At 37.8% G+C, this 72,089-nt stretch overlaps 2 protein-coding genes and 1 pseudogene across 2 annotated transcripts; 2 read left to right on the forward strand and 1 right to left on the reverse strand.

The window, feature by feature from the left end:
- Positions 1–14,636: 14,636 nt before the first annotated feature.
- Positions 14,637–25,268, forward strand: FCER1A (Fc epsilon receptor Ia). The gene is made up of 5 exons (XM_067728291.1): positions 14,637–14,739; positions 15,155–15,175; positions 21,425–21,679; positions 23,182–23,439; positions 24,915–25,268. The coding sequence occupies exons 1-5, from the start codon at positions 14,685–14,687 to the stop codon at positions 25,100–25,102; spliced, it is 777 nt and encodes a 258-aa protein (XP_067584392.1). The 5' UTR covers positions 14,637–14,684; the 3' UTR covers positions 25,103–25,268.
- A 4,807-nt stretch (positions 25,269–30,075) lies between these two features.
- On the reverse strand, positions 30,076–30,795 carry LOC137209220 (olfactory receptor 10J3-like). Its single transcript, XM_067710630.1, is given in 3 exon segments — positions 30,076–30,632; positions 30,635–30,738; positions 30,740–30,795. Coding segments are annotated over 3 exon segments (717 nt in total).
- Positions 30,796–49,617: 18,822 nt separating this feature from the next.
- On the forward strand, positions 49,618–50,528 carry LOC137219544 (olfactory receptor 10J1-like; annotated as a pseudogene).
- Positions 50,529–72,089: the final 21,561 nt, after the last annotated feature.

Consider the following 72,089-nt stretch of genomic DNA (forward strand, 5'->3'; position numbering starts at 1 on the left):
GTGTATAGCAAAGTGATTCAGTTATACCTATACATGTATCTATTCTTTTCCAAATTCTTTTCCCATTTAAGTTGTTACATAGTCCTTACTTATTTTAAATTTTGATATTTTTCTCTACTTTCGAACTTAAGATAAAAACTGATAGGAAACTGAAAATACCTTCTCTCCCTCAAGTCACTTCTAACAAATGTCCCATGGTTATCATCAATTCCACAACCTTTTCAGTATTCTGCTTTCAATTCCTTTCTTTCTTTGACTTCCACTTTCAAATCTACCACCACCTCCTTTTGCTTACTATATATCCTGAACTATCAACCTAGCAGACCAGAGAGGAGAATGAAGGACTCATCAACCAGGCAGCAGGAGTCACTGTTCTCTGGGAACCACCACAGGTCCACACCATTCCAGTAACTTATCTTCTTGAACTCCTACAATCCTAATTGCAAAAAATTGCTCAGATGTTAGACCTGAAGAAGACCTTAGAATTCATGTATTCCAACCTTTCCATTTCATAGACACAACTTTTTTAAAAAATATTTATTTATTTGGCTACCCTGGGTCTTAGTTGCGGCTCATAGGACCTTTTAGTTGCAGCATGCATGTGGGATCTAGTTCCCTGACCAGGGATCGAACCCGGGGCCCCCTGCATTGGGAGTGTGGAGTCTTAACCGCTGGACCACCAGGGAAGTCCCAAGACAACTGTTTTGAAAGAAGTCTCAATTTGTGTGGTATAAACAGGAAATTTTTTTTGTTTGTTTGTTTTTTTGTTTCGATAACTCCTACTGTGGCCTCATTCCTGTTGGGCAGCAGACTCCCTTAATGACATCTTAAACCAATTTCATAAACTTTTTTTTTTTGGCCACACCACATGGCATGTGAGATCTTAGTTCCCCAACCAGGGATCAAACCCGTGCCCCATGTCGTGGAAGCATGGAGCATTAACCACTGGACCACCAGAGAAGTACCTCATAAAGTTTAATTACTTTGTGTTATTAAAACTGTCTCATTAGAGTTATTAAACACAATCCTGTTATTTCCAAAAAAATTATATTTTATTTGACATTCTCTCCAGTCTCCATCATCCCCTATCCTTCCACCTTCTCCCAAGCATAGAGTAGGCTTATGGCTCCAGTGGCTTGATATGTGTTGGGGGGTGAAGTGTCGTCACCACATACCCCTTTCTCTTCCCAACATCAGCCACTTCCTTTTTGGGAGGTGAGAAGAGAGAATGGAGAACAAAAAGCAATATCCACAGTGTATTAGCTGTCAGCTCCTTGTTTTGTTGTCACTGCTATTCCTGAAATGAATATCACCTTATAAGTGGAGGTACAGTTGTGGTAATTTACTCTTTTCGTTAGTTGCCAAGATTTCTTTAGCATTGTTGATTGTTCTTTCTCATTTCTCAGTTATCCAAAAGTAGGTGCTTTTGTAGGAGTACCTCTAGGCTTTTCAGAGGAACCTATGTTCCATTTTTTGAACAGTTCCAGCCTATCCATTTAAGGCTCATTTACTTCAGCTCTGATTGCAGGCAGCCCACTCCACATTCTCTTCTTATTGGAGTGCCCATCACCCTAAGAGTGACTCTTTGGGGGAAGATAGGCAAGATGGCATGCCCCTACTACTTTCTGTTTTGCTCACCTAACCCATGGGATATTTGCTTAGCCTTGCCACACAGAATGCTGACAAAATACAAGGTAACTCCTAGCATGCAACCCCTCAGGTCCATCACTCCTTTCTGGACTTTTCCTGTAAGCTCTAGCAGCATTAGATACTCTTCCAGAATAATGCTTCATAAACCTTAAGGCAAAAGATGGCCATGAGTTCTCAAGTTATTGGAGGTGGAAGGAATGATCTGATAATCCCAAATGTTGTGGGAAAGGTGTTGGGGCACCCCACTGAATGCCTTCCTTTCCCGTTTTTAAGAACCTAGCTATTCAAACCTCTGAGCTTCAAATCCTGGCTCTGTCATTCACTAGTTGTATGATCTCTCTACTTCATGGAAAACAAGAACGCTAAGGGTACCTACTTCATAGGTATTAAATACTTGCGAGTATTAAATGGCATAAAGCACTCTGATATAGAGTAAGTGTTAACAATTATTATTGTTGCTGCTACACGTTTATTATTTTTATTGGACCACCAGGGAAGTCCTGACACAACTGTTTTGAAAGAAGTATAATTCTTCTTTCAACTGTTTTGAAAGAAGTACATTACAATTTTTCCTTTATTATTTCTGCCTATGGAAATCAAGATTTTGATAAAGTCAAATGTGGTTAGAGGACCTCCCTTTTATGCATCTTTGTACCCTACACAGTACTCAGTATATTGCTATGCATGTAGCAGCTGCTGAACAAGTCAAGAAACACACTACAGTTTCTGTGATACAATGGACGATTCCGAAATGCAAATATTCCACATACTATTGGTAAACCAATATATGTTAATATAATGTGGAAGTGAGTTCATACAAGATTTTTCTGAGCATGTTAATGTTCTTTTATTATGAAGGAATAGTAGCTGAACACTGATCTTACTAGAACAATGGAACTCAGCAAGGAATAGGGTACCCTACACAATAACCATTCACTTTAAGCTTTTCTTCTTGGCTTAGTTTTACCGCATGTCTGTCTTGAGAGAGTTTTAAAATGGTTTTCTCTGGCTTGTGTGCATTTTCTCCTTGTGACCTTCTTCTATCAACCTACCTTTATCTCTGAAGAAGATCAAACCTTATGTCTATTATTGATTTTATTCATTTAATTAGAAATTTAACATATCTTTTTTTTAATAGACTTTATTTTTTGGAACAGTGTTAGATTTATGGAAAAATTGACAACATAGTACATATACACCACACACCCAGTTCCCCCTATTAGTAACACCTTACATGAGTATAACATTATCTTTTTAGCCATTTAATTTATTCAGTAGAAACCCTAATGCTTTTGTTAGTGCTCTGGTTATAGGTTTTGCATGATCTGCCACAATATTTTTTTTCCCAAAAGACTTGTTATTTTTAGTATGTTTTTTCAGAATGCAAGGACTTTTTAAAATCAATGCATCTGATGTTATAGCAAAAACACCTGTGTTATGTTCAAGAACTGTTGAGTTGAATGAGTGAAAATCATTTCTCCCTTTTTGCCTATTCAAGGACTTAACTCTTTTAACTATTTAACCTTGTCTTCCCTCATTCTCTGTCTCTGCTTACTACATTATTCCTATCTGCTAACAAATATGATCTAGCATCTCCTATAAAATACAAACCCTCTCTTGACCCACATCTTCCTATATTACCATTCCACCTCAAAACTCAGAAAACTGTCTACACATGCTACCTCTACTTTCTCACTTCCTATTTACTTTTCTACCTACTTCAACCTGACTTCCACACATACTAATCCACTGAAACTGCCATTGCTAAGGTCCCCAAAATTTCTGTATTGCTAAGTCCAAAGAATAATTTTACTCTCTTATCTTACTTCACCTCTCAATAAGATTCAATATAATCAACCATTTCCACTAGAACCGTACTATCTTTTCAGCTTCAGTATTCCTCCTACATTACTGGCTGTTTCCTCTAGTCTCTTTTCTAGATCTTCCCCTTCTACCCATCCTCTAAATATTGGAATTCCTTATGGCTCTGTCATGAGACCTTCTCTGTTTTCTAGTTGTTCTTCCTCTCTCTTTAGCTGACCTCATCTTATTCCAGTGGCTTTAAACATATGCCAGTGACTTACAAATTTATGTTTCTAGTCCAGACATTTCTTCTGGTCTCCCAACTCTTGTATCTGCTCATTTAGCATAAACACTTAGATATCACAAAGACACTTCAAACTACAACATCTCCAAACTAAAGACTTGATTTTCCTTCCTAAATCTGGAGCTTCCTCAGACCTTCCCACGTAATAAATGGTATCACCACCTACCCAGTGATTAAAGCCAGAAACTTAGGAATCATATTTCATGTTTTCCTCACCCTCTAATCTATCAGCAAGTCCTGATAATACTATCACCAGTATACATCTCATACCAATCAACTTGTCTTTATTTCCACTGCTCCTTCTCTAGGCCAATCTATCATTGCATTTTATTGTCTCCTAACCATCTCCCAATAGCCACTCAAAAAATATTTATCACACGTAGCTACAGTGTGAATATGTATGTATGTGTGTATATATATATATATACATGAAAACCCATCTAACCATTTAAAGCAAGGAAATGCACAAGCATTTGTGTATGTGTGTGTGTATACACGTGTGTGTCTGTGTATTCCCTTGCTTAAAAGAGTTTGGAGGCTTTTCACTACCCTTCAAGTAAAATCCTGACACTCTACCTTGTTTTACTAGGCCCTCGCCAACTGGCGCCTATATACGTATCTAATTTCATTTTATGACATAGTCTCCCTTTGTTCCCTACTGTGCTTCAGTTCTACTTGTCTTCTCTTAATTCCTAGCGTTCTCTAAAGTTTTTCTTGTTATGGGGACTTTGAATTTCTCACTGCTTGAAATAGTCTTATTCCAGCTTTTTCTCGGTCACTTCTATCTTATGCTTTAAGTCATTTTTGTTGAAAGGCCTTCCTTAACCATCCTATCTAAAATGTTACTCTTGTGATTCTGTATAGCAACATTATTTACTTTTTGTAAACTTTATTTGTTTACTTGTTTATTGTCTATCTTCTCCAACAGAAACTTTACCTCATGAGGGAAAAGAGCTTGTCTATCTAATTCTCTTTTGTATTATCAGCAAATAACAGAATGCTTAGCCATAAATATTTGTTGAACAAATAAAGAAGTGAATGTATATGAGGACTAATGTTCTTGTGCTAAAACAAAATTATTTTGTGTTGGGTTTAATGGTAGAATGATCAACTATCAGCTCTGTATCTATATTTAAGTCATTCCTATATTTGGCCATAATAATTCAAGTTCAGGGATTGCCTGTTTGGAAAAGTATATTGTACAAATGATATTAATAGACTTGAAGACTTAAGTTTGTTCACTCTGAGAAATCGGGGCATATAATTAACCAAAACTCTACCAGCAATCTATATTCAAATGCTGACTTTTATGAGGTGGGCTTTGATAATTCCATGTAGTTCTCTTTTTCTCATAAATATAAGATTAGCACTCTGACATTACTGAAAATATATAGTAAATTGGTATAAATCCAAGTTAGAAATTGGAAATATTAAAATTACTTATTTCATATTTACCATTATACTTTCCTTCTAATTAACTGTTGCCCTATGGGTCTTATGAAGAGAGGATTTTCTTTATGTGTATTTCTGCGATGTGACTATGGTATTAGCTGCGATAAAGAGGACTGTTTTGTGTTCTGCAGTTTATTCTGTTGTGGGCCTTATGTTGATTCACTCTTCTCTCCACTTTTCTCTAATTGAACCTATTTTCATGGGTACAGCATGACTTAATTTGACAGTCACTTGATGTAGTTTTAAATTGTAAAAAAAAAAATAGTGCAAACGTAGGCCCTGAAATCAAGTGACAATTTCTGGTTATGAAACGGTCATGTGGATGATCCATAACGTAGTTATATTAATTTGTTTAGATTGTCACTAATGAAAAATGTACATATTTTCTTGTTTAAAAAAATTTCAAATCTCTGATTGTGAGAAACACTGGCCTATAGGAATGGCCACTAGAAGGTACTAAATTTTCTGACATTGCACCTATTTCCAATATTTAGTCCAATGTTCACATCACATGTTAGACTATACATTTTAATTTTTGGTCAGACACTCAATATTCATATGTTTTCTTGAACTTCTATGATAATCTTGCTTGTTTTGAAGGAAAGGAAAAGTTCACTGGGAACTGTCTATTTTTAAGTCCCCTATTTCACCTTCTGACCCTTTTCTCTTCTTCAAAATCTAGACCAGTGGTATTCAAATCCTACCAGACCCCATTTTATGGTCTATATTTTCTAACACTTTCTTTGCTATGCTGATAAGAAATTATGAACTCACCTAGCAGAGTTGGAGTTATGGTGAAGCTAATGAAAGTTAAACTTCATGACCCCTCTTTTGCATGGGCCCCTCCAAGATACTGGAAGAGGTCAAATATTTTTATAAAATTTGCAAAAGTAAGATATTTTAGCCACGTTTGGATAAGACCACTGTTTTTTCCCCATCAGACTTCCTTCTGTCATGCTTCCTTTTTAACTGGCAGCATGAGAGTAGCTGCAGAAAGCTTTTGGGATCCAGCCAAGATGAACTTGAGTTAAGGATTTGTTTGGTTCTGGTTTAGTGTAATAGATGTACACGGTTCACAGTCACTTCCAGGTATGGGAAGGTATTGCAAGTCACCCTGGTATAGAAATGGCTTCCAAGCAAACGCCACCAAGAGCCAGCTCTCCTGACTTTCGGACACAAAGACGGAGGGGCAAAGGTCACACTGAAGCATGAATGCATCCCCCAGTACTCAGCACTGGAAATTTGTGGGCAGTGAAGGAAGACAAGGTTGAAATATCTGGAGTCAGTGTTCCTGGATTCTTCCCATGTATACACAATATTAAACTTTTGTTTGATTTTCTCCTGTTAATTTGTCTCATGTCAATTTAATTCTTAGATCAGCCTGAAGAATCTAGAAGGATAGAGGAAAGTTTTTTCCTTCCCAACACTCTATAAAAAGTGATATTACAATATAACCGTCTAATGAAGAAGAGATCAGTGTATGTAGTAAAGATATATAGAAAAAGAAAATTATTTCTGGATTTTATAATGTTCATGTCATTTTCCAGCTTTTACATTTAGCAGTTTGTTGTAGTTTGCTTTCTTTTTCTAAATAAGTAGTCATTCTAATACCTAATATTTTATTCATAATTTTCTATTCAACTTTTTAAGGAAGACACCCCAAATTGTGGACGTTTCAGGCACCTGAAACTGGATTCATCGCTCCTAACTACACACGCATATAGATTTTAAAATCAGTATAGGGGCTTCCCTGGCAGTGCAGTGGTTGAGAGTCCGCCTGCCGATGCAGGGGACACGGGTTTGTGCCCTAGTCCGGGAGAATCCCACATGCCGCAGAGTAGCTGGGCCCGTGAGCCATGGCTGCTGAGCCTGCACGTCCGGAGCCTGTGCTCCACAATGGGAGAGGCCATAGCAGTGAGAGGCCCGCGTACCACAAAAAAAAAAAAAAAATCAATATAATTCCCAGTCTTAATATAAAAAAGAAATAAAATGAATTGACTTTATAGTAAGAAAATATATCCATGATGAATATGACAGCTATAAATGTAGCCTAACATGATAGTGAGGTATTGGTGATACTGATACCAAGGCTGTTACCCCAGAGTCATACCCCTGCCCCTCCCTCCAAGAAACCAATTACTGTTATCTAAGTTTCAGGAGGAAGCTGTACAGAGAAAAACAAGAACTGGTTAGAAACAACTAGGTCCAAGATGGCAGAAGATTTGACTTCTAGTAGTCCTTAAGCCTCATTATATGCTCATTGTAAACATTAGCATATGCTAAATGATACACCACAGGTGCCATGACAGTTGACAATTGCCATGACAACAACTGGAAAAGCCCATACAAGGACTGAACAGGAGTGTTGCATCAGTTTCAGGTCCAAACCACACCCCTGTGCTTGGATAACTCATGAATATTCCTCTCACTCTTTCCGATTTCCCTCCCTTTTACCTCGACCCTCCTATATATTTGGTGTCTTTGCCAGAACTGGATTGAGAAGTTGATTTGCAAAAAGTTCCTGCTTCTTCATTCTTTGGCCATTGAATAAAGTTTGTGCTGTTCCAGCCTCAGCATCAGTTTTCTTGTTGGCTGCACAAATCCAAGCAGAAAAAGAACCTCCCTGGCTGAGACAAGTGGTCTTGGCCCAGGCCAGGACCCTGCTGGGGTCTAGCTGACTAATTTGGTAACAATACAATGATCAGGAACAGTGTAGCTGTTGGTGATCTGATTTTGGCAAACAGTGAAAAATTCAAGGATGCTGTTCCAGGAAAAGTAAATGTGAGCAGATAGGGTAGGGGTTCCCCATAGAAAGAGAACCAGGCATGGCTTTCTTGACATAAGAGAAGCCATTTTTGGCCTAAGTCATCTTGTGAACTAAGCTTGGCCACAATGCTTGCCCATGAGCAGATCTCAGTAATCAGGAAGTGAGGGAATGAAGAAATAAAGGAAAAGCAGTCAAGAAACAATAGTACGGCTATAAAACAGAGTCCTAGCTCCTCCTCAAGGGATATACATGACAATCTGATACAGTCTTTGAGTTCTGCAGGAACTAAGGTCCCCACCAAGGTGGAGGATGGAATGATGATGTTGACCCTTGTGACTTCAATCAACTAAAGCTTGGACTTGACCTTGACCCCAATTCTATGCTGATTCTCCTCTGCTCGAGCCCCTTCACGAATATGCATGTACCTTAGCTTAAAACTTCCCAATTTTTGCTGTTCCGGGAGACACTGCTTTGGGAAATATCCCCCGTGTTCTCCTTTTTGCTGCAAGTAATAATAAATCCTTCTTTCTCCCAATCTTTTGGCTTGGTTGTATCCTTTGGCTCAACACCCACCAAGAGGCAAACCCAGTTTTCAAGTAACACAAAGAATAATCTTCCCTCAGTGTACACAATAGTTTCTCTCCTGTAAAATCCAGTATATATGAAAAAAAAGTAAAAATACTTTGCATTATTTGTCAAGCAGTCAGATGCAAGGCTCAAATAATTATAAAATATCTGGCTGGACATTCAAAAGCATTGCAAAGGCAGAACAAGTTCTTTATTATGCAAGCCTGTCCTGGGTATTACAGGACACTGGGCTGCCTTCTAAATGCTAAAAATGTATCCTGCACACCCATCACTGAGACAAGCAACAAGCAACTCCTCCCAGCTTCCGAAAGTTACTTACTAAAATGCAAATATCCTTGGCTGGATTAAGACCTCTTGTCCTTATCTGCTAACAGCCTAAAAGGGATTCCTTTAAGAATCCCTTTAAGAGAAAGTTGTTTCCATTTTTAACTGTGTAATTCTGTAAGGAAGCTTAAAATAAATCTAGCCTGCACTGCACATGGCTTGAGGGCTGACTCGGCAAGACTGGGGTTTCTCTGTCTAGACTCGCACCTGGGAATGATCTCAGGACCCCCACAGAGCAGCTCCTCCCCTCCAGCCCCCCAGCCTGTGAGTGCAGATAGGGTCTGCTTGAAGCACAATTGCTCCTGTGTGATCTGGGCTGCACCCTCTGAGGAGGGTTTTTGCCTTCTGGACCGGTAACCTTTCCAAATCTTTTTCCTATGAACAGGAGTCTCTTTCTCTGCTGCTCTCAAGTCCAAAGGCTGCTAACAAAATGATCATAATAACAGTAATAACTATCATATACAGCATTTACTATCTACCAGCCTCTCTTCTAAATCTTTCACTATATTAACTCATTTAATACTCTCAACAAGTGCTGTTACTATCTCCATTTTACCAGAGAGGATGCTGAGTCACAGAAAGACTGAGTAACTTGACAAGAGCCACAAAGCCAATACGTGATCCGAGCTGAGAATCAAACTCCAATGCCTGCTCAGAGCCTGGACGCCTAATCAGTCTTACTCTTAATCTCTTTAAAATATACCTGGATAATAATTTTTTTCTTTTAATTTTTAAAATTTAATATGATAGTCCAGCATTAAAAAAGCAAATTTTTTTTAAATGCCATCATTCTCCCTAGGAATCTTCCTCAGCAGGCTTATAATTCTCTTCTCTCTACTCTGAAGAAAAGATCAGCTCACTTAACGTCTGTTATCTGTTGGAAGGCAGGAAGGCAAGCCGGAGGCCCTCTGGGTCCCTTGGCTGGAACACAGTATTTATAAGGCAAAGGTCCGGGTCAATCTGCCTGAGTGCACCTTATGGTTCAGACTGTTTCCTAACTGCAAGGCCCTGCAGAGATACCTCAATTGGAAGGTGAATAACTGGTTTCACATCTCAAAGACAGGCAGTTTGATACTCCAGCTGCCCACAATATACTCTATAAAAAAGTAGGAATTAGGCTCAGTTAGTGGTCCAGCCTGGAGGAATTTTAGGAGACCTACTCAAGGATTTTCTCTGTATTTTATAGGTTTAGGGGATACCTCAGAATTGTATCACTAGTTAGGAAATCTTTTCCCAGTGTACTGCGTTTTTATGTTCACTCAGTACATGACCATGAACCTGACCCAGACCCTTTGACCTCTAGGCTTCCACTGATGACCTTTAATTGGCTATCTCGTAGACCTGTCTATAACCAATCTGTAGAATATTGTCTATAAGTAGTCTGTAAGATATTAGCTCTATCAATATCAATTTGTAATACCCAAATAGTATGATCACTTTTGAATTTGAGCTATAGCATATTTTGTTATTAAAATCAGGTGTCAGGGGACTTCCCTAGTGGTCCAGTGGTTAAGAATCCGCCTTCCAGTGCAGGGGACACAGGTTCGATCCCTGGTTGGGGAACTGAGATCTCACATACCGCAGGGCAACTAAGGCCGCATGCTGCAACTGGAGAGAAGCCCGCGTGCCACATCGAAAGGTCCTGCATGCCACAACTAAGACCCAAAGCAGCCAAAAATAAATAAATTAATACTTTTTTCGAAATAAAAAGATAAAATAAAATCAGGTGTCAGAAGTATATTTTACAACTAGTCTCCATTCAAATCCTTATTTCTGTGAAAAATTCCACCGATTCTCCCTTCCACGATAGACAGAAGTTAGTCTCTAAAAAATGGAAGGGAAATTATCAACCTTGGGATTATTTCCTGAAGTCTCATTTTTCTTTTTCCGGGGGAAGAATCTCTGTCCACACCTAAAGTTTTAGCTTGCATAACCCCTGTCTCCATCTCTTCCTGAGTGCATTTACTTTGGGAGTCCTAGGAGCTTCTATTTATTTCTTGATGATCCACCCAAAGCAGGTAACCATTCAAATCAAGACATTTTAAAAGTATTAAAGCCACTGATGTTATTGTGAAAATTCACCGGGCAGTCAGCACCAGCTATTCAGAGCTCTTTGCTGAGCAGACTCCTATTCAAGGTGGCAGGAGCTGGTGTCCTCCTTGCCCTAAGAATCCAGAGTAAAAAGGCAAGAATCTCTCTCTCTTCTCTCTTCTTTTTTAGGTACATCAATGAAATATACATAACTAGTATGTCCACAGTGCTCATAGCATTGTGGCTGTGGATTGAAATGCCATTTCCAAAAACAAGAAAAAATCGTAGGACTGCATTTTCTACAATTTCTAGAGGTAGGATTAGATCAATGATTCTCCATTTGTGGGTGGGTTATGGATCCTTGGAATCCATGAAATTTTTGAATGGAGACTATGAACCCATGTCGACTTTAAGGACAATGTGTAGATTGGATGAATAAGGATACATATTATATAGAAGTGGTCATGAGTGTAGACTCTTCAGCCAGATTCCCATTGTAACTTTTCGACTTAGCAGTTGCATGTTCTTGGACAAGTCACTTAACCTCTCTGTGCTTTAGTTTCCTCATTCTTTAACCACATAACGTTGGTAGGAGGAGCCAAGTAGATAAGGCATGTTGCATACTTAGCCTTGTTCCCACCAGTCCTCAGAAAGAAATCAGTATTTATCGGGTACATACACACAGAGAGCTGTTTTGCTGTTTCATCATTTCATATCCAATTTTATATCGACCTTGCTTGATACTGGAAAACAGAGAGGAAAAAGCCAGTAGATTAGCTTTTCTTCTGCTTCCCAGTTTTGGAAGGAACAAAGGCTCAGACACACTATGGACTGATCCCTCCCTTGCCATCATGTCCCAAATCATCAAAGTTCCTGGCAAAAGCCTTTTACTCTGGACACGTCACAGTGGATAGGCCCTATAGTTCATGCATGGCCAACTGAGTTTCATTTCCCCACTGCTGCAAAGTGAAGAATAGATTAAGGTTTCTGAGAACCAGTAACAGGTCAAAATTTGGGGATAGAGATGCTGTTTATGAGTGTTGAACACATGAGTACCCGGGTTCAAAGCTTGTAGTAAGAAGTGAGGTTAAGACACAAACTATTGATCCCAGTGAACACATGTTCCTGACATTGACAAGCAGGATACAAGAATCAACAGCACATTCCACCCAGACAGTGGATATAAAATTTGGAGAACTTTTTCTTTTTTTTTTTTAATAAGATAAAGGATGTGTGGAATTCAACTGGCACATCAACCAGTTATGGCAGAGTGGAGTAGTACTATGGTTTAATCTTAAGTGTTGTCCTTTCTGAATACTCATTTTATTCCTTTGGGTACTATGGCATTTAGGGTATAGTTTATTCTTTCTGAGGTTGATATTGTTGATTTTGTTGTTGTTGTAGAGGTTGATGAATGCATGGTTTGTTTTGTTTTTGAGCTTTAGTGAACTACTTTTTTTTTTTTTTTTTTTAGTGAACTACTTTTGTTGAATCTGCTGATGTTTGCCATTACTGCTACCAAAATACTACCTTCATTTCACTACTGGACACTGAAGCAAAAAAGTCTTTAGGATGGTGGAGGAAATGAAAGTAGTGTCTCAACTCCAAAGCTTATACTCTCTGAGCTAGGAAATAGTATGTCTTGATGAATTTCAGTCTACCTCCCATTCAAGCAGGGAATAACTGAAGGAGGAAGCTGTAAAATAGATTATTTGAGTCACAGGAAAGTGATCGTCTCTGAAGGACAATTTTATTGTAGAATCGCTGTCCTAGGGAAAAAGAATATCTGATAACTCCCCTGGACAAACTCAGCAAAGTGGTGAAATAGCTTCTGTCTGTCTCTTCCAGGATCTTGATATATTCAAATACGTACTGCCTTCTGACAGTGCCTCAAAAATTGCATATTCCCCATTTCTTTCTCCTCCCCACCCCACCCGCCCCCACCGGCAAACAACTTTTTCCATTCTCTTCTCTCTTATCATGCTCCCTTCTTCGTGACTATGGAGAGGAGTGACATTGCTTACATAAATTATACTGGCGTTAAGATACTGGTTATCAAATCAAGCATCCTGTGTATTTGCTGATTGCCTTAACCCTGTTGAAATGCATGTTTCTCCTGAGTCTTTAATAAATAATGATAATAAAGGAGGGCAAAGGTCGATTTACTGAGCAGCTTTTACATATCAGATGCTGTGTAATGCACTTTACACATTTATTATCTTATTAAACCTCATAATAAAGACATGACCTGGATACCATTATTGTCCCTACTTTACAGGTAAACCTTAATCACATAAATACTAGGAGTATTTGAATTCAGATCTCTAAATACTTACGCTTTCCAAAATAAATGGCTTCTTTCTTTAAAGATCTGTCACTAAAACGTCGCATGACCTGGGACCAGTCACAATTTTTCTTATATGAAACTTTCTATTTATGAATCCGTAGCCCCATATTCTCTAATTTCATAGAAGCTGGAAGCTTTGGTTAGATCTTTACGTGCAGTGACTTTATGTTTAATTCATTAGACCTAACTCAAGAGTCTGTGAGGAAAAGCATAGCATGATAGAATGGGGCCTTGCTTACTTTGTACTGCCTCTGCCTACTTCAGAGTTCTGCCAAGGACCAAACAATAACACTGCATATGAAAAAGCTTTGTAAAGGGCAAACCATTGTAGCTATTTATGGGGTTATTATCTCCAGTATCACTATCAATACCAAATCCTGGAAGAAGGTGACCAACTCTGACCTAGATTTAAAAAACAGAAGAATTAGGCAAAGGGGTCCTGGAGGGAGGAGAACAGATGCGGATTTAGAGGAGAAAGGGTGATCGTGCTGGAGATTAGAAAGATAAAAAGGGAAAAATGGTGGGAAAGAAAATAAAATAAATTATATGACCGAGATCCCTGTAAGTTAAGGCTTAATGTCTGCCTTCCTGTGTTGTGAGCCCCATCAGGACCCCATGGGAGAGAAGGAGTCTCTGAAAATATCTCTAATTTGGCTGGTTGGATAGTGGATCATCAGGGAAGCAGATGAAAATTTGTGACTTTGTGAACTAATGTATCAGCAGGAAATTAGGTAATAAGAGGATTGGTAGCTCTGCAGAACCACAACAGAATTTCAGCAATTGCTGGCCATACTTGTAGACATGCATAAACAATATATCATCATGATTAAGAGTTTTACTCTGGGATTAGATTTTTTAAATATTTTGAGTCCCAAATTAGCCATTTACTAGGGAATACCCTAAGACAAGCTACTTCACCTCTCTAAGTTCCAATTTTCTTATCTATAAAATGTCAACAACAATGGTACCTCCTTCATAGGTTTATTGTGAGAAATGAATGAAATACCAGATGTATTTATCATAGTGCCTGGCATATATTAGGTGTTGAATAATTAACTGTTGTTGTTTTATTCTGCTCTCCCTGGCACCCCACTTTTCTAAGTTGCAAATGACATAGCTATACATTGACAGTTTAAGAAAGCTCTGTGCCCGTGTGCCTAGCTCTATGCCTCTTTACCACTAGATTCCACATGTGTACACGGAAGTGGGATGGAGAGTGCAGTATGCGGGTAAATACAAAATTGTCCTATTAGGCACCACCCTGAATATTATCTCCAGAGAAGGAAGCAAACCTAGGTGCAGCTGATGAGTTAATGAGATATGAAACAGAGAACATTTCCTTCTCCTTTTTAGTTTCAAGCTTACTCTAAGGCCCTAGGTCTCTCCAGGCCAGTTGGCACCTGGCAGCCACAGAGGAAATGCCTACTGCCATGGGAACCCCTGCCCTGCTGTGGATAGCTCTGCTGCTCTTCTGTAAGTAGAGATCAGTTACTGACCCCTGAAGGGGCCAAAATGGATTGGGAGAGCAGCTGGAGTGGGAAAGTTGATCATTTTACTGGTGACTTTTTCTAGTCTATGTGCAAACCGTGGGGAATTTCCCAGGGATTCTGTAGGGAAGGCAAGCTGGATAGCAGAGGAAGTGGGGCTGAACACCATCTAAGGGGGAAGCTGGACTGAAAGTCTGGTCCTTGCTATCATGCTGGCATCTTCCAGAGGGCAAGGGAGGAAAGACAGAAGCTCCTTCCTTCCCTGAGTCAGATTCCTGGAAAGATGGTTGGCCCTTAAAACTTCATGGATGTAAACCTCATCACCACTTCCAGATCCCAGTCTTTAGGTGTCCAGAAGGCTGGGGATAGACACTAACGTATCCTCTCTGGACTTTTTGCAGCTCCAGATGGCATATCAGCAGGTGAGACCTCTGTCCTTGTTCCCTCAGCATTTCAATGTGTCTGGGACTTGCCCTCCCTTCACTCTTTCCCTTCATCCCATCATCTATTTTCTAATGATTATTAATCTGCTCTTCCCTGTCCAACCCACTTCCACCTTGCATAATCTTCCTTTATCCCCCCATTTAAAAGTTTCCCACATGCCACTTCATTCTCTCAAGTCACCCTTTCCTCTTTAATGCCAACAATCATGTCTGTTGAGCATCTAAGTGTCTCAGCCACTCCTCCAGCCACTATCATGTAAACTTGTTCTTTTTTAAATTTTTTTATACAGCGGTTTCTTATTAGTTATTTATTTTATACATATTAGTGTATATATGTCAATCCCAATCTCTCAATTCATCCTACAACACCCGATCCCTGCTTTCTCCCCTTTGTGTCCATACATTTGTTCTCTACATCTGTGTCTCTATTTCTGCCTTGCAAACCAGTTCATCTGTACCATTTTTCTAGATTCCATATATATGTGTTAATATACGATATTTGTTTTTCTCTTTCTGACTTACTCACTCTGTATGACAGTCTCTAGATCCATCCACATCTCTACAAATGGCCCAACTTCACTCCTTTTTATGGCTGAGTAATATTCCATTGTATATATGTACCACATCTTCTTTATCCATTCGTCGGTTGATGGGCATTTAGGTTGCTTCCATGACCTGGCTATTGTAAATAGTGCTTCAATGAACACTGGGGTGCATGTGTCTTTTTGAATTATGGTTTTCTCTGGGTATATGCCCAGTAGTGGGATTGCTGGGTCATATGGTAATTCTATTTTTAGTTTATTAGGGGACCTCCATACAGTTCCCCATAGTGGCTGTATCAATTTACATTCCCACCAAGAGTGCAAGAGGGTTCCCTTTTCTCCACACCCTCTCCAGCATTTGTTGTTTGTAGATTTTCTGATGATGCCCATTTTAACTGGTGTGAGGTGATACCTCACTGTAGTTTTGATTTGCATTTCTCTAATAATTAGTGATGTTGAGCAGCTTTTCATGTGCTTCTTGGCCATCTGTATGTCTTCTTTGGAGAAATGTCTATTTAGGTCTTCTGCCCATTTTTGGATTGGGTTGTTTATTTAATATTGAGTTGCATGAGCTGTTTATATATTTTAGAGATTAATCCTTTGTCTGTTGATTCATTTGCAAATATTTTCTCCCATTCTGAGGGTTGACTTTTAGTCTTGTTTATAGTTTCCTTTGCTGTGCAAAAGCTTTTAAGTTTAATTAGGTCCCATTTATTCATTTTTGCTTTTATTTCCATTACTCTAGGATGTGAATCAAAAAAGATCTTGCTATGATTTATGTCAAAGAGTGTCCTTCCTATGTTTTCCTCTAAGAGTTTTATAGTGTCTGGTCTTACATGTAGTTCTTTAATCCATTTTGAATTTATTTTGTGTATGGTGTTAGGGAGTGTTCTAATTTCATTCTTTTACATGTAGCTGTCCAATTCTCCCAGCACAAATTATTGAAGAGACTGTCTTTTCACCATTGTATATCCTTGCCTCCTTTGTCATAGAGTAGTTGACCATAGGTGCGTGGGTTTGTCTCAGGGCTTTCTATCCTGTTCCATTGATCTATATTTCTGTTTTGTGCCTGTACCATATTTTCTCGATTACTGTAGCTTTGTAGTATAGTCTGAAGTCAGAGAGTCTGATTCCTCCAGCTCCGTTTTTATTTCTCAAGATTGCTTTGGCTATTCAGGGTCTTTTGTGTCTCCATACAAATTTTAAGATTTTTTTGTTTTAGTACTGTAAAAAATGCCATTGGTAATTTGATAGGGATTGTATTGGATCTGTAGATTGCTTTGAGTAGTATAGTCATTTGCACAATATTTATTCTTCCAATCCAAGAACATAGTATATCTCTCCATCTGTTTGTATCATCTATGATTTCTTTCATTAGTGTCTTATAGTTTTATGCATACAGGTCGTTCTGACCTGATCTTTCATTGTTAGTGGATAGGACTGCAAGAGACTTCTGCTCATTAATTTTGTATCCTGAAACTTTACCAAATTCATTGATTAGCTCTAGTTATTTTCTAGATCTTTAGGGTTATCTATGTAGGGTATCGTGTTATCCACAAACAATGACAGTTTTACTTCTTTTCCAATTTGGATTCCTTTTACTTCTTCTTCTTCTCTGATTGCCATGGCTAGGACTTCCAAAACTATATTGAATAAGAGTGGTGAGAGTGGATATCCTTGTCTCGTTCCTGAACTTAGAGGAAATGCTGTCACTTTTTTCAACATTGAGAATGATGTTTGCTGTGGGTTTGTTGTATATGGCCTTTATTATGTTGAGGTTGGTTCCCCCTATGCCCACTTTATGGAGAGTTTTTATCATAAATCGGTGTTGAATTATGTCAAAAGCTTTTTCTGCATCTATTGAGGTGATCATATGTTTTTTATTATTCAATTTGTTAATATGGTGTATCACATTGATTGATTTGCATATACTTTAGAATCCTTGCATCCCTGGGATAAGTCCCACTTGATCATGGTGTATGATCTTTTTTACTGTGTTGTTGGATTCTGTTTGCTAGTATATTGTTGAGGATTTTTGCATCTATATTCATCAGTGATATTCGTCTGTAATTTTCTTTTTTTGTAGTATCTTTGTCTGGTTTTGGCATCAGGGTGATGGTGGCCTTGTTGAATGAGTTTGGGAGTGTTACTTCCTCTGCAATTTTTTGGAAGAGTTTGAGGAGGATGGGTGTTAGCTTTTCTCTAAATATTTGATAGAATTCACCTGTGAATCCATCTGGTCCTGAACTTTTGTTTGTTGGAAGATTTTAAATCACAGTTTCAATTTCATTACTTGTGATTGGTCTGTTCATATTTTCTATTTCTTCCTGGTTCCATCTTGGAAGGTTTTACCTTTCTAATAATTTGTCCATTTCTTTTAGGTTGTCCATTTTTTTGGCATAGAGTTGCTTGTAGTAGTATCTTATGATGCTTTGTATTTCTGCAGTGTCTGTTGTAACTTCTCCTTTTCATTTCTAATTTTATTGATTTGAGTCCTCTCCCTCTTTTACTTGATGAGTCTGGCTAAAGGTTTATCAATTTTGTTTGTCTTCTCAAAGAATCAGCCTTTAGTTTTATTGATCTTTGCAATTGTTTTCTTTCCATTCCATTTATTTCTGCTCTGACTTTATGATTTCTTTCCTTCTGCTAACTTTGGGGTTTTGTTTTTTCTTTCCTTAGATCCTTTAGGTGTAAGGTAGATTGTTCATTTGAGATTTTTCTTGTTTCTTGAGGTAGGATTGTATTGCTATAAACTTCCCTCTTAGAACTGCTTTGCTGCATCCCATAGGTTTTGGATCATCATGTTTTCATTGTCATTTCTCTCTAGGTATTTTTTGATTTCCTCTTTGATTTATTCAGTGATCTCTTGGTTATTTAGTAATGTATTGTTTAGCCTCCATGTGTTTGTGTTTTTTACATTTCTTCCCCTGTAATTCATTTCTAATCTCACAGCATTGTGGTTGGAAAAGATGCTTGATATGATTTCAATTTTCTTAAGTTTACCAAGGCTTGATTGTGACCCAAGAGGTGATCTATCCTGGAGAATGTGCTGTGTGCACTTGAGAAGAAACTGTAATCTGCTCTTTTAGGATGGAGTGTCCTATAAATGTCAGTTAAATCTATCTGGCCTATTGTGTCATTTTAAGCTTGTGTTTCCTTATTAATTTTCTGTTTGGATAATCTGTTCATTGGTGTGAGGTGTTAAAGTCCTCCACTATTTGTGTTACTGTTGATTTCCTCTTTTATAGCTGTTAGCATTTGTCTTATTTATTGAGGTGCTCCTATGTTGTGTGCATATATAATTGTTATATCTTCTTCTTGGGTTGATCCCTTGATCATTATGTAGTGTCCTTCCTTGTCTCTTATAATATTCTTTATTTTAAAGTCTATTTTATCTGATATAAGTATTGCTACTCCAGCTTTCTTATGACTTCCATTTGCTTGGAGTATCTTTTTCCATCTCCTCACTTTCAGTCTGTAAGTGTCCCTAGGTCTGAAGTGGGTCTCCTGTAGACAGCATATATATTGGTCTCATTTTTGTATCCATTTAGCAAGCCTGTGTCTTTTGGTTGGAGCATTTAATCCATTCATGTTTAAAGTAATTATCAATATGTATGTTCCTATGACCACGTTCTTATTTGTTTTGGGTTTGTTTTTGTAGGTCCTTTTCTTCTCTTGTGTTTCCCACTTAGAGAATTTCCTTTAGCATTTGTTGTAGAGCTGGTTTGGTGGTGCTGAATTCTCTTAGCTTTTGCTTGTCTGTAAAGCTTTTGATTTCTCCATTGGATCTGAATGAGATCCTTGCGGGGTAGAGTAATCTTGGTTATAGATTCTTCTCTTTCATCACTTTAAATATATCATGGCACTCACTTCTGGCTTGTAGAGATTCTGTTGAGAAATCAGCTGTTAACCTTATGGGAGTTCTCTTGTATGTTATTTGTCATTTTTCCCTTGTTGCTTTTAATAATTTTTCTTCTTCTTTAATTTTTGTCAATTTGATTATTATATGTCTTGGTGTGTTTCTTCTTGGGTTCATCCTGCCTGGGACTCTCTGTGCTTCCTGGACTTGGGTGGCTATTTCCTTTCCCATGTTAGCAAAGTCTTCAACTATAATCTTTTTAAATATTTTCTTGGGTCCTTTTTCTCCCTGTTCTCCTTTTATAGGGACCTCCCTGTTCTCCATTATAGGGACCCCTATAATGAGGATGTTGGTGCATTTAATGTTGTCCCAGAAGTCTCTTAGGCTGTCTTCACTTATTTTCATTCTTTTTTCTTTATTCTGTTCCACAGCAGTGAATTCCACCATTCTGTCTTCAGGTCACTTATCCGTTCTTCTGCCTCAGTTATTCTGCTATTGATTCCTTCTAGTGTACTTTTCATTTCAGTTATTATATTGTTGATCTCTGTTTGGTTGTTCTTTAATTCTTCTAGGTCTTTGTTAAACATTTCTTGTATGTTCTCAATCTTTGCCTCCATTCTTTTTCTGAGGTCCTGGATCATCTTCATCATCATTATTCTGAATTCTTTTTCTGGAAGGTTGCCTATTTCCACTTCATTTAGTTGTTTTTCTGGGGTTTTATATTGTTCCTTCATCTGGTAAATAGTCTTCTGCCTTTTCATTTTGTCTATCTTTCTGTAAATGTGGTTTTTGTTCCACAGGCTGCAGGATTGTTGTTTTTCTTGTTTCTGCTCTGCTTGTGTTGGAGGGTCTCCTGCAGGGGGCTCAAGGTGGGGTAGATAGTGGCTGTGGCTCACCACAGGGACAAGGCACTGGCAGCAGAAGTTCTCGGATGCATTCCTTGGCATGAGCCCTCCCAGCGTCCACCATTAACCCCACCAAAGAGCCTGTAGTTCTCATTTCAATTCTTACACCATCATCACTGTTATTATTATTGCCATTTTATAATTGAGGATGCTGAAACTCAGATTAAGTCATTTTCTGGAGGTTACACAGCTAACAAAGGACCAGATTGTAACATAAGTCCCTTGAATCCAAGTCTTTCAGCAGCTTCATCTCTTCCTCATCACCACCTGGCTGCTTCCAAAGTTTCTGTTCAAATTTGTGCCATATCTCTTTGTCCCTGAAAGACTTTTAAGACTGATCCTCTTGGCACTTCTCACTACCATCCAGAATTGACATATATTTTTAATTCCATATTCACTCACAGTTAAATAGTCATAAAAATTTAGAGCTGGGAGAGATCATGTATTTCATCTAGTCCAATGCCTTAATTCATCCATTATTCACTCATTCATCAACTCAATAAATATTTAATGAACACTTACTGTGTAATAGTCACTGTGCTGAGTTATGGTTGAACATCACAGACATAATCTCTGCCTGAAGAGACTGCAGTCCTCATTTACAGACATTGGAACTGAAATTTAGAGAATTAGAGGGAGTTATCCTACATCACATAGTAAATTTGCTTGTTTGTTTTTGAATATGCTGCATTTGTGTCTTATGTTTCTCCCTAGGTTGGGAGCTCTGTGGAGCCACAACACCCTTGTCTCCTTCCTTTAATCCTAGGAATCAGGACAGCTTCTTATCACCAATGGTATAAGTAAGGGTAGACTGACCATTGATTGTCTGACTATTTGTATGTCTGTACTTTGGAGTCTGTACAGTTTTCAATGATATTTTTCCCCCTTCTATGTCTCTTTCCACAATCTGCTCTTCTGAAAGCCATCTGGAGATCTAAGGTATCCTTGAATCCCCCATGGAACAGAATATTTAGAGGAGAGAATGTGACTCTTACATGTAGAGGGAACAATTCTCATGAAGATGACTCCACTTTGTGGACCCACAACAAAAACTCTTTGGAAGCAAAAACTTCACGTTGGGACATCATAAATGCAAGCATCCAGGACAGTGGGGACTACAGATGCCAAAGCAAAGGATTTATCATGAGTGAACCTGTGTACCTAGATGTCATCAGTGGTAAGTTCCAGGGTTATGGAAATATCAGTTCTCTCATGTGAGGAATGGCCCATCTGAAGATGGGGAGAAAGCAAGTTATTCCAAGGTTTAGGGCACCAAGGTGGGACTCAGCGTCTCTCACCAGACCTGTCCATCTCGCTTCTTCTACCTCTACTCCTTCTGTCAGCCATTCTGCCTTCTTTCAAGATTCTGGCAATCTCCCAGTGTTATTCCTCTACTCTATTTCACTTCTGACTATCTTTTCTACATAGGTGCAGATGCATGTTTTATGGTCAAATGGCATGTTGGATATGTGAACATTGCAAATAGTTGTATATGTTAAATAGGATCAAAAGATTGATTTAAAGATTTGCTCTGCAATTTCCATGTATCACAACCTGAATATTAAGTTGCACTCTTCATTTTGAAACACCTCTCTGTACATTCCTCATGTCCTCTGCTTTTACTTAAGAACAAATCTTATGTTTGCTTCATCTTTATTACTGTCAACAATTAGTGCAGCATGCTCAGGCACATGTGGGTTAGTCCGTAAATGTTTAATGAACAAAGCAATGATTTCATTTGCATGGCTAGCTCATTGTTATATTTTGCTTTATATTTTTAAATAAAAAAATATTTTAGAGCATAAACATACTTTGTATTTTTCTCGAGTAAAAAGAGATGTTTCAACAGCTGTGTACAAATTCCAAATAGAAACTAAAGCAGTGTAAAACATCTTCTTTATTTCTTTGGAGTAGATTCTAGAAAAGTCCTCAAGGATCGTTCCTAAATAAAATATGTTTGTGCAACCTAGCCACATTTCCATTGAAAAGTCTCCTTTGGTGAATGCTTTTCAATTCTTAAAATGACATTAGCCATGCAACCTGACTCTTATATTTTACTGACTCATTATTGACAAACGTTTGTTGAGAACCTACCAACTCCTAGGTATTGTGTTAGGCATTGGAGATATGATGTAAGGAACAGGCATGCCCCAGACCTCTGAAGTATAGAGCCCAATGAGGAAAAGGACATCCAATCAGTACTTACACAAATAACTAATTAAAAGTGTGATACATGTTCTGAAGAAGTCAGGGGCTAACTGTGACTAATAGAACTGGGAAGCACCTATAAGGTTAGAGAGGACAAAACAGACACTCTCCTAGGCTAAGACTCCCCAGGCATAGTGGGTTTATTTCCCCCTTAGTGACTAAATGCAACAATGGAGCTGAGTGTGATAATGGGTTTCAGGCCTTCTATGGGTGGGCTCATTAGAAAGGTCAGCAATGTTGTGGTCCCAGAATTACTTTTCTGGAGAGAGGATTTATCAATAGAGGAGACAGGCTATAAGCATTATTTTTTGTTTCTTTTTATTGACCTTATGAGCCAAGAAATGGGTTAATGATAAAGGTTTCTGACACACACTCTCTGCATGACCTCTTTTATCTACTTTTATTTTATTTTTATTTATTATTAATTTTATCTATCATTGTTGAATAAATGACATAAAAAATGCTCTTCAGACTGGCTGCTCCTTCAGGCCTCTGCTGAGATAGTGTTGGAGGGCGAGCCCCTCTTCCTCAGGTGCCACGGCTGGAGGAATCTGAATGTCTACAAGGTGACTTACTTCAAGAATGACAAAGCCCTTAAGTACTGGTATGAGAACCACAACATCTCCATTACCAACGTCACAGCAGGGGACAGTGGCACCTATTACTGCATGGGCATAATTCAGCAGATACTCCATACTTCTAATCACCTCAGCATTAAAATAAAAAAAGGTAAGTTGGTGAAGTAAAAGGAAGGAGTTCATAGCAGGGGAAAGGAGAAAGAGCATTTGAGCCTAAAGTGATAGCAGCTATAGAATGGGGGCAGCTGTGATCCCTTGGAAAGTCTATTAGACTTGCAATGAGGGGACCAGGGGTAGAGTGTATCCCTCAGTCTGTCTTAGATTCCTTACTTGTTCAATGGCAACAGTGATACCTGCTCACATGGAATTTTTATAAATATTAAATGTAATATTTGTGAAATGGATTGTTAAATACTAGCCAAGCAAAGTCATCTGTTGTTCCTGGGGAGAAATTTATATTTAACAAATTGAAAGAGAGTTTCAAAGTTGAAAGAACAAAAGCTATAAAGAGCTTGAAGAGTCTATTCTAGCCTAGGAGGGATGGGAAAGGAAACCAACAAGTCAATAGGCTGTGTGCCTGTGAATTAGGAGATGAGAGAGAGGGCTTGATGAGGAAAGAATAGGCAGGTGGGCTACCTCTCTAGCCAATGAAAAAGGCTGCTCTTTCCAAACTTCATATAAAAAAGTAAGACTTTGAAATACTTGCCTTGCAATGAAGAAATCAGACTTTTGCTTGGTGGACTTTGCTCATGCTAATATCTTAAAAAGCATGAGACCAGAAGCCAGAATTAAGCTCTAATGGTTGCTCTCTGTTCACTAATTTGAGACCTGTTATTTTATTGTTGCTGGGCTTCTAGTACCCTTATCTGTAAAATAAAAGATTTGGACTAGACTCCACTAGAATCACTTGGGAAATTTAAAAAAAAAATTGATATCTGTATATCATCCCTTGAGATTCTGATTTAATTGGTTTGGAATGAGGCCTGGGCATCAGTATTTAAAATCTCTTTCAGGTAATGGTAATATGCAGCCAGGGTTGAGAGCCATCAGTCTAAGTGATCTGTAAGTAATTTCTGGCTGTAATATTCTAGGGTTCTATAATTCTAGAGCAATCACAAAAAAATCAGTACTTTGCAAATAGAGTAACGGAATCACAAAACAGTGGAATTGGAAGGCAACTTAAATATGATCTAGTCTAATATCTTCAATTCACCCAACAGGCATGCAATAAATGATGACTGATTGATTGATTGATTGACAAATAAGGCACTGGTGACCCCCTGCCCTCATTCTGTCTCCTTTCCACCTCTGAATCATATGTGGATGTTGGTCTTGTCAGCTCCAAAGACGTGGCCATCTTTCCTATGACCTTTCCCCTTGGGCATAATGGCTAGACAAACCATTAGACAGGGGCTGTGGGGGAAATACTCAGGATTCCCTAGGGCTCCAGGGAGCACAGACTGAGGAACTCAAACTCATGAGTGTTTTCTCTCTGCTTCTGGATGGCATATCATGCTAGAAAATGAAAGACCATGTTGGGTCCTTCTCTGAGGGAGGATGACACCCTTAAACTCATTTTTCAGTTTCTAATATGAGTTATGTTTCTTGTTGTTGATTCCACTCCAGCTTCCCGAAGCAAATATTTCTGGCTACAATTTCTTATCCCATTGTTGGTGAAGATTCTGTTTGTTGTGGACACAGCGTTGTTTATCTCGACCCAGCAGCAGTTCACATTTCTCTTGAAGATTAAGAGAACCAGGAAAGGCAACAAATTTATGGACCCACAGCCCAGACCAGAACCCCCAAAGAACTGATGTTACTGCTCAAGAAACATCTGCAATAGCAATTTCTTTCTGGCATTAGCAATTGCTTCTTAATTGTTAAACACATCTCACAAGGTACCAAGTGCGCAAGGCTTTATAGAACTGCTTCATTAAACCAATCAAAACTGGTCAAGTTGCATGTAATAGTAAGTGCTCAATAAACATCATTTAAATAAGTAAAAGAATGAATAGATTCATTTATTAGTATTAAAAGAGACGTACAACTTGAATAAAAGAAGTATGAAACCACATAACATGACGTTCCTAAGTATTTGAGCCTTGCTAATTTCTTTTCTGCTTCTAGAGGCAAGAACCATGAAGGTCTAGATTAGAAATGTTCTCTCTTCTAATGTTATCTCCATTGTAAGTCTGAGCTAGGAATGAGAAGACATGGTAGAATGCTGATGAAGTTGATCATTTTTATGCTCTCTCTTCAACTTACTATCATATGAACTTCTAGTTCTTGGCAGAACCTGGGGCAGCCTTGAGCCATAGGTCTCTGGGGATGAGGCTCAGTCTAAGATTTCCCTGTGATTGTTTCACTCCTCTAATATCTCCCCAATTTAAATCTTGTATACCCTCTTACAGCACCTGAATTAAGCATCTTAGTGAAATTCTAGCAAATAATAATCATGACTCTCACTCTGAAAACAATCCAGGACTGAATAAGATCTCAGACAAAGACACAGTCTTTGCTCCCCCACCCACACCCCACCTCTGCTTATGGAGACAGTTATAGTGGGGGCCTGGGGAAAGCATTAGGGAGGAGAGGCAACATACTATCAGTGCTGACCAAGAGTTCACAACAGGCAATGGAGGATCAGAGCACCTTTAGTTTACCTGTGTTTTCGAACAATTAATAACGTAACATAAGGATGAAGTGAACTAGGGGAAAATTTGTAAATATCCATGAGACTGACAAGGCCCATTTTCTCCGAAGGATGTTTGGGGCCATAAAGCAGAGAATAATTATTAAAGCTTTTAAAAATATATATAGGTATTTTTTGTTGAGGTGGGGAAAAATTTCCCCTTGACCTCTCTTGAGCTTTTGTGGCTGAACTAATAATAAAATTTACACAAGACAAATTAGCAAGAGAAAAAGAAATACTTTTTAATTCATGTGCACAGAGGTCTCATAGAAATGGGACCTAAAATGTGGTCAAAGCAGGCAGCTTTTATACTTTTTAGACAAAAAAATGATACATTTGAGAGGAATTGACAGGACAAAGAAGCTTAGGATTGGTGTGCTCAATTCGTGAAGAATCTAAACAGAGTTTGGGCTTGAGGTGGTAAATAAAATAAGTAACAAGTTTGTTTATATAGGCTTCTAAGCCCCGAATTCCCTCTCTCTGGCAGTAAGGGTGTCCTTCTACCTCCAGATGCAAGGAGTACACCTCTCATGTGCGAGATTTATTTCCTACTTTCAGGAAGACAGAAATATATATGGAGGGCTTCCCTGGTGGCACAGTGGTTGAGAGTCCATCTGCCGATACAGGGGATGCGGGTTCGTGCCCTGGTCCAGGAGGATCCCACATGCCATGGAGCGGCTGGGCCTGTGCGCCATGGCCGCTGGGCCTGCGCGTCTGGAGCCTGTGCTCCACAACGGGAAAGGCCACAAAAGTGAGAGGCCTGCGTACCGCAAAAAAAAAAAAAAAAAAAAGAAAAGAAATATATATGGAAAAGAATATGAAAAAATATGAGGATATATCCTTTTTCATATTCTTTTCCATTACGGTTTATCACAGGATATTGAATATAGTTCCCTGTGCTATACGGCAGGACCTTGTTGTTTATCCATTCTATATATAATAGTTTGTAACTGCTAATCCCAAACTCCCAATCCATCCATCCCTGATTCTTAAGTAACTTTAATTCAAAATAATCAATATGTCATTGTGGCACATTTAGGGGCAGCCCACCCTGGTCCCCAACGCTGGTATGAACCTCCTTAACACTGTCTCTTTTTTTAAAATCACTTCAGAGAGATAGGAAATGACCAGATTCTCAGGGAATGGCCTTGGCACTTGGCTTTGTGTAAAGAAGCCTGGTGAGTGGAGAAGAGATTTTTCCTGCAGCCATAGGCCAGGAAAAGTCCCTACAGCAAGCTCCTTGGTGTTGTTCCTGGACACTTCCCTACCTTTAAGGAAAGACAGGAGGTCTGTTAGAAGTTATAACCTTGAGACCACAGTCTTACAGAACATTCATTAACAACATCTTGTCTCACAGTGTTTAACACACAGCTATGCATCAGGCTAAAGAGCAAGTTACTTCCTCCTTTATTTGGTCTGAGGCCAAGTGACCCGGAGTTAAGAATTGAGAGAGACTGAACATGAATAGAAAGTCGAGGCTTTATAAGCTTCAGATACATCTTCTGAGGGATTTTCTGAGTCTCTGAGTGACTTTTACTTCTATTTTCACTTTACCTCCAATTCACTTTTACCTCCATTTTCATCCTCACTCCCAGCTGGCAAGGGCTATGGACAGAGCATAAACCTGGAAGTTTGAGCTGTTGTTAACCAGCCGTGTGACTGGGGCAAGTTCTTGCCAGTCTCTGAGATTTCATTTCTTCTTTGTAACAAGCGGCATTTGGACTAGGTGGTCTCTAAGCTCCCTTTGAGCCCATTTTGTCCTTCATTACGTGGGAACCCAGTTCTATGAGGTGACTCTCCAGCACAAAGGCTAAGAACACATTCCCAAAAGAGCTCTGGTGTGAATTTCTCCTTCATCCTCTACACACTGGTCTCTCCCTTCATTGTGCTCTCCCATGTATCTAAATTTCAGGTTCATACCAGACTTATGTCTACCATTTATTTCCACCTTTTTTCTTCCTGATATTCATACATCTGTTCCATAGGGAATGTGGAACACACAGTGAATTCTTGAGTATTTTGTGGACCCCCAAAATATGGCATTTATAAAGGTGCTTTTTTATTTCAGTATACATAAAGTTTATCTGTGCCAGGGAAGAAGTATGGAGGTTATACAAATGATTAGAATAGAAATAATTCACCCCAGCTCCACCCTTGGGGCTTCCTCTGTTACCTCCAATATCTTACCAGATTGGTCTAGGCCAGTCCATAGAGCAAATATCTTTCCCATGATGGCTGTTCCAAATTGTCTGCTACAAAATGTCACAAACTCCCAATAATTAGGATTGGTTTTTGAATATCAAGTTGGTAGCTCCCTACTAGTGGCCAATGGAAGACAAATTTCCTTGGTTACCTCAAGAGTGGAAACTCGGACAAAAGATACACCTTGTATTTTGGGAAATTGAGTACTTGAAGAAAAGCTCTGCTATTTCTCTCTTCTCATTAAATGGGAAATGGGACAACAAGAGAATCTCCTTGAAGTCAGAGATGGGAGCTTTATACTGAGAATGGCAGAGGTACTCGCCAGCCTGGGTGCCCAGAGAAACTCAGAGAGTATTATTGTCTCCCTGCCTTAAGTTGTCTACCAGCCCTGGACAGTTAGTTACCAAGCCCAAGTCCCTATCGGGTGCCTTATCAGAAACTGACACTGGTCATCAGACCTTTACCTAACAGCTTTATCTAGACTAAGCAGAACACAATGCAAAAAAAGTTTTTCTTAACTGTTTTTGGCAATTCTTGGCTATCCTAACAGAAATAAACTGACTCTATCATTTCTAGAAATCTGGTCACAAAGGCAAAGATATCTTTTATCTCTGGTCAGATAGCACATGCCAGTGTTTCTTGGCAAAGCAAGACATGTTAGCTTGACTTAGAAGATTTGTTAATTTCCACTGCCTTGTCCTATCTTCAGCACCCAGCTAACTTCATGACACTCTTACAAGTGATATCTTGCCTCTGCAGCGTCACCCCATGGGATCAGCTGGATTCTAGAGACGGCAAGAACTGGGTTTGAAACTCAGGTTATACCTGTTCTTCAGTATAGAAGGCCAGAGTGAAGTGGAAGGATGAGGGAGAGAGGACCAGGGTATACACCTTCACCTTCTGTGATGCTCAAACATGAAATGCTGTTTTTTACCTCAGGTTTTAAGCTGGGAGTATCTAAGAAGAAATTTCTGAAGATTAACCTCTGACAGCTTAGGAACTTACTGGAAATTTTTTTCATTAAGTCAAGCTTCAGACTTCTGCTCATTAATAAATAATTTCAGAAGTTGTAGTTAAAGTGCTTACATTTATAACACTATTTCAAAGATTTAAGTCTACCCTGCAAAAGGAACTATGATTTTGCTTGGCTTCTTCCAGCCTCCATCCTCTGTCACTCCTGCACTGGAGATGTGAAAAGCATTGAATTGTTCAGCATGCTCTCCTTTCCAAATTGGAGTTTTCTCACCTAAGCATCTTGGGACTATGGACAACCCACCTCTGTGTTCTAGTAACTGGTGATTTTTTGCCTTCCCACATTTGTACTCCTCATTTCCAGGAATGGTCAGTTAGGGCAGTTCTATCCACTTGGAGAGTGTTTTGTTTTTTTTGTTTTTTTTGGCCTTCTGAAGAGTCCTCAGGCTGTGATGAGATATTAGTAAGCAGCAAAAACAGATTACAAGAAAGCCTTCAACGTCCACAGAAAAGGACATGCATGTGTCTCCACACTTATCTGTTAAAATTTTGCATAAATTACTCATACACCCTTAACAACAACAACAGAGGTTTTTCTGAGGTGGTTTACAAACACTTTGTTCATTAGCTTTCTAGAAACTTGCTGGATTTTGTGCTTTACCGGAGTTGTATAACCCAATATATTCTCAGGGCATATGTAGATGTGTGCATGGGTGTATAACATAGGTATGAGTGATCCAGGCAGGTAAATCTTTCCCCTATATTCTTAAGTGTATGCCAAGTCATTTTCTATCTTCTCTAAAGGAGGTCATAGAGAACCATGACTAGCTCAAATGGAAGTCTCCAATTTTAGCACCCAATTCAATTTAGTCTATTCTTCTTGATCCCGTACTTAAAGGTATTATTGATGCAGCATTAAAATTAATACATATTTACAAAATGAAAGAAAAGGCCTTCAACGACCTCCTCACTAAGAGGAGAGGGGCTTTTGCCCCTGACTCTGCACAGAGCATCTTTGACCTCCTTGTTCCTCAGGCTGTACACGATGGGGTTCAGCAGAGGAGTGATGACAGTGTAGGTCATTGAGATGAGTCTGTCCTGACCCAGGAAACTCTGGGACTTAGGCTTCAGGTAAATGACGGAGGCACAGCCATAGTGGATGATGACCACTGTGAGGTGGGAGGCACAGGTGTCAAAGGCCTTCTTCTGACCCTCAGCTGAAGCAATCTTGAGGATGGTGGAGATGATGAGGACATAGGAGATGAAGACCAGGCCCATGGGTAGAACAAGGACAAAAACACTGACAACAAAGTTGATGATCTTGTTGACAGTGGTGTATGTGCAGGCCAGCTTCAGCAGGGGTCTCATGTCACAGAAGAAGTGAGAGATGACAAAGGCATCACAGAAGGGCAGGCCAAAAACAGATGTTACCCGTACAATGGCCATACCCAGGCCAATTCCCAGGGACCCAGATGCCACTGGATACAGACCTCTTTACTCATGATGACTGAATACTGTAGTGGGTTGCAGATGGCCACATAGCAATCATACCCCCTGGCTGTGAGCAGGAAGCAGTTATTGATCCAAGGCACAGCCTTGGATAGAAATGGGATGATGAGGACTCAGGAGGCTAGAAAGCATACAGGGAATGATGGCCACAGTGTAGCAGGTCTCAGAGATGGACAGCATGCTCAGGAAAAAGTACATGGGAGTATAGAGGTGATGGTCCAGGTGAATAACAATCACAATAATGACATTGCCAAAGAGAGTCAGCACGTACAAAGTTAGAAAGACAACAAAGAAACCAAGCCTGTGCTACCACCCAAAGCTGGGGAAACCTTCAAAAAGGAACTCAGTCACAACAGTGGAGTTTGGCTTTAGCACTGAGGGAGGTCTAGGTCTAAAAGAGCTGGGCAAAGGAAAGAAATGTGTGATGATAATCATGAAAGACAGTAGGCTGGACCAAGGCCTTCAGTAAAAGGTATGTCCATCCTCTGAACAATGCCCAAGACCTCAAGGGTCATCAGTGTTCAGCTATTGGTCACTTGCTCAGAGCCATCACCTTCCCCCCACCCTCTTCTTTATTGCTATGGAAGTGTTACCCCAGGACCCTGGGGTTGATGGCAGAGATAGATCTGAGAAGGAAAATACAGACACATCAAAAGATAGATTTGTAGAAATAATTACCTAGCCATTGAAGAGTTGAGTCCAGGTCCAGGAAGAAGCCCAGCTCTATAGTTCCTCCTCCAACACTCTTGATTTAGCCCTCTAAGCATCCAGTGAGGAACAGTGACCTAAGTGAAAGACAAAAGATACCTGAGGCTGATAACCTTTCAACACTGTCAAAATGTACTGTCAATATCAAATGTCCCATGAAGGTCCTAGAGTGGCTTCTCCTCCCCAGAACCCTAGGTCCCAGGCTTCACTTCCCTAAACCCTGGCTAAAGTCTACTGTGATCATGAAAGACTCAAAAAGGGAGCACTTCTAGATATTCTAAGGCCATGCAGGTATTTAGCTTATTTCCTTGAATTCTAGCCAAAGGCAGGAGAGAGGCTGGAATAAGTATGAGGATACCCCTTCAAGTCGCTTCAAGTAGGGAATGGTTTTCCTAGTGTGAGAGCAAAGATAAAGCTCATTTAATCAGTGAAGGGCCAGATGTTCTATTTTTCACTTTAATTTTACATATTCCAAGTTGTGATGAGGATAGAATTGAGCTTATTCCACATGAGCTCAGAATTGGAGACTATACTGGAACAGAGTTAACCTTGCCCTTAAACCCATATCTACTCCTGATTACCCACCATGTTTAACCATTACCTCCATTCAGGAAGCTGAGAACCATCCTAACTATCTCCCTTCCCTTTTCCATCCTGAAGACAGTGCCTCCTGAAATTCTCTCCACTCTGTCCCTTCTTCTCCATGCTTTCTACCAACACTCAACTTTCGACCACCATCATCATTCTCTATGATGACTGCAATGGTCTCCTAACTAATCCCCCTCATTTCAGTTGACCTTAGTCCAAGTCTTTCTTCCGAATGTTGTCATAACATTCTTTTTCTTTTCTCTTTTTTCCTTTAACATCTTTATTGGACTATAATTGCTTTACAATGTTGTATTAGTTTCTGCTGTATAACAAAGTGAATCAGCTATGTGCATACGTATATCCCCATATCCCCTCCCTCTTGTGTCTCCCTCCCACCCTCCTTGGTGGTTGCAAAGCATTGAGTTGATCTCCCTGTGCTATGCAGCTTCTTCCCACTAGCTATCTATTTTACATTTGGTAGTGTATATAAGTCAATGTTACTCTCTCAATTCATCCCAGCTTCCCCTTCCCCTTCCCTGTGTCCTCAAGTCCATTCTCTACATCTGTGTCTTTATTCCTGTCTTGCCCCTAGGTTCATCAGTCAGAAAGAGAAAAACAAATACCTTATGCTAACATAACATTCTTTAAAAAAAAAAGTCTGCTAATGGATAAATTCCTTCAGTAGCCCCTCTACATTTTAAGCATAATATTTAAACTCATTTATAAATTGAATATAGTAATACTCCACAGAGTTGCCATAAGTGTTACATGGGTTAATGTCTTTGAAGAGTTTGACATGCACTTGATACATAGGAAGCCCTTAATAAATAGTAGTTTTATTTGTACTTCTTCTTCTTTTTTCTTTTGGTCATGATGCACAGATCTTAGTTCCCCAACCAGGAATTGAACCTGGGCCCCTGGCAGTGAAAGTGCTGAGTCCTAACCACTGGACCACCAGGGAATTCCCTAGTACTTCTTTTTGTTTTCCACATATGAACCAGTTTAAATATTTAAGAGACGCAGTAGGAGATAGACAGGCTTCAGCCTAGCATTCTAGGATGTGTAAAGAAGCCTGTGATTATCCTAGCCTTGATTTTATAAATTTTATCATTTCCCTTCCAATTGTTCATATGGACTTTTTCATACACTTTAAAAATCTTTCCTGAGGTACACTGATCAGAACAATGCACTGCTACATGTACTATATCAACACAGGTATGAATCAGGTAGAATAAGACTTTCATTTTTGCTTCTAATCCCCTTCTTGAAGATGCCCAACATTTTACTTCTCCCTTAGATCACAGTAGCCCACCCAGATAATATATCTAAGACTGACATTCAGTGACTTCTAGATTGCATTTCTGGATTATAAGTAATAGTTTGGAATCTACCACTATAAAATCACGGTTTTCATTATACTTGCACACTTGATTTGAAAGTCATCCAGGTTATTCTTTTTTTTTTTTTTTTTAAATGGAGTTAGCATAGTATCCTCAGTCCCTTCTAGTCCTGTGACTGATTTTTTTAAAAATTAATTAATTTATTTTTGGCTGTGTTGGGCCTTTGTCGCTTCATGCAGGCTCTCTCTAGTGTTAAGTGGGGGCCACTCTTCGTTGTGGTGCACGGACTTGTCATTGCAGTGGCTTCTCTTGTTGTGGAGCATGGGCACTAGGCACATGGGTTTCAGCAGTTGTGGCACACGGGCTGTGGCACACGGGCCCTAGAGTGCAGTCTCAGTAGTTGTGGCACACGGGCCCTAGAGTGCAGTCTCAGTAGTTGTGGTGCACGTGCTTAGTTGCTCCGCAGCATGTGGGATCTTCCCGGACCAGGGCTCAAACCCGTGTCCCCTGCAATGGTAGGCGGATCCTCAACCACTGTGCCACCAGGGAAGCCCCCATCCATGTTATTCTTATAACTTAATTCCACTTTCTTGGCCAGAAGATCTTACTCATGCTGGTAGCCTACAATATTTCTGTTTCTCTTCTCCTCCAGACCATTAATCAGCACTAACTGTTGATACCCTAAAAAACTGTACCCCAGCACCATAATGTGGGAGACTCTAACAGATAGGACAATCAGTAAAGGGGTGCAGAGTGGAATGGGGAAATGAAAAACATTGGCAGGGGTAGGATTACTCATCTAGGGTGTAGGAAGGAAACATGAGAGACCAAAAAATAGGGAGAGTACAGATGGACAGAAACCTCAAAATTCAGATAATGTCTTTGACTTTGGAATTTTTACTACCTTTTATTTCTTTCAAGTAAATGACACCCCCCCCCAAAAAGTGAAACAAAGCCTTCCCCTGACTTAATCATGGATGAATATACTATTTATATTTTTCCTCCAGTGAAGAGAGCTTATTTATCTCATCATTCTCTGGTTTTCTTGTTTGTTTGTTTCCTGTGAATAGTAAAATTTTCCTTCAAATCCAAACAAAACCATTTTTTTTCAATAGTTCAATGTGTTGAATAGTCACAAAGTGTAAGTACTCTGCTAATACTAGGACAACAAAGATGACCGAGGAATGGTCCTTGTCCTCATGGAGCTTAGATTTTTGAACAGCCTTTTGTAAAGGACCCAATTACAGGCCTTTGAAGTCTTATGTCCCTCTTTCTTATGTTAGTTTACAGATCCGCATTTCCAAAATCATAGAATTCACAATATTCTCTAGGAGAGATCATGTTCCTCCTTGTATAGACTTATCACTGGCTGTGTGATAACTGAATATATACTATAATAAACATTCTGGCATATCAGGAAGTGAAACTCACCAAGTGGCCTATTTCTCGGGTATTCTAGAGAGCTGTATTCATTCCTGAGGGTCATACCCCCCACTCTGGGAATTTGACTGCCTGCAAATTAGATATGGATTTTTACGAATAGTTATAGAATGTTTCCCAGATCATTATCAGTGCCTTTCCTGATAATTATTTAAAACCTATCAGTTATTTAAATTTAGACCACATTGTAAAAATTTGCTGTTTTAGCAAATAGTCTACTTTTTTTTTTTTTTTAATCTGAAGGTCACTAATGTCTTACTGAGCAGAGCTATGGTTTAATAGGAATTTCCCCTTCACTGGCAAATCTTTAGATACCTCTTGGGTGCAATATATAAAAGAACTGGACAGGAAGGAAACAATGCCTATCCCAGTCTTCCAGTGTCTGAGATTAGAAGTGAAGGACAAAGTCACATTAATTTCCTCTAGATTCTCACAGCCCCTCCTCCTGGAAGAAGCTCCTCATTGAGTCACAAAGCAGTAACTCCGGCTTGAGGTTTCTTTATAAGGTGCAAATTGTCTGTTCCAGACTCCTGGGTCTCCTTCCCAAAACAGCACTGACTGCTCCCAAGTGATCAATATCAGAAGACACAATCCAAACAGCAGAATACTTGGAGACCTTATTACTCAGTCAGCTCACTTCCTAATCCTGAGATTAATGTTTTGGAGGGAAGAGTTGCCCTGACCATTACCAGGGCTCCTTCCACCCTGCTACCCTTCCTATTCCTATAAAGTTGAAGGAAAGAACTAGTTCTCCTCCATCCCTAGAATGATGTTATAAAGACTGTAAGATGTAGATACAGCTTCTAAGTAAGAGAAGAGTTGAGGGGCAAAGATTCCAGAAAGAAAGAAAGAAAAGATATGTGGAAATGTTAGCCTGACACCCAATTCTTTGTAGTTTCCTTGAGGAACTGTAACTTGTTGTCTGTATTCTTTGATCAAAAGACTGAAAAAATGGCAGTCTCCATATGCTTAAGGGCTATACCCTAGGCAAAAGGGTAAAGTGGAAATAAGTTAACCCTCACAAAGACTGAATCCAGCTCAATTTTACTTAATACCTATTTGTGTTAATTTGCTCTTGCTTCTCTAGAGGAAGGTAATATAATGTACAGCCTCAATTTATTTTTACAATTTACAATTTTTTTTTTCATTTATAACAGAGGTAGGCAAACTACAGCCTACTGGCCCATGAGCCTACCAGTGGTTTTTGCACAGCCTGCAAGCTGTATAATGGTTTTTACATCTATAAATGATATAGAGTGTCCAGGATATGATAAAAATACAATAAACATACTGGGAGAAAAGACCAAAAGGGTAAAGATCAAGAACAAAAAAAAAAAAAAAAGCACTCAACAGAAACAGGCCCATAAAAAAAAATCACTGTATTAAAATTATCTGATACAACTTTAAGATAAATAGATTGTAGCAAATGCACCTAAGGTGACCCTCAATGAGTCACACCCATGTATAATACAATCCTCTCCTCTGGACTGTGGGCAGAACTGTGACTTGCCTCTACTCAAGAGAATAAAGCAAAGGTGATGGATGTCACACCCATGTTTATAATACATCTATAAAAATTCACCTCAGTAAACAGGAACAAGAGATAGTTCCTTGCTGGCTCTGAAGAAATAAGCTACCAAGTTTTGAGAGGGCTTACAAGAAGGCCATTTGGCAAGGAATGTGGACAGCCTCTAGGAACAGAGCAATCTCGGTTGGCAGCTGGTAAGAAAACACAACCTCTGTCCTATAACCACAAGGAACTAATTCTGCCAACAACCGTGTAAGCTTGGAAGAGTACCTGAGGCATATGAAACCCAGTTAAAAGGTCTAGCATATGTGTAATTGGAGTTGCCCATGGATAGGAGAGGTAGAATATATCAGACACAATATATGAAGAAATCATAGCCATACGTTTTCCAAACCTGAGGAAAACATCAGATACAGATTCGAGAATCACTCTGAAATACACACAGGATATATACACATGCACCTACACACAAAAGGCACGTAGGCATATCATGTAAAATAACTAAAAAAAAAAAAGATAAAAAGTCTTTACAGTAGCTAGAGGAAAACAGATACATTATTTTCAAGGAATAACAGTAAGACTATTAAATGACTTCTTGGTAGCAATAATGGAAAACACAAATCAGTGGAATGGCATCTTCAGGGTTCTGAAAGAAAATAACTGCCAAACTAGAATTCTATATTCAGGGAAAATCTCCCTCACTAAAAAAGAAAAACAAAGACATTTTTAGAAATGGAAAAAAAATGAGAGAATTCACCATCAGACCTGCATTAAGGAAATATCAAAAGGAGTTCTTCAGGTAGAAGGAAAATCTATCCTAGATGGAAACAAAAATGAAAAAAACAAAAAAAAAACAAAATGAATTTTAAAATAACAGAACAGAAAAGATAAATGCATGGGCAAGTATAAATTAGTATTATACTTAATATTATACAATAATAAATTAATGTATTATAAATTTTTAAATATTTATAGAGTTAAAATATACAACAATAACATGAAAATGGTAATAAATTAAATTAAGGCTTCATATAGTCTTTGCATTGTCCTTGAAATGTAATTCTAAAATAACCATTAAAATGATGTAAAGGGGGGCTTCCCTGGTGGCACAGTGGTTGAGAGTCCGCCTGCCGATGCAGGGGACACGGGTTCGTGCCCCGGTCCAGGAAGATCCCACATGCCGCGGAGCAGCTAGGCCCGTGAGCCACGGCCCCTGAGCCTGCGCGTCCGGAGCCTGTGCTCCACAACGGGAGAGGCCACAACAGTGAGAGGCCTGCATACTGCAAAAAAAAAAAAAAAAAAAAAAAATGTTATAAAGGTAACAAACGAAAAAGGCAAGAAATAATAAAAAGGCTTGATTACTCCAAAATAAACAAAAAGATGAGAGGAAAGGTAGTCACAAAAAAAACTAGGAAAAAAGAATATGAATCCTAACATGGTATATTTAAACCCAAATATATCAGTAATTTCATTAAATTTAAAATGTAAATTTCATTAAATGTAAAGTAATAATCCAATTAGTAGACATAGATTGTCAGATGGAGAGGAAAACAAAGTTTTGTTAAGATGAGGCGTACCTTAATTATCAGGATACAGAACGATTGAAAACAAAAGAATAAAAAAAATACAACATAAACAATAACTAAAAGAAAGTAATTGTTTTATGTTAATATCAGCCAAAGAAGATTTCAATTTTTAAAAAATTTTTGAGGTCTTTTGTGGCCTGATATACAGTCTAGTCTGGAGAGTGTTCTACATACTCTTGAAAAGAAGATGTACTCTGATATTTTTGTAGGGAGTTTTACATAAATGTCAGTTAGGTCAAGCTGGTTAATAATGACTGTTGTTCAAGTATTCTATATCTTTACAGGTCCTCTGTCTAGTTGTTCTATAAAGTACTGAAATTGAATTATTGAGTTCTCCAGCTATAATTGTTGAATTACCTATCTCTTTTCATTCTGTCATTTTTGTTTCATGGATTTTGGGGCTCTGTTGTCAGGTATACATTTATAATTTCATATCTTCCTAACATATTGACCTTTTATCATAAGTAAATATATTTCTCTGTCTCTTGCAATATTCCTTATCTGAAAGTCTATGTTGTTTGAAATTAACATAGCCACTTTAGCTCTCTTATGGCTACTGTTTGCATGATAGGTCCAGTTACAAGCTTTTACTTTCAAGTATTTGTGTCTTTGATTCTAAAGTGTATCTCCTATAGACAGCACATAGTTGGATCTTGCTTTTTTAAATACAATATGACAATTTTCCCCTTTAATCAGAGGATTTAATGCATTCACTTTTAATGTAATTAATAATATGACTGAATTAATGTCTTCCATTTTGCTATTTGTTTTCTATGTTTCATGTCTTTTTCATTCTTGTTTCCTTTTACTGCTTTTTCTGTTAAAATATTTTTATTGTACCATATTAATTCCTCTGTTGATGTTATAGTTACATTTTTTAGTGACTGCTCTATGAATATTTAAATTATCACAATCTAGTTCAGGTTAATACTGATTTGATTTCAAAGACATATAGCAATTTAACTTCAGTATGACTCCATTTCCTCCTCTCTCTCCTTTGTGCTATTATCGTCATATGCATTACGTTTTTATTTTTTATAAATCCAAAAATACAGTATTATAATTATATAACTGTTTTAAACAATGTTATGTTTTTTAAAAAGAAACTAAAAGAAGAAAATAGAAATGCATATATATAAACAGACACACACATACATACAGTCCTTTATAATTACCTACATATGTTACATAGGTAGCATTTCCGGTTTTCTTCATTCTTCCCTGTGGATATGAGTTATTGTCAATTGTCATTTCCTTTCAGCTTGAAGAACTTCCTCTTGTATTTCTTGTATAGTAAGTCTGTTAGCAACAAATAATGTCAATCTTTGTTTACCTGAGTTCACCTTTATTTTGCCTTCATTTTTGAAGGATATTGTTGCTAGATAGAATTTTTTGTTAAAAATGTATATGATGAGTCACTTTTCTCTGGTTGTTTTCAAGATTTTATCCTTGTATTTGGCTTTCAGCAGTTTGAAGTGTCTATATATAATTCTCTTTGCATTTACCTTAAGATTTCTTGAGCTTACTGAGTCTGTTAACGTTTTTAATAAAATTTGAGTTTTTAGTCATTATACATTCAAATTTGTTCTGCCTTTTTATTCCTCTTTTTATGAGAATCCTACTACACCTGTGTTGAAAAGTTTACTTTTTTTTTTTTTTTTAACAGGTCTCTGAGGTTCTTCACCTTTCTTCATTCTTCTGTTTTTCTGTTCTTCAGATTGGATAATTTCTATTGATTGATTTTCAAGTCCACTGATCCTGCTTCTGCCATCTCAAATCTGCTGTTTATATCATCATTTCAGTTATTATAGTCTTCATCTCTAGAATTTGCAGTTGCTTCTTTTTTATGGCTTCTACTTCCTTTTTGAGATTTACTATTTGTGGACTCACTACCATATTTTTCTTTTAATTCTTTGAACATAGTTTCCTTTAATTCTTTGAAAGTATTGTAAAATAAGTTTTCATCACTCTGTAGACTTCCTTAAAGGAACCTGTATCTATTTGCCAGGATGACTGAATATAAGGGATATATTTTGGGGCGAATACTGGCCACTATCTCTGAACTGACATTATCCTCTCGATAGCAAACACAGTTTAGCATGGAAAGTCATGAAGGTCAAGTAAAAAATGGAATTCAGGCCTGAATTCATTTCACAGTAGGGCCATTGATTCCCAAACACAATCTGGTTTATTTCCCCATTTTCAAATATATTATTAAATAGACATGCTTGGCAACATATTGCACATCTGCTACTTCAACCCATTTTCTGAGTAAGCCATGATGCTGTCAATTTTGAGCGGGCCTAGAACAAGAGAAGTTTCCTAAGTTGGTCCAAGATATAGTGCAAGCAACTCTATCACTAAAGCCTTATGACCCCAAGGATACAATGTACTCAAAGAGAGTCAATTTTTTATAGAGATTGAGATGTATGTGTTTACAATATTTATTTGTGGCAGTACCACAGGGTCTGTCCTCAAGGGGACATGGCTACCCATTCATTCAAAGGTTCTAGTTAGAGAACTAGGTGAGAGGCTGTGATGATTCTCCATGATGGTGAACTAAGTCAAGATTCTGTCAGACTCCAACAGGAGGATCACAGTTCAGGTTCCTCAGACTTCTATAAAAAGCCATACTTTGTTTCTCTAGATGAGCATTCTTCTGAGAAATAACTCCCGCATAATTTCTGAGTCCTGGTAAAGGAAGGTCACTGGACCATGGGACCTAGGATGCCTATCATGAATTTGTCTTGTGTGTCTCAGCAAGCTAAAGCATCTCCACATCTGCCTCCCAAGTTCTAGCTCCTATGTTTCCACTAGAAAACCTCAGCAGCCTCCTAATTGATCTTTCCACTTCCAAACTTACTCTTCTTTAATTTATTTTCCACATTGCAACCAGACATTTGGAAATGCACATCTGATGGTGCCATTCACCTCCTTAAAAGCGTTGCCTGGCTCCACATCAGCCTCACAATAAGCTTGAAGTGGTACAAAACCCTGCACAATCTCCTCCCCATTACCTTCTAACTTCATCTCTCCCTCAGATTCTCTGTGCACAATTTGTCTTTCTTTCAGTTCTTGGAATGAGTTATTATCATGAATCTATCAAGTCCTTCACTCATGTTTTTCTCTCTGCCTTAAATTCTCTTCCCTAACTTCACCTAGTTGACCCATACTCATCTTAAAGATTCTAGCTCAAACATCAATCCTCTGAAAAATACTGCAAGACTCCCCAGACTAGCAAAACTCACCCTCCTTTATTATATGCTCTCATAAGACCGTGCATTTTTCCTTATAGCATTTATTTTTGTTTATAATAGTGTTTTTATTTCTGAGACTGTTTGAAACCTGCCTAGTGTGCAGGCTAAGCACTGCACAGGGATACCTAATCAAGAGGGAGAGTGAAGGATAAAATGCAGCCCACAGTCCACTTGACAAGTCATATATCCTGGTATGGAGCTCCATCCATCCATTGAAGAGATGCTCTTTTACAAATTACAAAAATATACTGTCTACTCACCAAGTGGTGTGCACATGGGCTGCATCTACCCAAAAGAGGCTTTTTTTTCTAATTTGCACAAAGATACCCAATGGATTAGCTACAGCTCTATATGCCTCCCTCCTTGATAAGCTCCATGAGAGCAAACACCATGACTGTTTTTGTTCTGCTTGTACCTCCAAAATTCAGCATACTACATGGAACACAAGTAGATGTTCATTAATATTTGCTGCTTCATTAAAAGAAGGAATAATCCTCAGGCACAGAATAATTGACATGTATTTTATTTTGCATGTTCCTTCTGGGTTCAATGTTTTTTTAACAAAACATATTTCAGTTTCTACAATGCAAGCTTCTCTTGTGAGTCAGTAACCAAAGGCAGAATTTTGTTCTACTAATTGCCCAAGTTCCCAATCAGCCCCCTGGGATAGAGCCTCAAACTCTTTTTCTGCTGTCCCTTGTGCCCTGGAATGATTCTCAAGGGGGAAGTCCCTAGAGTCCTAGATCAGATGGATCTGGTCCTCTTTCAGGAATAAACAGAGTTCCTGGATTTGGGGTTTCAAGAGGCTTCAACTCTGCAGGAAGATCCTCTCAGGCCAGAGGATGCAATGCTCTGGACCTTAAGTTGGTCCCCACACCCTGAGCTTCCTTCTGACACTCAGGAAATGGTGGACTTCTAAGGCTTGGGATTTTCAATTTCTCCCTCATAGGCCTCTTGGAGAGAGTCCTACCTTTGTTCTTTTGTTTTGTTTTGTTTCGTTTTGTTTTAAGTTCAGATGCACAGCAATTAAGAGAACATCTCTCATCTCCTTTGCCAACTTTGCAAGAAGTGGTTGATGGTAGAAAAAAAAGGAGAGAAGAACTGTTTTCAATTTTTCTAAGTTTCTTCCATTTCTTATCCCGGTTTTCTGATGATTTTCTTGAACATTAGAGTTTCATACTTTTCCTGTGTTTTGCATGATGACTTTTTGAGACCAGGTGCCTATAAAGTGAACAAGAATATCCTCATAGTTTCATCTTAATTAATGGAAGAATCTGTTTAAAATCATGAAGGAGAGATAGTAAATTAAAAAACCTTTACAATCCCAGAGTTTTCATCTACCAGTGATGTCCCTGTTATCTTTTCAGTGAATAAGGCTGAGGGTCAGGCATTTTTCATACAGCTGTTGTCTTCTTCCCCTCTAAGCAGAACCTCATTCCTGAACATTCAGTAGAGTTTTGACTCAACGAAAGCATGTAGAATTTGGAGTCACACATACTGTGTTTCACAGCTGGTCTTGTCAATTACTAGATATGTGAGTCTGACAAGTAGTTTATCCTTCCCAGCTTCAAATTATCCATCTATAAAATGGGAGTATGTATTTTATTTCCTTGTAGGGTAATTCTAAATTGTAAGTTATGCAGAGTGTCTTAATAGGCCAGCATATAGTATATTTTAATCAAATGTTCATTAGTAAATGTAAATGCAAAACCTAACTCAGACATTCAGAGTGTAAGGGCCAACTTTATTGTTCCATCAGCTTTTGAGGTCTGTATGTTGCTTTGACTCCCCTTACTTATTATGCTCAATCCTGGGTCAGGTTCTTTGCCCAGGTCTCATCCAGCAGTGTTACATGGGGGCATCCAGATCATTACTTCCAGAGAAATATGCTTAACATAATCTCTATGTGTGTGTATGTGTGTGTTTGTGGGATGTGAGATGTGGATATGAATGGGGCTGACGCTGGAGTTTCTAGACAGATAGATGCTAGCCTTGCAGCAGAAGAAAACAAATAAAGGAAGTACTGTGTTTTTCTGACCCTTGCCCTTCCACCAGACAGTAGTAACTATGTGAACAACTAAAAGGAAATTAGGTAATACGTATCAAACCCATGCCCCTGTCTCTTCACAGAGACATCAAAACAACCCAGAACAAGATAAAGTGATTTCCTCTTTTTTTTTTTTTTTTTTTTTTTGCGGTACGCGGGCCTCTCACTGTTGTGGCCTCTCCCGTTGCAGAGCACAGTCTCTGGACGCGCAGGCCCAGCTGCCATGGCTCATGGGCCCAGGCGCTCTGCGGCATGTGGGATCCTCCCAGACCGGGGCACGAACCTGTGTCCTCTGCATCGGCAGGCGGACTCTCAACCACTGCACCACCAGGGAAGCCCCGATTTCCTCTTTTTTTAAATGTCTTCCTAGAGAAAGCTCATCAAATTCTGTGTATCAATGTTACATGTATCAGTAGCTCAGCTGAGATAAAAAGGACATCTTCCCTCCAGGATTGAGATCTTTCAAGAGCAGAGGACTCAGAGTACAAGGTAAAGAGAGCTGGGTTCCCAAATTCTCTCTGCCATGAACTAAATATGTGATATTAGGCAACACCTTCATCCTTTTTGGAATTAAGCAACCTCATATTTCTACCACATAGTTACTTTTGGGTAGTAGATGTATTATTACTTTGAAGAATAAAGGAAACTGCAAAATGCTAAAATTTTGTATAATTTTCTACCATCTTTTTGGAGAAAAGAGCTGTTCACCAAAAGTCAGATTAAGGATTGGAAAACTACTCCAGATGCATTATCTATGTCCCTTCTTAATGATAATGGTTTTTCATGTTTTCCTATATTGTTCTTTCATATCTTTTTTCTCTGGTAGTCTCTCAATTTCTGCAACTTAATGGAGTTAAGTGAAGATTCTGACTTCAATACTTTGTCCTGGTTTCCATGTGCCCAAGGCAGCACTGCTTTATATACCTGGCAGAGGTATGGGTCTCCTCCTCCAGACTAGAAGTACGTCGAGAGTATTACTTCGTTTATTGGTTTACATAGTTATCAAAAGCTTAAGAAATGGCAAATACTGGGCTAGGTTCTGGGTATGTGGAAATGACTAAGTATGATCTCTGTCATCAAAAAGCTTACAATGTAGTTGAAAAGTTAGATAATAAATAATTTCAACTGAATGTGATGTGCCATCATATGAGAATGAAAAATGCCAACAGAACCAAGACTGGAGGGATACTTAGATAGAAAGAAGGTGATAAGAATGACCTCAAGGGAGGCTTAAAAAAATTAAACCTATCCTCCACCCCACTGCCTAAGTAGTACATATTCATCATGGACACTTTGAAAATTTCAGGAGATAGTAGAAATTCACCCAGAGTTACACCATGCAGAATCACGCACTACTAACATTTCGATGATCTCTATTTAGCTTTCTCTGTATTCATACTTTGATAATTCTGCATCTATCATACCATATCCTGCTTTTTAATCTATTATTTTCCATTGAATTTAATTTTTTTCATATGCATCATTTAAAAGCTGAATAATATATTTTTAAAGAATAATACATTAGTATTAGTCTCTGTTTACAACTGACACATATATTCATTTCTATATTCTTAGGCTTTTTCCTGTACATACATATCCACATTTATGTGGGTATATATCTTTGCTTTTCATTACAATATTCGGATCATATGACCTTTATTATTTTGCAACATTTCTTCCATTTAACAATATCATGAACACTTTTCTTGATTATAACACTAAAATTTTTATTGTAAAATACGGTGTGCATTTAAATGTGCGTTAAAACAAATGCACATTTTAAGAAAAATAACAAAACAAATACCTAGGTACCCTCTGCCGAAGCTAAGAAACAGAACATCACCATAAAGCCAGAAGCCTCACATATGCTCCTTTCAAATACTTCAAATACTTTCAAGTACTTCAAATATATGCCAAATAGTCACTATCATGAATTTTAGGTTACAGAATTTCCATGTTTTAAATTTCCCATGTTTTTAAAGAATATACTGCTTTACAGAACATATTTATTTCTAAACTATATATTACTTAATCTTGCCTTCTTTTGAACATTAAATAAATGGAATACACACACAAACATATGTATACAATCTTTGATTTGCTTCTATTATTCAACATTATGATTTTGAGATTCATCTGTGTTGATTCGTGAAAATGTAATTAGTACCTTTAATGATCTTTAACAGAAGTCAGCAAACTTTTTCTGTAAAGGATCAGTTAGTAAATATTTTAGTCTCCGCAGGCCATACAGTCTTTGTTGCCACTATTTAACTCTACTATTTTAGTGCAAAAGCAATCACACATAATACATAAAAAATGGGTGTGACTGTGTTTTAATAAGGTCTTATTTATAAGCACAGCTGGCCTATGGGCTGTAGTTTGCCCACCCCAGCTTTATAATTAATTCATTCAATGCTCTATAATACTTCATTGTAATAATTTACTTCAATTTAAATATCCTTTCTGCTTTTGAAAAACATGGTTTGTTTCAGTTTTATTTTTCTATAATAAACAAACTTGCTTTAATCTTCTTGCCTGTGATTCTTTAGTTTTTCTGGGTTAAATATCGAATGGTAGAATTGCATAGGATATGTTCATTTTCAGCTTTGACAGGTAATTTCTACCTGTTTTCCAAAAATAATTTTATCAGTTCACATTCCCTTCAACAGGGAACTGGAGCTTCCATTACTCTATATTTGTGATAGTTTTGATTTTTTGCAATCTGATAAGTGTGAAATGGTCTGTGGTCTTAGCTTGTAGTCTGTGGTCTTATTTTTCCCTGGCTATTAATGACATTAAAAATCTGTTCACATGCCAGTTGTATTTCCTCTCATATAAAACTCCTGTTTTCTTTTTAAACTATCATTATATTAAGCTGATCTTTTTGGTTTTTAGATGTTCCAGATATTATTATTTTATCTGTTATTTCATTGTAAATGTTTTTCTGGTTTCTACCTTTTTCTTTTCTTGTGACTTATTTTGAAAAATAGAAGTTAATTTTCATGGAATAAAATTTATCATTATTTTCTTTTATGTTTTGTATCTTCTACTATCCCAAATTTAAAAAAATATTCTCATATATTATCTTCTAGACATTTCATAGGATGTTTTGTTCATTTCCTTTTAATACATTTGAAACTGATTTTTTTTTAAATGGTGTAAGCTAATCTAATTTCATTTTTTCCCATATGGATAAACCAACTATTCTAGGACCATTAATTGATGACTCTGTGCTTTCCACCAATCTGCAATGCCAGCTCTGGTGCAAAGAGTTTCCATATACCAGAACTCCATTTTTTGCCCATTGGTGTGACCACTTATCCCTGTGACAATACCATACCTTCTTAATTCCTATAGTCTTATAATAAGTAATGGTATTTGAAAGGCAACCCTCTCTACTTCTTCTTCTCCTTTAAGAGTGTTTTGGCTTCTCTTGGATCTTTGTACTCCCATATAAATTTTAGGATCAGTTATCAATCTAACAACCAACCAACCAAAAACAATCCATTTGGAATTCTGATTGAATTGTACAGAATTCAGAGTATGAATTCATGGATTTTTAATTGGAATCTTCATAATATTAGATCTTCCAATTCATAAGCATTGTGTATCGCACCATTCATTTCAGTCTTCTTTAGTGTTCATTATTAAGGTTTTATAATTTTCTTAATAAAGGTCTTCATTCCTAGGTATTTTCTATTTTTAAGCTATTATAAATGATAGCCCTTTTAAATTTAATTTGATATCGATTTATTTATGTACAGAAATATGATGAATTTTTATATATAAATTTTATACCAGAAAGCTTGTTAAATTCTCTTAATAATTCTAATAATTTATCAGTAGCTTCTCTTAGATTTTCTATGTTCACAACCACATAATCTATAAAGAATTTCTTCCTTCTCAATCCTTGTATTTTTAATTCCTTTTTTCTTGCCTTACTGGGCAAGAAATTAGAATATTCTAGAATATTCAATATTCAATGTTGAAGAGAAGTGGATAAAGCAGTCACCCTTATCTTGTTCTTAATCTTAAAGAGAATCCTTCAGTATCTCACCTCTAGGTATATGTTGGCTGAAGAATTGCTGTACACATGTTTTATCAGCCTAAAAAAAATCTTTTATTGTTTGTTTACTAAGGGCTCTTATAAGTAGACACTGAATTTTAAAAATGCTTTTTGGCAACTATTGAAATAATCATGTCTCTTTTCCTTTAAACAATTCATGTGAGGAAATATATAACTGGACTGCTTTAATGTTAAACAAACTTTGCATCCTAAAATAAAACCAACTTTGTCACATACCCATCTTATACACTGTTGGATGTGGTCTGGTGACATTTTGCTTAAGAATTTTGCATCTATTTCTGTGCATGAGATTGGCCTGATAAATTTGGTGTCAAGATAATTCCAGCTGCAATAAATGAGGTAAGGAGTATTCCCCAGTCAGGAAGGAAGAAAGTTTCCTCTACTCTTCAAGGTTCTTCTGGCTGGTCTAAGAATTAAATTGACCCGAGACATATTAGTGAGAGAAAACCAAACAAAAGTTTAATAACATGTATATATGGGAGAGATTAAGGAAAACTGAGTAACTCACCAAAATGGTTAAAACCCTCATGTTAAATACCATCTGCAGCCAAAGAAAAAAGAGAATGTTGGGAGTAGTGGTTTGGGACTTCAAAGGAGAGAAAGACAATTCACAAGGAGACGGAAAAGCAAATGTTTGGTAAACAAATGCTTGCTGGGCCAGGCAGAAACAATGGGACACAGAAATTTTAACAAGCAGACTTTGCTAGGTTCCTCCCTGTCTACCATACCTGGTTCATACCATAGTTATCTATTGTGCTAGCTCCCTTCCTGGAACAAGTCCTCCATCTACATTCTTTTAGTCAGTTAGAGGAAAGGTCAGAGATTCTTCCTGAGTCTTTGGACCTTAAAAATAAGCAACCTAGGGCTTCCCTAGTGGCACAGTGGTTAAGAATCCACCTGCCAATGCAGGGGACACGGGTTTGATCCCTGGTCCAGGAAGATCCCACATGCCACGGAGCAGCTAAGCCCATGCGCCACAACTAGCGAGCCTGCACTCTAGAGCCCATGAACCACAGCTATTGAGCCCACGTGCCACAACTCCTGAACCCGCACGCCTAGAGCCCGTGTTCTGTAACAAGAGAAGGCACTGCAATGAGAAACCCATGCACTGCAATGGAGAGTAGCCCCTGCTTGCAGCAACTAGAGAAAGCCCACGCACAGCAACAAAGACCCAACGCACCCAAAAATAAATAAATAAAATAAATTTATTTAAAAAAATATCAGCCTAACTTAACCCTCATGCTAAAGAGACACATTTTGGTCTCTTTTGCTCCCCTATACCCACTTTTTCTATTACCAAACATAGTTTGTGTAGGACTGAAATTAATTTATCCTTGAATGTTTTATAGCACGTATTGGTAAATTGTTCTTGGCCTGGAGGTTTATTTGTAGATTTTTCATTACTGTCTTTATTTCCAGTAGTTTTCAAGTATCTTCTTCATTCAATATTGGTAAGTAATTATTTTTCTAGAAATGCATCAATTTCATTGAAATTTAAAAATGTATTGATATTAAGTTGTTCATAATGTTGCTCTTCATCTTTTTGTGTCTGAAACTTCTGTTACTGTGTCCCTTTATTAATTCATACTAGAGTTTATGTCCTCTTTTTTTTTTCTTGGTCAGTTTCACTAGCAGTTTACCTAAAGTTTATAAACTTTTACCCTTGTGGACCTTGTCTGTTTTATCTTTCTTTTATATATCATTAACATTTTGCCATTATTTTTTTCCTTCTACTGTCTTTTTTTATCTTATTTTTATAACTTCTTAGGATGGATGCTCTACTCATTAATTTTCAGCCTTTAAAAAAAATTGTAACACACAAGCATTTTAAACTACGAACTTTCCTCTAATTATGTTCCAAATGCATTGTACATGTTTTGGTACATGATTCTTTTATTATTCTCTAATTCTAAATATTTTCTAACTTCCCTTATTAGCTCCTCTTTGAACTACTGGTTAGATTATCAACTATTTGTAAGTTTTCAAGTTCCTTTTTGTGACAATTTCTAGCTTAATTACACTGTGGCCTGAGACTGTGGTCTACATTTTAAGAAAATCCAGTTTTAAGAAAAATTTGAGACCAATTCCATGGGCCATACATAGGTTGTCATTTTTTACATGACCCAGGAGTACTTGAAAAGAATGCTTTACCTCAAACTTTTAAATAGTGTTGCTCAAAATCTCTGTATCTTTAATTCCAGTTCTAGGACCTAGTCTGCTGTGTCCCTGGAAAAGGCAGGTGATTCATGAAGTTTTGAACTGGGTCTTTGTGGTGTTCAATCTTTGCTCTGGACAGTGTGCTCACCAGAGGGCAGGGCAGTCTCTGGTCCAAAGACATGGTGCTGACTTTGTCTTTCAGACCTGAGATCTTCAATGTGGACAGCCAACCACACAGAGGTAAGAGTTTGTTTCCAAGGTTTCTCCAACTTCCAAGAACATCAGCTCACACTCTTTGTGGCATTTCTTACCCTGTATATTCTAACTCTGGCTGGCAATGTCATCATTGTGACTGTAATCCGCATTGACCATCACCTCCACACCCCCATGTACTTCTTTCTAAGTGTCCTCTCCTATCAGACACTTTCTACTCCCTGGTCATCATCCCTCGCATGCTTTCCAGCCTTGTAGGTCTGAGCCAATCCACTTCCCTGGAGGGTTATGGGACTCAGCTTTTTCCTTCCTTGGCTTTGCCATCACCAACTGCCTCCTATTGGCAATAAGGGGGTATGCTTGCTATGCGGCCATCTGCCACTTTATTACTCGATCATCATGAACTGGAGGGTCTGTGCCAGGCTGGCATCCTCAGTCTGTGCCATGGGGTTCTCACTCTCACTGGTTCAGGCTGTGGCCATTTTCAGACTGCCCTTTTGCAAGGCACTGATTGAGCATTTTTTCTGCGATGTTCAACCTGTGTTGGACTGGCCTGTGCTACCGCAATCATCAATGATATCCTGACCTTAATTATCAGTCTCTTGGTCATTACAGGCCCTGCAACCTCCTCTTCATCTCCTACATCCTCATTATTTCCATCATTCTCAAGATCACCTCAGCTGAGGGCCGGAAGAAGACCTTTGCCATCTGTGCCTCCTACCTCACTGTGGTCATTGTCCACTACGACTGTGCCTTCACCCCCTACCCCAAGCCCAAGTCAGAGAACACCAAGGATGATCTCAGTGACCTACACTGTCATCACACCTTTACAAAACCCTGTTGTGTGTAGTCTAAGAAACAAAGAAGTCCAGGATGCTCTGTGGAGAGTGGTGGGTAGGAAATCCCTTTCCTAAGATGAAATCCCTACCCAGATAGGTGTGCATGCCTTCCAGGAGGAAGCCTATATAGGTAAAGTTACAGAACCAAGATTTCAAATGATTAGTGAAGTCTCATACATCACGGCCAGGGCAAAAGTGGAGCCGGGGTCTAGCCTCTAATAATTGATTTTCACTTCCTCAACCTTTTGTTAGCATAAATAAAAGCAAAAGTCACTCAAAGACACCCATTGGCTGTATTCCAGTAGATAATTACAAGGTCAGAATGTGATCTAGTGTTTATCTCAAGCTTAAATTTAAAGTGACCAGTCCACTTTTTAATGTGGTATAAACTACATTAAAATCGCCACGCCATTGAATCCTCTTTTAACATAAATTGGATGCTTGAACAAGTGGTCACTAGGGAGGATATTGTGTAGAAATCTAAGTGCCTTGTGCTTTAATAAGATAGGCAAAGCAAAAATATAGATATCTTTTAGGAAATGGGTTTGCAGTGAGCTAAAATCCTTCTAGAGAGAATAGTTTCAAACATGTGGGACTTCAAAGGAAAGGGAACCATGGGGTGGGAAGTGAAGGAGTTAATTGGAGAGAACTCCTAACTGCATATGATGGGCATGCAGCACACATGACTTGGTCTGATGCTTCGCTTCTTCTGGCTAGAGATGAGCCACATAAAGAAGTCCTTGCAGGGCTGAAAGAAGGGTCTCCCTCATGGACAGGATGCACAGCAGGCTCAGAGGAAGAGAAGACTAAGAGAAGACTCAGGGAGCAAACTGCTGAAAGAATGCTGTGAAATTGGCTGAAAAGAAAGAAAAGTTAGAAGCAGATCCAAATTGTAGCTTCCTGTGGTAGGAGAGCAAGAGAAGCCAGAAGTACAAGGGGAGGGTCAGGAGGAGCCAAAGAGAGTTTAGAAAAGGTCCTTCAGGTTGGGTCCTCTCCTGCCCTTTATAAGCTAAGTCACAAAGGCAAAGAAAGAGAATTAAACGGAAATATGAAAAAAGTCAGCATAACACCTTTCTGATAAATTAGGTAATTTCATTAGTCCTGAAAATCTGAAAAGAGTCGACAGTAAAGGATTTTGACATGAAAACTTCCATAAAATTAAAGCAACTGAGTTAGCAATGGAATAATAAAAGGCAATTTACTGCTCCTCACCTTAAAAATATAAAAAAGAATCAGGGTGAACTTTAGACTCAAGTTGTGACACAAGATAGGTGTTGAATCAAACTATAATGATCAAAATTCATAATTACTGAGCAAATAAAAATTATTATACTGATCTATTTATTAAAAGATACATAAGATACACATGAGTACACAGTATTCTCATTATAAAATATTTTTGAAATATAAAAATATCAAAATCTCTAAAATGATCATGCATTTTATAGGCTATGCATGCAAGCACATAAAAATCTAACTTTAAAATGGTTCTGCAGTTCAGTCTACTTTGTAATTCTGAGCTCCCAATCTGCCTGACAGAAAAAAGTCATCTAGTCTTTTTCATGTAAACTGGGGCAATTTAGTAATTAAGTCATTTTATGAGTAAACAATGAAATTCAAGGTCCTGCTCCTGCCCTTTCTTTCCCATTATCCTCTGGGTGAATCAAGTTCTGGTGCAGGTGAGACAGGCTGGACCTGGGACCTGGGACCCTTTGTTGCAGTGCTTGCACCTGGACAAAACTCTCCTCCAGCAACAGAATACAAAGAAACTATAAGGACCTAAAAATAACTGCACACATGGCAGTCAGGCAATTATGAGCAATAAGATACAAAATGACTGGGACTTCCCTGGTGGTGCAGTGGTTAAGAATCCACCTGCCAACGCAGGGGACATGTGTTCGAGCCCTGGTCTGGGAAGATACCACATGCCGCGGAGCAAATAAGGCCATGCACTACGACTACTGAGCCTGTGCTCTAGAGCCCACGAGTCACAACTACTGAGCCCATGTGCCACAACTACTGAAGCCCACACACCTAGAGCCCGTGCTCTGCAACAAGAGAAGCCACCAAAATGAGAAGCCAGTGCACCGCAATGAAGAGTTGCCCCTTGCTGCAACTAGAGAAAGTCCGTGCGCAGCAACGAAGACCCAACGTAGCCAAAAATAAATAATATAAATAAAAATAAATTCATAAAAAAAAGATACAAAACAACCAAAAACCCAACTTCCACTTCTGAGGTGTCAAGCAAAATCAGGGTCCTGCACATGATTCCTGCACAAAGCACCACCAAGGGGTGCGCAGACCACCTAAGCCACCCCTCTGGCTTGACCCAAGGGTCCACCCCTACCCTCACCCCATTTAAGGGACCAGCTCACCCCCACTCAGGAGCAAGCAAGGGAACCTGCTACTTGCTTTCAGTCCCTTGTGCCACAACACAAGTCCCAATAAAGCCTTGCGTGAATTTCTAGTTTGACCTCTTATCAATTTCTATTGATTAAGGAGTCCAAGAACCCTGGGTTGGTAATAAAGCCTTCTAGTTTTCTTAGCATGGAGGAAGAGGAACCTGATCCATGGTCACTTCCACCTGTCCATGTTGGATTTCTATGTAAATACATGACTCCCGTGGTCATCCTTGTTATCTATTGTGATGACTCTGGTTTTATCATGCTCTTTAATTTCCTGCACTTCATCTTCCTTGTGACTACTCTAGGTCCACTGGCCCTTTCTCAACCACTGCTTGAGGGCAATTGGACATTCAGTTGCACCTTTGACCCTATAATGGAGTAAATAAGACAAAATGGGGTGTCACCAAGGCATCCACTTGGATGTATCACTCAACTGTTTCTGCTCCACCAGGATTCACGTGTTTTCTGAGGCTGGGAAGTGAGGGACATATCCCTTCTGCTTTATCCGTTGCCACCGGTCCTTCCTTACAGCAGGGTAAACCTGGTCTCTGCTGGTAGATCTAAGAGTGGGCCTTCCCCAATATCCAACTAACTCCAGTGTTATCTTCTCCACAAAGCTGGATACCTTTATTTTATTTTGGCAGAAAAACCTAAATTATTCCTAACTCTGTAGTAGTTTACATTATACATTTCACATACAAAGTACTTTTGGTGCTTAGACTTTTGATATTCAAAATGATTCTTTGTAAACTAAATGTAGCTTTCCTCTCTAGAAAAGTTTGCTAAAGTTAAAAACTATTTCATCTTTTAAGACAAATGTTTTAGTTATGAGTTTAAAAAACTCTTTTTGAAATTCAATTGACCTTTTTTTTCTGGATTCTTTTGGGCTTACCCTTCCCTGGAGCAAATGAAAGTCCTCTGAAACAATGTGAAATATGGAAATAATGTAGAATTTTTATTCTGTTGCATTTATATATTTATTTAATGTGTCAACAACATTAATTATCACAGATTTTTAAAAATGTTTTATTATCTAATAGAGATAGTTACCTGCCATTATTCTTCTTCAGAATATTTTTAGGTGTTTTGCCTGTTTAAATTTTTCATATAAATTTTAGAAGCAGCTTATTTAACTTACACCCCTCCCGAACACACACACATACTCAGCACAGTTACATACATACAAGCGAACCAAACTCTGGTATTATTTTATTGAAATCCTATTGCATTTATTAACTAATTTATGAAAAACTAACATTTTAATGATCTTGAGCCTCCATATTAAAAACATAGTATTATTTTCCATTGGTTTAAGTCTCCTTCTGTTTTTTACTTTTTACATTTCAAAGTGATCAACCATGATAACCCTAGTTACGATGTCACCATACAAAGATGTACATAGTTATGTTCATAACCATGACTCATTTATTTTGCAAATGGAAGTTTGTACCTCAACATCCCTCACCTCTTTCTTTCCTCCTCCCATCCCTTTCCCCTCTGGCAACCACCTGTTTGTTCTCTATGACTCTGTTTCTGTTTTGTTATATCTATTCATTTGTTTTGCTTTCTAGATTCCACATATAAGTGAAATCATACAGTATGTGTTTAACTTCTTTCACTTAGCATAATACCCTCTAGGTCCATCAATGTTGTCACAAATGGCAAGATTTCATTCTTTTTTATGGCTGAATAATATTCCATTGTAAATATTTACCACATCTTCTTTAACCATTCGTCTATTGATGGACACTTAGGTTGCTTCCATATCTTGGCTATTGTAAATAATGCTGTAATGAACACTGGGGGCATGTAACTTTTCTAATTAGTGTTTTTGTTTTCTTCTGATAAATACTCAGGAGTGGAATTTCTGGGTCAAATGGTAATTCTATTTTTAATTTTTTCAGGAATCTCCATACTGTTTTCCATAGTGGCTCTACCGATTTACATTTCCATTAATAGTGTATGAGGGTTCCCTTTCCTCCACATTCTCACCACCACTTGTTATTTGTTATCTTTTTGATAATAGCCATTCTGACAGGTGTGAGGTAATGTCTCATTGTGGTTTTGATTTGCATTTCCCTGAGGATTAGTGATGCTGAGCATCTCTTCATGTGCCTGTTGGCCATTTGTATGTCTTCTTTGGAAAAAATTTCTATTCAGGCCTTCTGTCCATTTTCAGTTGGGTTGTTTGGTTTTTTTTGATGTTGAATTGTATGAACTTTTTTAAAAATCCCTTATTGGATCTATCATTTGTGAATATTTTCTCTTATTCACTAGCTGGCTTTTTCATTTTGCTGATAGTTTCCTTCACTGTGAAAAAGCTTTTAAGCTTGATGTGGTCCCATTTACTTATTTTTGCTTTTGTTGCCCTTGCCTGAGGAGACATATCCAAAAAAAATATCACTAAGATAAATGTCAAAGAGTTTACTACCTATGTTTTCCTCTAAAAGTTTTATGGTTTCAGGTCTTACATTTAAGTCTTTAATCCATTTTGAATTTATTTTTGTGCATGGTATGAGAGAGTAGTCTAGTTTGATTCATTTGCATGTAGCTGTCCTGTTTTCACAAAACCATTTATTGAAGAGGTTGCCCTCTCCCCATTATATATTGCTTTGTTTGTCATAGATTAATTGCCCATATAAGAGTGGGTTGATTTCTGGGCTTTCTATTCTGTTCCACTGATCTATGTGTCTGTCTTGGTGACAGCACCATACTGTTTTGATTATTGTAGTTTTGTAATATAATTCAAAATCAGGGAGTATGATACCTCAGCTTTACTCTTCTTTCTCAAGATTGTCTTGGCTATTTGGGGTCTTTTTTGTTTCCATATTTTACACATTTTTCTATAATTTTTTTCTAGAAGTTTTACAGTTTTATTTTTTACATTTAAGTCAATGATCCACTGTGAGGTTTTTGGTAATAAGCTGTGAGATTTAGATCATGATTAAATTTTTGCCTACAGATATCCAATTGCTTCAGTTCAATTTTTTTTAAGGGCTACCATCTTCCATTTTGCACATTTGTCAAAAATCAGTTGAGCGTATTTATGTGCATCAAATTCTGAGTTTTCCACCCTGTTCTAGTGATCTATGTGTCTACTGCTCCACCAATACCACAGTATCTTGGTTAATGTAGATGTATAGTAAATCTTAATTTTGGGTAGAGTGATTCCTCTCACATTATTCTTCTTTATCAGGCTTATTTTAGTTTAGGTCTTTAGTCTAAGGCCTGTGCATCTCCATATCAATTTTAGAATAAGCTTGTCTATGTCTACAAAAATGCTTGCCAGGATTTTTATAGGAATTGCATTAAATCTATAGATCAATTTAAGGAAAATTGACAACTTTATAGTGTTGAGTCTTCCAGTTCATGACCAAAGTATGTCTCTCCATTTAAGTCTTCTTTGATTTCTTTCACCGTCATTTAGTAATTTTTCAGCATACAAATCTTATACATGTTTTGTTAAGCATATACTTAAATGTTTCATTTTCTTTGGAGAAACTGTAAATCAGTGGTCCCCAAACTTTTTGGCACCAGGAACTGGTTTCGTGGAGGACAATCTTTCCACAGACCGGTGTTGGGGGGGGATGGTTTGGGGATGATTCAAGCACATTACATTTATTGTGTATTTTATTTCTATTATTATTACATTGTAATATATAATGAAATAATTATACAACTCACCATAATGCAGAATCAGTGGGAGCCCTGAGCTTGTTTTCACTTGCCACTCACTGATCAGGCTTTGATATGAGCCTGCAAGCAGTTGATTTATTATGGTCTCCACGCAGTCAAACTTCTCTGCTGATGATAATCTGTATTTTCAGCTGCTCCCCAGCACTAGCATCACTGCCTCAGCTCCACCTCAGATCATCAGGCATTAGATTCTCATAAGGAGCACTCAACTTAGATCCCTTGCATGCACGGTTCATAGTAGGGTTCGTGCTCCTATGAGATTCTAATGCCACTGCTGATCTGACAGGAGGTGGAGCTCAGGCAGTAATGTGAGCCATGGGGAGCGGCTGTAAATACAGATGAAGCTTTGCTCACTCTCCCGCTGCTCACCTCCTGCTGAGCAGCCTGGTTCCTAAAAGGCCATGGAGCAGTAGTGGTCCATGGCCCAGGGGTTGGGGACCCCTGCTGTAAATGACATTGTGCTTTTAATCTTGGTTCCCTCATTTTCACTGTTAGTATATAGAAATGTGATTAACTTCCATATGTTGATACTGTATGCTGTAACCTTACCTAACTCACTACTTCTAGGAAGTGTTTTTGTTTTATTTTGCTTTTTCAAATGACTTGGGTCTTTCTACATAGATAATTATGTCACCCACATAAATAGGGGCAGGTTTACGTCTTCCTTTCTGATCTATATGCCTTTTTTTTCCTCTTTGTGTCTTATTACAGTAGGCCGAACTTCCATTACCATGTTAAATAAGAGTGGTGAGAGCAGATATCCTTGCCTTGTCCCTGATTTTAGGAAGGAAGCATCCAGTCTTATGATCCTATTGAACCTTATGATCCTATTGATTTTTTTTGATATGCTCTTTATCAAATTGAGATAATTCCCTTTGATTCTTACTAAGAGTTTTTGTCATATATGGGTGATGGATTTTGTCAAATGTTTGTCTCTGTCAAGTTCATATAATTATATGATCTTTCACAGGAGTGGCACATTTATTAAAAAAAAAAAGAGGAACAGGAAACATCTAAGTGATTACATAACAAAAGGAGCTTCTTAGTTGAAAGATCCTTGTTAGAAGAGGGAGCATCAAGAACTCAGCAGCTAGTATCAACCTATTCTTCCACTGTCAGCTCTTTGCCAAATTACTGAAAGGGGAGAGAAAATTAGCCTTTGAGGCCATGTCGAGTAGTATTTCCTGACAAGTTTTGTCAGTTCTACCTACAAAACAAATTTATCCATTTCCTTCCATCTCCACTGAAACTGCTCCTATACAGAAATAATCTTCTTTCAGTATCTACTCTCCTTGTTTATTCTTATTCTTTTCCAATCAATTCTCTCCATAACAGCCAAGGTTATCTTTTAAAGATGAAAATCAGATCATGCTCTTCCCCTAATTAAAAATACCCAATGGATTCCCATTGTATTTGGAATATAATTTACTCTCCTCATGATGACCTATAGGCCCTACCTGTCCTTGTCACTCCATGCCATTAAGAATGACCTCATCTCTTATGTCTAACCTCTTACCTACTAGTCCGGTAACTAACAACATAGGTTTATTCCCACTTAGGAACTTTATACTTGCTATTCCTTCAGTCTAGAGTGCTCTTTTTCTCCAGATTCCCATTCATTCATTTATGCATGTTCATTCTCTATCATTCAAGCCTCAACTAAAATGAGAAGTAATCTTTAGGGATTCCTTCCTTGATCACTTCATCTACTGTAATCCCATCAATGTGGGCACTCTATTAGGTGTTTTATGGGTTTTTTTGTTTTGTTTTGGTTTTTTAGCACTTATCAGTACCTAAAACAAAACAGGAAGGTTGAAAATAAGGGATAGAAAACTGTATTCCAGGCAAATACCAAACAGAGGAGAACAAAAATCACTAACAAAAACAAACAAGCAGTCAACGAAGCAAAGTTCCTGCTGTCACAGAACTTATTTTCCAAGAGGAACATAGATGATTTTAAAAGTATATAAGTTATATGTACTGTTATTTTGGGAAATGATAGTGTTTGGAGAAAAAGCAAAAGGAAGAAAGGACAAAAGGATAGTCATCCTTGGCAGCAGGAAACAGTAGCCCATTTAGATCAGGTGGTCGGGAAAGGTGATGTTTGAGCAGAAGAATGAATGAAGGAGTGAGTGAGCCACATAGAATAAAGAGTGCTCCAAGCTAAGATAAGATCTGGGGAGAGGTTAACCTTGGCATGTGTGAGGAACAAAAAATAGGCCAGTGTGGCTGGAGGGTAATGACCAAGGCAATTAAGGGGAAGATTGAAACTGTGGTCTTATAAGCTATGGTAAGGACTTTGAATTTTATTCTAAGAGGGTTAAAAATTCATTGTAGAGCCATCTGAGCAAAGGGGCTACCTGATTTGATTTAGACATTAAAATCTTTACTCTGACTGCTACTGTAATCAACCCCCAGACCCAAAGGAGAAGCAGGGAGAGGCCAGTCAGGACCTTGCTGCTGTGGTCCAAGTTAGAGGTGATGGCAGCTTGGAACAAAGTGTCCCTTTGAGTGAAGAGTTTGTCGGCTCAGCTGGGGACATGTTCTATTTGAGATGCTGAGGAGATATTCAAGAAGAGAAAATGAGATGACTGTTGAACATACAACTTTGGAGTTTGAAAAGAAGTATGGAGTGGAGATTTAAGTTTGGAAATTGTTTAAAGCCAGAAGAGGAAGTGATCACTAGGTTGCAACTGTAAATACAGAAGTGGTTTGTGGCTGAAACTTGAGGTAGTCCAACATCACGAGATCGAGGAGAAAAGAAAAATGACATTGGAAGGGGAAAATATGAAAACTAAAAAAGTGTGTGTCCTGGAAACCACATGAAAAGAGATTTCCAAGGAAGAGAAATTAGTCAATTGGGTCCAATGCTGCCAATATGCCAAGTACATTGTGTTAGAATTGATTGTTAGATTTGGCAATATGAGGTGTTTGGTCTCATCAAAAAAAATCTGTATGAGAGATGGTGATAAAATCCTGTTTAGTGTGAATTCAAGAGAACAAAGGAGAGAAACTGAAGACAATGCAATTCCTTCAAAGAGTTTTGATGTAAAAGGGAGCAAATAAATGAACCCGTAGCTGGAGAAGGATACGGGATCACAGGAAGGTTGTTTTTATTGGCCTTTATGTTTGTTCTTTTAGGATGAGGAAAATTACAAGCAAATAAGTTTGTAAATGAAGGTGATCTAATGCAAATTTGATGATTCAAAAGACACAGAGGAAAACTGCTAAAGCAAAGTCCTGAGTAAGGGAAAGGCGATTGGGGTACAGTGCACAAGTGCATAGATGGTCTTGTTCGATGTATACAGAGTGCTCCCCACAGTGAGAGTATACGAGGATTGGTACTGAGCACAGATGCACATGGTTGGGTTGATGTGTTGGTGGGACTACATGGAAGATCTCTCCTAACTGCTTTAATTGTTCTTAATGAAACAGAAAATAAAGTCATGTGCTTAAAAAAGGATAAGGAAGAATCTTTGGAAGTTAGAGAATAGAAAAGAATGTGTGAAAAGTGCAAAGAGGGTGAGAGAAAAAATGGTAGGCAGGAATACAGAGGGGTTCCCCAGTAACATCAAGACCCCACTTAGTGTTAAATGTTATGAATTCTAAGTAAGACCAGTTATCATAAGAATATATTTTCCACCAGTGAAGTTCAGCTGCATGGGTGCTCTGCACAAGAGGAAAATTTGATTTAACCAAGATTGGTATTATGCCAGGTAAGACAGGGGCACGTGAATTAAATGTGAATGCAATGAAATGATAGTCTGTGTAATTTTAACAGGGTAGAGAGGACAAAAGGGGGCAGTAACATGGAACTTTGAAAATGACAGAAATAAACATAGATATAAAATGTAGGGCTTTATAAATTGAGGAATTATTTAGATTAAGATACCAGTGAGAATGAACTGGAAAAATAAGTGATGGAAATAATAGTTCTTTAGAAAATATAATGGAAGAAGATATCTCATTCCTAAATGAAACAAAACAGATCAAATACATGGAAATAGAAAATACTCATTTTCTTTTTTTGTTTGTTTTTTGTTTTTTGTTTTTGTGGTACGCAGGCCTCTCACTGTTGTGGCCTCTCCCATCGTGGAGCACAGGCTCTGGACGCACAGGCCCAGCAGCCACGGCTCACAGGCCCAGCTGCTCCGCGGCACGTGGAATCCTCCCGGACCGGGGCACAAACCCGTGTCCCCTGCATCGGCAGGCGGACTCCCACTGCACCACCAGGGAAGCACAAAAATACTCATTTTCTACATGAAGAATATTTTAAAACCCTACTGAAACACATAAAAGAAGACAAACATTACCATTTAAATCTTGCTTTGGGTAGAAAGCCTCAGTATTATAGACTAAAGATGTTTATTCTTAAATTTCTGTGAATACAATGAAAAATCAATAAAAATACCATTAATTGTTAAATGTGAGAATAACTGGGGAAATTCCAAACAAGAATAATTGGGGGGAGGCAGATTTAGCATACGGTAGCATAATGTAGTAAAAATATGAGATGTTTGTATTATTTGATATATGGTGTTGAGACAATGGCCTAGTTATAGGTAATAATAAAAGGTGCATCTGATTTCATTTTAAGAAGTACATCTTTGTTTCTTACAACCAATTTGATTCCAGATGAATCAAATACTGAAACATAAAAAGTATAGAAGACATGGGTACTTAAAAAAATAACGTTGGAGTTAGGAAGGCCTTGATAAACACATAAATAAAATGCTAATAAAATTTCAAACTCACAAACTCAGTAATAATGATAAACAGAAGAAAAATACTGCAACATGTATAATAAAAGGCATATTTCCTTATTAGAGAACTCTTACAAGAAAATGATGACAGAATATGAAAAATGAGCAAGGTATGTAAATGGACATTCACAGCAAATGAAGTACAAATGATTAATAAGTATATGAAAAGTGTGTAAATTAATACATCTTATTTTGGTTTCAGTTTGGTAATAGTTATTAAGTTTTTGAATGCACATATCACTAAGAAGTCTTACTTTCAGGAATGTATCCTACAGATGTGCTCCCAGAAGTGTACAATTATATGTGAACTTTATATATAAAGTGATTTTCTTTATAATACCCTTTAAAAATGCCCAAAACTGCAAACAGTCTATATATCCATGGATATTTAGAATAGGGTAAATAAATTATGTTATACTCTTACCTTACTATATGCAATTGTTCAAATGAATGATAAAAACCTTCATGTATTGTTTTGTAAAGACATCTCGAATGTATTGTTATGTGAAAAAGCAAGTCATATAACAGTACACAGAATACAGTCCATTTGGATTACAAAAAAGGAAACACACACACACATACACAGGTATACGCAGAGAACATTCCTAAATTCTATTTAGTAGGTTTGGTTTTATTTTATTTTCTTATTTTCTATATTACACTAAAGCCTGTTTGACTGTTTTGCATACAACTCCATCTGCTTTATTTGTTCAAGAGAGGATGTCACTCAGCTGTTTGATAGCTTTGTCCAAAAGGAAGAGTGCACCTCTCTTACATGGTCAGAGAAACAAAGCAGCTAGAGATGTATGTGTATGTCGTTGTGTATTTGTGTACTTGTGTGTGTGTGTGTGTGTGTGTGTATGTGTGTGTTTAAAATTGGAGAACCTCAACCAAAATCAGTGTTTCCAAAAAGTGATAGAATGTAATGAAAAGTTCATCCCCTTTGCAATATTTTCAATATTAATTTCAACACCTAATTACAATTTTCAGAGCTTTTCTAAAGTGAATTACTCTTTTTTTTTGAATTTTTGAATTTTATTTATTTTTTTATACAGCAGGTTCTTATTAGTCATCCATTTTATACACATCAGTGTATACAAGTCAATCCCAATCTCCCAATTCATCCCACCACCACCCCCAACCTCTGCCACTTTCCCCCCTTGGTGTCCATATATTTGTTCTCTACATCTGTGTCTCAGTTTCTCCCCTGCAAACTGGTTCATCTGTACCATTTTTCTAGGTTCCACATATATGTGTTAATATATATTTGTTTTACTCTTTCTGACTTACTTCACTCTGTATGACAGTCTCTAGATGCATCCACATCTCAAACAAATGAACAAATTTCATTCCTTTTTATGGCTGAGTAATATTCCATTGTATATATGTACCACATCTTCTTTTTTATTTTTTTATTACTATTTTTTTACATCTTTATTGGAGTATAATTACTTTACAATGGTGTGTTAGTTTCTGCTTTACAACAAAATGAATCAGTTATACATATACATATGTTCCCATATCTCTTCCCTCTTGCGTCTCCCTCCCTCCCACCCTCCCTATCCCACCCCTCTAGGTGGTCACAAAGCACCGAGCTGATCTCCCTGTGCTATGCGATTGCTTCCCACTAGCTATCTATTTTACGTTTGGTAGTGTATATATGTCCATGCCACTCTCTCACTTTGTCACAGCTTACCCTTCCCCCTCCTCATATCCTCAAGTCCATTCTGTAGTAGGTTTGTGCCTTTATTCCCATCTTACCCCTAGGTTCTTCATGACATTTTTTTTTCTCAGATTCCATATATATGTGTTAGCATATGGTATTTGTCTTTCTCTTTCTGACTTACTTCACTCTGTATGACAGACTCTAGGTCCATCTACCTCACTACAAATAACTCAATTTCGTTTCTTTTTATGGCTGAGTAATATTCCATTGTATATATGTACCACATCTTCTTTATCCATTCGTCGGTTGATGGGCATTTAGGTTGCTTCCGTGACCTGGCTATTGTAAATAGTGCTGCAATGAATATTGGGGTGCATGTGTCTTTTTGAATTATGGTTTTCTCTGGGAATATGCCCAGTAGTGGGATTGCTGGGTCATATGGTAATTCTATTTTTAGTTTTTTAAGGAACCTCTATATTGTTCTCCGTAGTGGCTGTATCAATTTACATTCCCACCAACAGTGCGAGAGGGTTCCCTTTTCTCCACACCCTCTCCAGCATTTGTTGTTTGTAGATTTTCTGATGATGCCCATTCTAACTGGTGTGAGGTGATACCTCACTGTAGTTTTGATTTGCATTTCTCTAATAATTAGTGATGTTGAGCAGCTTTTCATGTGCTTCTTGGCCATCTGTATGTCTTCTTTGGAGAAATGTCTGTTTAGGTCTTCTGCCCATTTTTGGATTGGGTTCTTTTTTTAATATTGAGTTGCATGAAGTGTTTATATATTTTGGAGATTAATCCTTTGTCTGTTGATTCATTTGCAAATATTTTCTCCCATTCTGAGGGCTGTCTTTTTGTCTTGTTTATGGTTTCCTTTGCTGTGCAAAAGCTTTGAAGTTTCATTAGGTCCCATTTGTTTATTTTTGTTTTTATTTCCATTACTCTAGGAGGTGGATCAAAAAAGATCTTGCTGTGATTTATGTCGAAGAGTGTTCTTCCTATGTTTTCCTCTAAGAGTTTTATAGTGTCCGGTCTTACATTTAGGTCTCTAATCAATTTTGAGTTTATTTTTGTGTGTGGTGTTAGGGAATGTTCTAATTTCATTCTTTCACATGTAGCTGTCCAGTTTCCCCAGCACCACTTATTGAAGAGACTGTCTTTTCTCCATTGTATATCCTTTCCTCCTTTGTCAGAGATTAGTTGACCATAGGTGTGTGGATTTATCTTTGGGCTTTCTATCTTGTTCCATTGGTCTATATTTCTGTTTTTGTGTCAGTACCACATTGTCTTGATTCCTGTAGCTTTGTAGTATAGTCTGAAGTCAGGGAGTCTGACTCCTCTAGCTCCATTTTTTTTCCTCAAGACTGCTTTGGCTATTCGAGGTCTTTTGTGTCTTCATACAAATTTTAAGATTTGTTCTAGTTCCGTAAATGGCCATTGGTAATCTGATATGGATTGCATTGAATCTGTAGATTGCTTTGGGTAGTATAGTCATTTTCACAATATCGATTCTTCCAATCCAAGAACATGGTATATCTCTCCATTTGTTGGTAACATCTTTAATTTCTTTCATCAGTGTCTTATAGTTTTCTGTATACAGGTCTTTTGTCTTCCTAGGTAGGTTTATTCCTAGGTTTGTTATTCTTTTTGTTGCAATGGTAAATGGGAGTGTTTCCTTAATTTCTCTTTCAGATTTTTCACCATTAGTGTATAGGAATGCAAGAGATTTCTGTGCATTAATCTTGTATCCTGCAGCTTTACCAAATTCATTGATTAGCTCTAGTAGTTTTCTGGTGGCATCTGTAGGATTTTCTATGTATAGTATCATGTCATCAGCAAACAGTGACAGCTTTACTTCTTTTCCTTCTCTGATTGTTGTGGCTAGGACTTCCAAAACTATGTTGAGTAATAGTGGTAGAGTGTGCAACCTTGTCTTGTTCCTGATCTTAGAGGAAATGCTTTCAGTTTTTCACCATTGAGAATGATGTTTGCTGTGGGTTTGTCTTATATGGCCTTTATTATGTTGAGGTAGGTTCTCTCTATGCCTACTTTCTGGAGAGTTTTTATCATAAATGGGTGTTGAATTTTGTCAAAAGCTTTTTCTGCATCTACTGAGATGATCATATGGTTTTTATCCTTCAATTTGTTAATATGGTGTATCACATTGATTGGTTTGCGTGTATTGAAGAATCCTTGCATCCCTGGGATAAATCCCACTTGATCATGGTGTATGATCCTTTTAATGTGTTGTTGGATTTGTTTGCTATTATTTGGTTGAGGATTTTTGCATCTATATTCATCAGTGATATTGGTCTATAATTTTCTTTTTTTGTAGTATCTTTGTCTGGTTTTGGCATCAGGGTGATGATGGCCTCATAGAATGAGCTTGGGAGTGTTCCTTCCTCTGCAATTTTTTGGAAGAGTTCGAGAAGGATGGGTATTAGCTCTTCTCTAAATGTTTGATAGAATTCACCTGTGAAGCCATCTGGTCCTGTACTTTTGTTTGTTGGAAGATTTTTAATCACAGTTTCAGTTTCATTACTTGTGATAGGTCTGTTCATATTTTCTATTTCTTCCTGGTTCAGTCTTGGAAGTTTATACCTTTCTAAGAATTTGTCCATTTCTTCCAGGTTGTCCATTTTATTGGCATAGAGTTGCTTGTAGTAGTCAGGTTTGGTTTTAGATATGGCAAGGATTAGTAATTTATAAAAAAATTCTGTGTATTTTAAACTTGAACTAATATGCAAATATACTGAGAATAATAGGTTTCTTATCATTGGGAAAAGAAGTGAGAAAGGGGGAACACTAGAACACAGTCTGAGATATTAGTTTAGAATTGGAGGTATCATTATAAATCATGGTTGTTAAGATATAAATATTAATACACCCCCCATTTTCTAGCTTTAGAGTCTAAAATTAAATATACAGCAGTGGCAATAAGTACACCTAGCACCCAGATCTTGGTTTCTAAATACAATTCTCCACTGAAAGATACCATAGCTTCTCAGAGAAATGGCTGATTCTGGGAACAGTGCAGGGAAAGTACAAGATGAGCCTGGAACGTCTCTATCTTGAGGTTAAAGAAGTGCTCAAAGAAGAGACTGGTGGTTGCCAGTGAATGGGGTCAAAATGGGTGAATGGGGTCAAAAGGTATAAACTTCCAGTTATAAAATAAGTCAGCCATGGGGATGTAATGTACAGCATGGTGACTATAATTAATAATACTGTATTGCATATTTGAAAGTTATGAAGAGATTAAATCTTAAAAGTTCTCATCACAAGAAAAAAAGAATTTATAACTAGGTATGGTGATGGATTTTAACTAGACTTATCGTGGTGAACATTTCATAACATATACAAATACCAAATTATTATACTGTACACCTGAAACTAATATAGTTATATATCGATTATACCTCAATTAAAAATAAACTGCTCAAAGAATAATGGAGACATGTCAAAAGAACAAAGGAGCCAGACTAATGCAGTTCCCACTTGCCAATTCTGTGATGATTTGAACATCAACATAAATAATGTTAATAGTAACTAACATTATCTCATAGTACCTATATTATCTAAGTCTACTAGTATCTAAATAGTACCTCTTTCTTACAGAATATCAGTCTATAGGAGAAATGATGGAGTTAGGAAATCATCAATGGATCCTAAAACCAGAGCGTGAAAGTTTGATGAGGAACAGGATATTAATCTCAATATATCACTCTACAAATTATGTGTATAAAAAGGGAAAATAATAAGTTTACAGTGGAGAAACCTAGTGGACACCACCTTAAACAAGTTAACATCACTAATATTAGGACAAATTGACATCACGTGGTTCCTGGTATGATGCACTGAGAATGATACATCACTTTCACGATATTCTTACTAAAAATTCAAAATTTAAATCTAGTCATGAAGGATATTAAATCAGAGTAAGTACAAAGAAGGGAAAGAAGTGAAACAGAATCAAAGTTAAGTGCAAGGGGAAAATGATGAACTCTTCAGATAAATTCAAACTGAGAGACGTTCCATAAAATATCTGGCCTGTACTTTTCAGAAGTATCAAGGTAGAGAATGACAAAAGAAAAGTAAGGTACTGTTTCAGATAAAAAGGCACTAGAGAAACAGGAAAACAAATATGTAAAGGGTAATCTTGGATTGGATACTAAACTACAAAAAAAAATTTTGCTATAAAGGACATTATGAGATAATAGGGTAATTTAAATATGATTTGTGGATTAGGTAATAGTATTGTTGTATTTGATATTAATGTGTATGTGGCTCTCTCTGTATATATATATACATGTATATGTATACACTGATTTTTAATAATTATACTGTGATTACATAAGAGAATGAGCTTCTTCCTAGGGAATACACACTAAAATATTTAGGAGTAAAGTGACACAATGGCTTCAACTTACTCTCAAGTGATTCGGAAAAAAGTTAGATAGATAGATAGATACAGATAGATTATAGATGAAAGAAGAGAATGATAAAGTAAGTGGGACAAAATGTGAATAATTGGGGTACCTGGACAAAGACATTTAGGAGTTTTTGTAGTACTCCTGCAACTTTTCTATAAGTCTGCAATTGTATATTTAAAAAGTTTCAAAAAAGTGAAAAAAATATTACAATTTCTTTATAGATATTTGTGCAGGAAAGGGTTAAGTCAGAAGTCCTGGGCTGCTCAAATCCTGCACATTCCCAAGAAAGGCTTGTGTTTAGGACTGGACCTCGGCCAGCTCATGGGAGATGAGCTCTGAGCTCTTGAATTAATTCTGCTTGATAAGTGTTTTGATATGTCAGAGGCCTTGAATCACAGATATTTGCTTGATCAGATCATTTATGCTAAAAGTGTGATTTATGGTGAACACCTGTTTTTGTTCCGAAGGGCTGGAGTCTGAGTACCTGAGGTCAGTAATGCAGGTTATTACATGCCTAACGTTACTGACTCCCAATAAAAAGCCTGACAGCAAGGCTCAGGTGAGCTTCCCTGGTCAACAACACTTTGTACCTATGGTCACTTTGCATTGTTGCTGAGAAAATTACTCATGTCCATGTGACTCCCCTGGGGGAGAACATTTGGAAGTTTATGCTTTGTTTCTCCTAGACTTTGCCCCCATGGACCTTTTTTCCCTTTGTTAATTTTAATTTGTACCCTTTTGCTGTAATAAACTATAACCATGACTGTAACAGTTTTTCTGTACCCTGTGAATCCTTCTAAGAGCTGGATAGTGATCTTGAGGACTGACAACAAAAATTAAAGCATTTAAATAAATAGAGAGAGAGCCTATATCAGTTCATCCCTAATGATTTTTTAGTTTAATGCAATTCCAAAAACCTGATCTAAAATTTGTATGGAAAGGTAAAGATCCAGCTACATAAAAATAAAAGAAGATAAGAGGGGTTGATCTCCCTGATAACTAAGATTTATTATAAAGTTATAGTTGTTAAGACAGTGTAATCTGGGTACATGGAATAAAACTGACCAATGGAGCAGAATGGAGTGGCTAAACTGACCAATGCTTATAAAGATTTATAATGTATAACAGAGATAAAATTGTAGACCAGTGGGGAAAGGAAGGACGCTTCAAACAGCTGATAGAACTGGATATCCAGTTGAAAAAAGAGAAATGAATTTGGACATCTATCTTACCACATACACAAAAATCAAATCCAGATGGATTTAAATATGAAAAGTATATTAATAGGTTTAGAAGAAAATAAAAGCGACTATTCTGACACTGAGGTAGAAATTTCTTTTTCCAAGGAAGATGCAAAATTGCTAACAAAAAAGACCAGAATGATAAATTTGACTCCATTAAAATAATTTTTGTTCCATAAAAAGAACCATAAAGAAGTGAAAAGACAAGCCACAAAGTGGTAGAAAATATTTGCATAACATATTAAGGACAAGAGTTTGGTGTCCAGGGTACATATAAAGCTGCTACAGTTGAATAAAAAAAACACAAACAACCCAATGGAAACGTGGATAAAGACATGAAAAGTACTTTGCAGAAGACAGAACAGTCATAGCCAATAAACTTTGAAAAGATGTTCAACCTCTTGTTATTCAGGAAAATGTAAATTAAAACCACAACCATGTCACACCTACTAGCTTGACAGAAATTAGCAAGTCTAATAACAAGGAGGAAAGGATGTAGATCAACTGGAACTTCTCTTATTCTTCACCTGTCACAGTGTAAATTGGTACAACCAATACAAAATTCGATTTAGTATTATCTTGTAAAGTTGAAACTTTTTATATTCCATGAGCTAGTAATTTATTGAAAGGATATAAACCTTAGAGGAACTTGTGCACATTTAATCAAGAAAGTATGCAGTAAAATATTTGAAACATTACAATTTATAATAACAAAAATCTGGAAACACCCCCATTATCCCACACCAGGACAATGGACAAAAAACACTGCGGTATATTCACATGATGGAATAGCGTAAGGCAGTTAAATTAATAAACTATAGCTCCATTCTGGATCTTAGAAAAGGAACACTGAATTTTTTAAAAAACAAGTCTCAAAAAACTGTATACAGTATATCATTTTTATAAAGCTCAAGAACAGAACTAAAAAATGTATTGTTTAAACACACATACACATATAATAAAGGTATAAAATAAGTAAAATGAAAATAAACATAAAAATCAGGATAGTAGTAACTGTTGGGGCTGAGGGTGAGAGTAGGGGGGTGCAGTGCAAAGAGATAAGGAAGTGGGAAAAATGAGAATTACCTAAGTGATTCTTGAGTCGAGTAGTTCCTGAGTCGAGTGATGGGATTCCAAATGTTTATTTTATTGTTATGCATCTCGACATATTTTAAACATAGTGTTTTATAAGTATGATATGCTATATTAAATATGATAAATACTTTTTAAATAAAGAAAGATCATAACATACACCAAATGTAACATATACAAAAGCCCATAGGCAAATCGCAACCAGTAGCTTCAAAATCTTCTTGTCAGCCAAGGCAGAGTTTTGTTGATTTTGAAATTGTTTAGAACTTTGGTTTGCCTTTCCAGTTATCATGTAATGCACTAAATATATACCTATTTTACTTTATAACTCATTAATGTCATCTCAAGTGTCTAACGTTAGATTAGCAGAAGATCTAGATTCTTCTTTTTTTTTGGTGGTGGTGGTGGGGGAGGAGTTGTTCACATTTCCCCTTCATTTTTCCAAGAATCCCTGGAACTTAAGCATTTCAAAAAGAGTGGTCAGGAAGGAACAAAATTGGGTCATCTGTAGGACATGGATGGACCTAGAGACTGTCATAAAGAGTGAAGTAAGTCAGAAAGAGAAAAACAAATATCGTATATTAACGCATATACGTGGAAGCTAGAAAAATGGTACAGATGAACTGGTTTGCAAGGCAGAAATAGAGATACAGATGTAGAGAACAAACATGTGGACACCAAGGGGGCAAAGAGGGCGAGTAGGATGAATTGGGAGATTGGGATTGACATATATACACTAATATGTATAAAATAGATAACTAATGAGAACCTGCTGTATAGCACAAGGAACTCCACTTTAGGGTACAGTAGAAACTAACAACATTGTAAAACAACCATACCCCAATTAAAAAAAAAAACAAAACTGATCAGTGAGTGGCAAATGAAAACAAGCTCAGAGCTCCCACTGATTATGGTGAGTTGTATAATTATTTCATTATATATTACAATGTAATAATAATAGAAATAAAGTGCACAATAAATGTAAAAAAATACTTAATATTCCTCAGAACTAAAAAAAAAAAAAAAAAAAAAAAAAAAAAGAGTTGTCAGGTTTACAGAAACACCTAAGTAGGGAAAGCCTGGAGTTTGCTTAGTCTAATTTTTATTTTGTTTCCTGTTTCCCTTTGAGGACAACGAGCCTAACCTGTTCAAGAGAAGATTCTGGACATTTGCTAATTCACTATAGCAAATAGACTGTATTTTCAAAAACTGGACGCAGTTATCTCCCATTCTGTATGCTCTCCTATTAGTGTGCTGCACCCCCATTACAAAGCAAAGTCTGTACGCCTCCCCTTGAGACTGGGCATGTCTCTGTGACTGACTGGACAATTATGGTGGTGTGAAAGTCATGCTGTGACATCCTGACTTTTGAGACCAGGACATAAAGGATCATACAGTTTCTGTCGGGCTCTTTGTCTTGGGGTGCTTGCTCTTGGAATCCACAGCACAGGCTGTGAGGAAGCCCAGGCTACTTGGAGAGGCTAGGTGTAGGTATTTCAGTCAACAGCCAGCATTGACTGACGACGTGAGTGAGCAAACTCCCGCTAACTCCTGACCACAGCTACATGGGAGACCCGATGTGAGAAGAGCCTCACTGAGACCAGTCTCCCAGAGATGGATGATGAAGGACTGCTGTTGCTTTATGACTCTAAGTTCAAGTAGTTTGTTATGCCGCTAACTGGAACATCCAAGTTTCAGTACAAGCAAGAACAGATGTGGACAACTACAGTCATGCATGTGGACAAGCCTACCCACAAAATGCTAGGCTGAGGTTAAGGCACCCAGGGACACAGTGCCCAGGAATACAGCACTTCCCTTAGCTCAGCCCTTCAGTTGTTCTCACAGCCATACCCAGAGAGACCTGCTAGCCAGGAGTCAGGTTGTTTGGCCATCAACCTCCTAACAGAACCCTAACCACTGTCCTTCCTCTCCTGATTATCCATAAACCTAGGATTCTGCTAGATTTCCTTTTCAGCTCTTAAAACAAAAAGATACCTCCTCAGGAAAAATAAGGTCACTAGTGTATCCTCTAACAGCATGGTCTCCTAATTTTTCACAGAGAGCTCAGATTGTAACAGTATAAAGTTCTTCCTATCCTGATTGTGTGTTGCTAGAGCTGTCTTGATTGTCTTCTATGAAAGAGGCTTTCTACCTTCTTCCTACTGGGGGCAGGGAGCCTCTTCATGCCTCAATGCTGATTTGTGTTTGCAATGATATCTAGAGTGACAAATTGGCTCTTCTCTCACTAGAGCAGAGAAAAAAAAAAGTTTAATCACAGGGGTGGTCCCAAAATGGAAGACTATCCAATCATACTTTGACCACAAAACACTGAAGGCTATAATG

This window comes from Pseudorca crassidens, chromosome 2, assembly GCF_039906515.1.
Source record: "Pseudorca crassidens isolate mPseCra1 chromosome 2, mPseCra1.hap1, whole genome shotgun sequence".
In the NCBI taxonomy this organism is placed as follows: domain Eukaryota; kingdom Metazoa; phylum Chordata; class Mammalia; order Artiodactyla; family Delphinidae; genus Pseudorca; species Pseudorca crassidens.

Excerpts from the sequence above, each read along its gene's own strand:
- FCER1A (XM_067728291.1), top strand. The coding sequence starts at position 14,685 with ATGCCTACTGCCATGGGAACCCCTGCCCTGCTGTGGATAGCTCTGCTG. Across the intron at positions 14,740-15,154 it reads GATAGCTCTGCTGCTCTTCT|CTCCAGATGGCATATCAGCA; the intron begins GTAAGTAGAGAT and ends GACTTTTTGCAG. Across the intron at positions 21,680-23,181 it reads GTACCTAGATGTCATCAGTG|ACTGGCTGCTCCTTCAGGCC; the intron begins GTAAGTTCCAGG and ends AATGCTCTTCAG.